Source organism: Chelonoidis abingdonii, chromosome 1, assembly GCF_003597395.2.
Source record: "Chelonoidis abingdonii isolate Lonesome George chromosome 1, CheloAbing_2.0, whole genome shotgun sequence".
Taxonomy (NCBI): Eukaryota; Metazoa; Chordata; order Testudines; family Testudinidae; genus Chelonoidis; species Chelonoidis abingdonii.
The window spans coordinates 112,418,669-112,490,757 of NC_133769.1; the positions used below are offsets into that span (position 1 = coordinate 112,418,669).

The 72,089-nt window shown below is 43.9% G+C and overlaps 1 protein-coding gene and 1 long non-coding RNA gene across 2 annotated transcripts in view; one reads left to right on the forward strand and one right to left on the reverse strand.

Moving 5' to 3' along the window:
- Positions 1-4,788: 4,788 nt before the first annotated feature.
- LOC142047282 (uncharacterized) lies at positions 4,789-39,762 on the reverse strand. The gene is made up of 4 exons (XR_012656465.1): positions 39,724-39,762; positions 39,378-39,516; positions 10,029-10,117; positions 4,789-6,743 (listed from the first exon to the last, which is right to left on the reverse strand). It is a non-coding gene; the product is annotated as an uncharacterized LOC142047282 (long non-coding RNA).
- A 19,353-nt stretch (positions 39,763-59,115) lies between these two features.
- FAM180A (family with sequence similarity 180 member A) overlaps positions 59,116-72,089 on the forward strand; it is a 32,860-nt gene continuing 19,886 nt past the window's right edge. The window contains exon 1 of the mRNA XM_032796140.2: positions 59,116-59,327. Within this exon, the coding sequence (XP_032652031.1) occupies positions 59,252-59,327 (76 nt within the window). The 5' untranslated portion in view covers positions 59,116-59,251. The remainder of the gene's footprint in view (positions 59,328-72,089) is intronic.

Consider the following 72,089-nt stretch of genomic DNA (forward strand, 5'->3'; position numbering starts at 1 on the left):
GGTTCCATACCTCTCAAGTGAGTGTCTTCTGATGTGGATCTCTGCACCATCCTGCAGCCTGACATTAAGCACCTAACTCCACGAGAGGGGTGGAGCTTAGAATATATTCCTTTCATCAGCATCTCCCATTGGTCCATTTACGTGGCTTCCTGCTGAGCGTGCTGGCCTTTGTGGATCCCATTCTGAGGCATCTGTCTCTCCTCATGCATTGCACAGGGAGCCTAAATGCCTCCCCTAGGCTTTGTGGATTCCAATGATTTTCAAGATGCCTAAAAGTTAGGCACTGCAACGCCTTCATCCCTTTGTGGATCTGAGCCAAGTCAGTATTGGAACTGGGATGTAGGCTCCTAAGTCACTTAGGTGCTCACTGCTCTTGAAAATGTTATGTTTAGATAATCTCTGACTCAGCAGCCTCTGCCCCTGAATTCAGGACTCCGAGAAACTGCAGCTCGAATTTTCAACATGCTGTGCTGTTACCAGCCCAGCCTGCCAAATACTGAGGTAGTCTAGCAAAAAGGGAAATCAGAACGAGCAGGGCCGGCTCCAGGTATCAGCTTAGCAAGCAGGTGCTTCGGGCGGCCACTCCCGAGAGAGGTGGCACGTCCAGGTATTCGATGGCAATTCGGCGGAGGGTTGCTCACTCCCGCTTGGAGCGAAGGACCTCCTGTTGAATTGCTGCAGATTGCGATCACGGCTTTTTTTTTTTTTTTTGGCTGCTTGGGGTGGCAAAACCCCTCGAGCCAGCCCTGAGAACAAGATATTTCTAATGTTAAAATAAGCAGAAAAACAAGTGTAAAAACTCACGTGTAATGAAAGCATCTTTGTTCAGCCTACAGGAGTACAAAAGGGAGCAAAAACAAATAGTTTTGGCTTGTATTCACAACCTCATTTCAGTTGTGCTCCTGAATCTGGTAGACAGGGCTGCTGATCAGCATGTGAAGATTGGATGCATTGCTTCTACAAACCTTGCCACGTTGGATAGCAAGAGGCAGACAACCAGAACTGGATTTGGGACTCCAACATGACAGTTCAAAGAACTACCATAATTGCTACACCAAATGAGGTTTTTATTTGGTTTTGTTCTGCAGGAATAACTTGGAACACCAGAAGGAGGATTTCCCCAAAATAAAACTTAATATGGCTTTAGCACAGCCTGTTTTGATCAGATAGCAATCTTTATGTTGTATGCAAGGAATGAGAAACGACATGACAATATTCTGTGAGCCTACAATGGAAAAGAAGAAGGAATAGAAATCAAATGTGTACTTCTTACAGATAAAATCCCCTGAGAGAATTGTGGGGGTTTGTATTATTTCAGTGCCCCTTAGGGTTTAGGCCCAGAATAGACTTTCTAAATTGCCATCATTAGCTCTTTGTCCTGCTGTGACCTAAATATCAACCATGAAATGCTAGTATTTGGGTCACAGCATTGATGTTGTATGTGCACACCACCATGTAACATGATTGTGTCATGGATCAATAATAATGTCATGGTGCAGCGTCAAGACATGTTATTGCACAGTACCTGAAAGCTTTTCAGACCTGTTAATATTGAAATTGGGGTTTCATTGTTCCAGTTGCCCCCTAAGTGTCCCCTCATGGCCAGAGGTAACTCTGCTGATAGCCTGCTTCAGTTTTCCCCCTTCCAGGGGCGTCTTAAATAAACTCCACACAGGCTTTCATGAGTCCGGTGACAACCGCCTGCCTCAGGCTGTCTGGTCAAGTAATATAAGGTTAAAAAATCAACACAAAAGCCTCCCCCCTGCAGCCTTTAGCTGAGCATAGACTCAAACTTCCCTGGTAATTCAGGTCCCTTGGCTTTAGCAGGCTACTCTTAGCCCTGCCTATCTGAAGAAACTCCCCTGGTCTCAAGGTCTTCCCTGCAGGAGCCTTTCTCACTCTTTGCAGTCTTTCTACAGCTTCCTGAACGTTCTCCCCTTGGCAGCGTCCTGCTGCTCTTTATAGGCAAATCAGCTCCTCAACACTCAGTGGGTTCCACTAATTAACACCAGAATCCATTCCAGGTGTGACAGGCATTGCCAGTTGGATGGCAGCTGGGCAGAGCCTGGCCAGTGGCTGGCTGGCTGGCTCCAGGCCTCTGGCGCTTACTGAAGGAGGCCACCCCATCACAGGATGGTATTGGGACTAGAATTGGACAAAGGCAATCAGGACCCTACGCACACCGCCACAAAAGGACCTCATGGCCCTGCCCCCACTATGGCCCCATTCTGCCGGGTGGTGAAAGAGACCACCCACACAGGAGACTTCTGCTGGGGAGCCAGAGAGCCTTCCACCATTCCTCAATGGGCTGGGACCTCTTTTCTCTCTGCTTCGCCGCCCCCTGAGTTCAGGCAGGCTGAAGTTCATCCAAGAAGGCGACAGTCCCACTTACGCAAGCAGGAGACTCTGTAGGATGGATTCCCTGCCATCAGTCCAACTGAGGGCTCTCCTGTCACACACCCTGGCACCCGAGCCGATAGCTCTATGTGAGAAGGTCCTCCTGCCCTTCAGAAGGGTTGTTTACATATCTTCCTCCCACTCATATAGAGCTTTGTGCTGGCAGTTGTAGGGCTTCCTCTGCAGTGTAGTCTGCAGGGATAACATTATCCTTCCTCCACACACAGAGCCCTCTGCTGAGGTGATTGGTTCCCTCTGGCAGCCCCATTCTCCTGGCTGTCCTAAGATCAGTAGTCATGGCTGAGTTCTCTCTACCCAGCTGTGTTAGCAGCCACAGCAGCAATAGCTGAGCCTCCCCTTCCAACAAAGTAGGCTATGTCTACATTACAAAATTAAGTCAACCTAACTTATGCTGACATACAGTTACTTACATTGCTTATGCTTGTCTGCCCTTTGCTCCATGTGTCGGCGGTGCATGTCCTCGCCAGGAGTGCTTGTATCAATTGTCCTGTCAGCTCGGGGCGCTGCGGGATGGCTCCTGACACCAGTAACTGTTGACATAATCAACACAGTGCCTACCCTGACACTCCGCCAACCTAATTACATCGACCTGTACTTTACATCGCTCAGGAAGGTGGAATAATTAAGCTGAGATGGCAGGGCAGTTACATCAGCAATAGTGAAATTTAAGTGTAGACTCTTCCATGGTTAGGCCAATGTAAGGTGCCTTGCATCAACCTGACTCTGTAGTGTAGACCAGACCATAAAGACAAGCACTGATATCCTAGACCTTTACCTCTCTGGCTAACCTGACAGTATGCTAAATATGATTCCACCTTCATACCAGCCCCTGGTTCCTGGCTGAGTGCCTGCTTCGGCTGGATCTGGCTACATGCTGCAGGAACTCTGTTCCTCATGCCACATATGTTGACATCACTGATGATATCATGGGACCCCAGAGTCAGGATCTCTTATCACAGACTTATTCTCCTTAGTGGTTATTCTGGCCCTGCATGGAAACACTGTGTCCCATGCAAAGTTGGTGCCTGTCCTCTTACTGAGGTCAATTACTGAGTATTAATCAGAAATATTGCATCATGAAACAGAAGTTATGGAAAATGGTATTTATTTAAAGAGATCAACTCCATGTGCTACGAAGTCAGTCCCTGCATCTGTCCCTCACCCCACATTGGCTTTGTCCTAGTGCGTATCCCTTCATTTGGGATTTGGCATGTGGAGAGAAAGTAGAGGAATGAAAGCAGTAAAAAAGAATGCAGAGTAGCTTCACAAAGAAACTGCTGCAAGAGGAATTGGACTGCAGCACCTAAAACTGCCAAGTTATTCTGCAGCTTCAGGGCCGGGGGAGGTGGGAGGAGGGAATGGCAGAGGAGGAATGAAGGCTGCATGTGAAATTCTGTTTCTGTAGATTTTTATCTCTATGGTTAGGTCTTGAATAACAGATCTCCTGCCCTTTTGACTCATTCTCAAGAGGATCTGACTTTTACCAAGGTGATGGGGTGTCTGTAGCCAGTGGTCATCCTTCGCTTGAGCAGAAATGTGCATCTTTATCAGTCTGGGATCGTGGTTATTACACTATATACATACAAACTGCTCCCCTACTGGGGCCAGAGATAAGGAAAAAAATAACCCTATATAATGATAAAAGGGAGCTATAAATCCTTCATGTGCTATAGGGAAAAAATTACTTTTACTGGCATTTTTTTCCCACCTGAAATTAGGTTTGTATCTCTGTGACAGCTTTATTTCCGCTGCAGGGGGATTATTATTATTTATTGGTTACTGTCTGTCTTAGTTCTTTGAGGGACAATGTCTCATTTTCCCAGTTATGTGTGTATTTGTTAAAGCAGCGCCAATTGTGAGTTTGGCTGAGGTTATGCTACAGTAACCTAGACGCAGGATCTGTATTGATAAAGCTCCCAATGAACCAAAACTATTCAGCCACACGTTAGGCACTCTTCATTGAGCAAGGCTGGCACCTGAGACAAGGGCTGGTGGTGGCAGTAGTGGGGATGGAGTCTGGAGACAAACGGACCACCAGTGCTGCCTGTTGTCTAATGGGAAGCTGCATGGCAAAAAGATATCTTTCTCTACTCCAATCCTAACAACCTTGATTTGTGAGAAGATTCTCAGCTTGTATTAGAGACAGGAGACAGGTTATTGCAGGCATATTACCTCTTGTATCTCTACAGGACTGAAACGTGATTGAAGCCCAAAGTGACCAAGATAGAAGGCAGCAGGCAGTGGAGATTTATTTTTTTTAATTATTTTTATTTTAAATTCAGACACTTTGAATGAGAGCTATAAACAACAACCCTCCCAGCAGCCCTTCTCCTACACTAGGAGAAATCCCATAGAAGCAGTAACAGAACCAAAACAAAGTGAGTGTATCACAAACAGCTCATTGATGCCTACATCTATATCAATAGCTTTGTCTGGTTCCCTTCAATTCTTCCTTCTTAGACAGCTATTGCTGTGGTCAGCAGGGTGGTCACAGCTTCCTTGTGTCCTCTTGCTGGTTTCCATTATTTATCTCTGCTTGTTTAATATGCCTTTTTTCTCCTCTTCTGGAGGGAATGGCGGGGGTGGGGGGTTGGAAGGAAAGTGGCAAGGAACAAAGTTGTTCTTGAATTGGGAAAGAAAGTTCATAAGTTTCTTCAAAATATTTTGGTTTTCAGCTGCCAATATGGAGAAGTGGCAGCATGGCACTCCACCCCCACCCCTTTCCACAACCTTCCACTGAGTGCTGGGGACAAGAACAGAGAATCTTGTGGTGCTGACTTGTGATTCAGGAGATCTGGGATGAATTCCTAGCTCAGATGTAGAGTCCACATGTGGCCTCAGGCAAGTCACTCAATTTCTCTGTGCCAGTTTCCCACATGAGAAATATGGTGAATAAGACTTTTCTCTCACCCTTTGTCTGCCCTGTCTATTTAGATTGGAAGCTCTTTGTGACACTCCTGTCTCTCACTATGTTTTTGTACAGTTCTGTTTATGAAAACAGGTGCCTGACAGCACTAGCTAAAATGAATAAACTCTCCCTTCCCATTCGTCTCTCTGCCCTTCCGTACCCAAGTGTTCCTTATTTCCCCAGTTTGTTCCATTTTCAGCTCCCATCCCCTTCACAGGACCGAATGCTCCTTATTTACACCCTCTGGGCCTTTATCTGGAAGCAGGAGACTGTTGGGCATGGGCTCTGTGTTCTTCTGACATGTTCAGTCCCTCACTCAGCTGCTGTGACTGTTAGCTCATTTTTGATTGTCAACAGTTGCTTAATTATATTGGGCACATGGACTCCAGCTCTGATGCTGTCACTCTCTTTGTATCTCTAGAGGTCAGGTTACCACATGGCCTCAAGTTCAGTCACTTGATGGTTCTGTTGTGCTCTTCCTCACTCCCACTTGCCTGCTATGAAGTACTGCAGAAGTTTTCACAGCCACTCAGCGATTTCTTTTAGCTACGCACAGAGCTGAGCAGAAATTAGAATTCCAGCCCACAGAAAATTCTGATATTACAATATTTGCTGAAATAGTTGTTTGGAAAGGTTGAAAAGTTTCGACATTTTTCAGTGTGAGGAAGAAAAAATGACATTCCCGAATTACACCGTTTCATTTCAGTGTGTTGAACTGAATGGAAACAACTTGTTTCCAGTCACTTCAACATTAGGCTACCCCTGCCTATGATTTGATGGTGCCTCACGGAGTACCAGTTCAGCTGTGGTGCCTTTTGCCCTCATTCTTCCCTGAAGGACTATGTCTCCCAGGATTCATCCACATCACGTGACTCCCATGATATCATGCTGCTCAGTCAAAGGGGAAATTGCAGTGAATCATGGGAGATGCCATCTGGTGAAAGAACTTGGTTTGGAGAGGAGGGTGGGGACATGTGGCATTCAAATTTTTCAGAAACTTCATGATTCAGGCAGAAAATGCCTGACCAACTCTACCTGAGTGGCAGCATAGCATACAGCTATGGAAGAACTTTACTACCCTGTCACCAGCCCAGCTGACAGTATATAGCAATGGTGTCTCCTGAAGGGCAAAGTATATTGCAACAATTTATAATGTGTTTTTGTTCCAAAAGGCATTTATAGCAAACACTAACCAACAGGGTAAAACATTTATGAAGCACAGCATAAGAGAGAGAGCCAAATTAAGCAAATATCACTGGAGATGTGCCTGTTGATACCAGGCCTGATTCTCCTACAGGTTAACCAGATCAGCCACAACATTACCAGTTCATTCACCTACACATCCACCAACGTAATATATGCCATCATGAGCCAGCAATGCCCCTCTGCTATGTACATTGGCCAAACTGGACAATCCCTAAGTAAAAGGATAAATGGACACAATTAGGAATGGCAATATACAAAAAGCTGTAGGAGAGCACTTCAACCTCCCTGGCCACACAATAGCAGATTTTAAGGTGGCCATCCTGCAGCAAAAAAACTTCAGGACCAGACTTCAAAGAGAAACTGCTGAGCTTCAGTTCATTTGTAAATTTGTCACCATCAGCTCAGTATTAAACTAAGACTGTGAATGGCTTGCCAACTACAAAAGCAGTTTCTCCTCCCTTGGTGTTCACACCTCAACTGCTAGAAGAGGGCCTCATCCTCCCTGATTGAACTAACCTCGTTATCTCTAGCTTGCTTGCTAGCATATATATACCTGCCCCTGGAAATTTCCACTACATGCGTCTGACGAAGTGTGTATTCACCCACGAAAGCTTATGCTTTGTTAGTCTATAAGGTGCCACAGGACTCTTTTTCACTTTTTACAGCTCCAGACTAACATGGCTACCCCCCTCATACTTAAAGAGGATGGTGATCAATTGTTCTCCATGTCCACTGAAGGTAGAACAAGAATTAATGGGCTTAATCTGCAACAAGGGAGATTTAAGTTACATATTAGGGAAAATATAAGGGTAGTTAAGCTCTGGAACAGGGTTCCAAGGGAGATTGTGGAATCCCCATCATTGGAAGTTGACTAGGAAGGGGATTAGTTAGGTGAATGTGTTGTCTGTGTTATAAAACCACAATAAATGCATCTGAGTCAACTGCGGTTGAGTGATTGCTGTTACATCGTATGACTGTGGAGTGATCAGGCAGATACATTGCTATCTTTCGTGTCATGACTGACTATTGCTGTATCTTTGCCAGTTGCCTTTTGTTATAAAAATTGGCCTGAAGATTTTAAAGCTGACTGGAATGGACTGTTCTCTGATACTTACATAGCCTCCATTTCTATAATATTTGAGCACTTTACAGTCATGACTGTATTTATCCTCACACCAACTCTTTGTGGGTAGGGGGGAGGGGAGTACTTTGAGATGGATGTGAGGGTGCTTACAGATGAATATGGATCTGTTTTGAGAAGGTTGCTCATCACTGTATAGCACTGGAAGGTAAGAAAAGCAGGTGTTCAGTCACACCTGCACACTACTAAGCACTTGGAATAGATGTGGCCGTGTTACCTGGGGTTCTTTCAACCCAAAGCTCTTGGTAATATTTGCTCTGTGCAAGGTGGTGTCAGGAAATAAATCAGGGGAGACATGGCCTTCCGACCGATAGATGACTGGCACAAACAGGACAGCACAAGAGTGCTTTCACTTAAAGCTAAACTTTACTTAGTCTCAGCACTTACGCACTTCCACAACAGGTTAGTAAAACACCCCCAACCCTCGATAATTGTCGAAGCTGAGTGTGGCTCTCGAGTGGCACAGTGGCAGCCCGTCTGCCAGTGGGGACACAAGATACATCCAGAGGGAGTCCAGTCCTGAAGATTCCCCCTACCTCAAACTTTTCCCTCTTATTTATACATTAGTAATAGAATGACATGTCCCGTAAAGAAAACTTGTTAAGCAAGCAGTTCCAATGAGCAAGCAAGAGGCTTCCTTGATTATTGATTAACCAGGTGTGGGTTTTTCCCAGAGTTCGCAGCCTTGAGACTCTGTTAGACACATTCCTGAGGGCACATCCTGATCTTCTAAAATGCATGTATCAACAACTTCAACGCAATTCTTATCAGGAAGGACGCGGGGTCAAGCTGCCCTTTCTGTGGCATCCAAAACCCCCTCCCCTCCTGCCTTGGTCATGCTGAGGCTGGGACATGGCCAATTTACAGCCTGCTTACTTGGCTACTTTTAGCAATGAGCAATAGTGGTTTCAGGCACTTTACTGGTTTGCCAAAATCTCCCCATACAGTGGTGTACCCAGATCTGAGTTTGAGCGTGGGAGAATTGTGGAATTCCATCCCAGAGATGTAAGGGCATGAGGCCTGACATCTGAGGGTCTGGATTCAGAGACAGACAGAGGATAGACGTGCATGCTGCCCTCTAACTCTGAAATACATACATATTCCTATTTTAGAGATGAGAACTGAGGCACAGAGCAGCAAAGTGCCTAGCCCAGGGTCACACAGGAACCCTGTGGTGGAGCAGACACGTGAATCTGGAACTTCCAAATCCTAGGTTACTGTCCTAACCACTAAACCATCTTCTCTCTTTAAACAAAAATATTCCCGAGTGTGTTTCGGATAGCTGCCATTCAAGTGTATCACTTGGCACTTGAAAATGATACTCAGTGTTTTGTGCTATGCATGCAACATCTTGTATGGCTGGAACTGCCAGAAATCACAGGGAATTCAGAAGGAACCATGATCTCTGATGTATTTCTCTGGCATTACATCAGGTTCTCCTCACTGCCATTGTAGAGCATAAATAAGTCCTTTGGATATCTCAACCAAGTGGCTTTGGTATTCAGTAGCCTGACTGGGCCACCCAGCACAACTGCTGCTGCAGCACCTTCTGACGAACTGGCAGCCTCACAGAAAAAGTGCAGTCACTGGCAATACCTACCCTGCAGTTCCAGATAACCTCTCTAAGAACTGCTTTTCATGTCAGGAACTGGGCTATCTCACCAGAAACTGTCTGGAGCTACAGTCAGGAACCAAGAGCAGACATTGAAGGAGCTGAGAGGATCAGCAAGATCAGAATAGAAATGGAGGCCACATTTCAACTATGTGCTCATCACCACAATCAGGAAACTTCTAGGAGCCAACATTTGGAGCATACAGTTGGCCAACAACGCAGCTCAAATTTGTATGGCATGAATAGTGTAACCCAGTATAGATGTGTGTGCACCATCAGTGGGGAAAATGATCAACTGTTTGGTGGACTCATGGGCATCCATCTTCTAGATCTAGGAATAGTTTATTCTTAATGATATACCACAGTTCTTGTTCAGGCTGTGAGCCAAAGATGTAAATAGACTGATGGTTAAAAAAAAAAAAAAAAAGATACCAACCTCCTTATTGTCTCCTTAGTTTAATGGCACTTCCTTCCCAACACAGGATGATATTGGACATGAGCGATAGCCTGGAAATCAGGAATACCTGCAACTACAGAGCTTGGTGAGAGTTTTTTACACCAGTAGACATGAGACTGGAATTGATCTAGAATTCCCTTGATGTGTTTAGATGGAAGGGTGATCTCCCTCAGCTGTACTGGCCTCACTGAGCACTTCCTTGAGCTCACAAATGGCAACTCATTGGCCACACCCATAATCACCTACAAAAGGAGGTGGGCAACAAGCAGGTCACAGAGCTACTCACGACTGTCCCAAAATGCTCATCCATGGTATCATTTATCAGGGTCCAAGCATACAGGCAGTCTCAGTAGTGACTGTACAGAAGCATTGTTCCTGGGGTTTCAGGAATGGAATGATGTGAACAAAACAGGAAGTTAGGAGAGAAGGCTAACTAGTGAGAGAATTGGTTAGGTTTATATGTCGGTAAACTAATATAAGTAAGTTAAATTAAACTTCATTTGATTAGCAGAGAATCCTGTGGCACCTTATAGACTAACAGACATTTTGGAGCAAGAGCTTTCGTGGGTGAATACCCACTTTGTCAGTGCATCTGATGAAGTAGGTATTCACCCACGAAAGCTCATGCTCCAAAACGTCTGTTAGTCTATAAGGTGGCACAGGATTCTCTGCTGCTTTTACAGATCCAGACTAACACGGCTACCCCTCTGATACTTCATTTGATTAATCATCAGATTAATCCTACAATACTGTAATATACAGAAGAAGCACTATATGCATAAAGCTATAGAAAAGCATACTACCTGTATTAGCCTGCACCACTTCAGTTATAAGAAAAGCTTGCCATCTTGTGGAAAATATAGAACTTCAAACCTGTCCATCACTTACATTTAAGCTTGCAAGAATTCGATTTTTACTGGTAAACCCCATTTTCACCAGACACACACAAACCAAAGAAAAAATATTTCCATGGACTATAATTGAAATTTACAGATAGCCAAAGTAAGAAAAATGCTACTTTCAAAGTTTATTTAGGAATATTTACTTAATATATTTTGATATGTGATGTTGACAATTTCAGTTTTAAGGTTATAAAGCTTTAACTTTTTTAATCTTTGTGTCTACTGTCATTAAATATTTATTTCCCTCCCTCAATTTTCCACAGCCATGAAAATTTAAATAAATAAAAACTGAAAAAAATGCTTTAAAATAAATATTGGTATTTAGGTGGATGAGATAATATTTTTTATTGGACCAACTTCTGTTGGTGAGAGAGAGAAGCTTTCAAGACACATAAAGCTCTTCTTCAGATGTGGGAAACTGTGATATTGAGAGTACCTTTCCCGGACCTGAAGAAGAGCTCCGTCTGGCTTGAAAGCCTGTCTCTCTCACCAATAGAAGTTAGTCCAATAAAAGACATTACCTCACCCACCTTGTCTCTAATATCCTGGGACCAGAATGGCTACAACTGCATACATTGATATTATTTATCAAGAATATAAAAAAGTAAAAATCAAATTCTGCCAATCCTACATACATTAGTTGATGAGTTTACTCCAGGTGAACATTTAATTATGTTACACAAAAACTTGTTGCCAGTCATTGCTGTGGGCATCGAGCAGTATTAAATCTTCCCAAGATTTCCCCCCCCTTTTGCTTTAACTCTCACAAAGTGTAGGAAATTAAGGGTAGGATATAGGATGTTGCCAGGATGCCTCTAACAGCAGGAAGGATGTTCAAATTTCCATCCTGTACAAATTTCAGGTGGAATGTTCAGAACCCTACATTCTAAAGGGGAAGAAGCCACAATGAATACTGAAGGAGCAAATCTTTCAATCAAGGAGATATCCCAGAAGATACTAAGAGAAGAATCTGAGATGGACTTCCTATACTTCTTACATTAGATTAGAGTGGACTAACTGGAACTCAACCAGAAGCTTTAGAATTGAAAACTCAAGGACTTCTCTGTGAAGAAGGGTAGATCCTCAGCTGGTGGACTCTTAACATTTTGGGAGCTGGCTGAAAAATTTGTCTAGGTGGAAAAGAAGAAAGAGAATGGAAAAATAAAATGAGAAACTCTGGAATATTTTTAAGAGAACTTTTAGCACCATGACCTCACAGTCAGATCTCTGCAACACTTGGAAGAGAACCTTGTTGACAAGATTTTATGTCCAGAAGAATCTGGTGACATTAACAGCACAACATGGAAATAAGGCAATAGAGGGAAATTGTCTGGGTCAGAGATTTTTTTTTTTACAGCTAATGCTCAGATTATTCTTATAGAGTTTGAAAACATAACATATCCTTTTGAACACTTCAAACAGAGATTTGGAAGCACATGTTGCAGGGATGCTGCAGTTTGGGAATTCTAATGCCAGAAACCTTATGAGGCCTGGACTATGAGATTTAGTAGGACTTTTGTTTGTTTGTTTGTTTAATTTAGAGGGAAAAATACAAGGAAGTCATCCTTGTATAATAGGCATTCTTGACCCCTTGGGGCTGTGGGAAGACACACAAAATGGAGCATCCTTCAGACTGCTTTCACTTTTACCAGGGACCAGCCTGGTCCCCAGCTGGTTCTAAGATCCAGGTTTGTAAAGGTGGCTCAAAGGCACCTCTCATCCTTCCACCTTCTGGATCTGAGCACTATTTAGCTGGGCCAGTGACTATGGTCCTTGATTACTAAAATATAAGGCTAGCAAATGGTTTACACAGCAGGGTTCCCAACCCACAGCAAGCAAGTTACCCTCTTAAAAGGTTCATAGGAAGAAGCATCAGATGTGTGTTATTGGTAGCATGGTTATTAAAATGACATGCAACACAATACAAAATTCCACTGGCTTGGAGAAAAAAGGAAAACCAAGGTTAGAGTGAAAAGTATAACCACAGTGTCATAAACAGATAGTAAGAGTTAATAGAACAGAAGTACTTTATATCTCTTTTGACTGTATAGGGTTAACAAGTTCAGTAAGCCTGGCTGTCACCTGACCGGAGGACCAATCAGGGGACAGGATACTTTCAAATCTTGAGGAGGGAAGTTTCTGTGTGTGCTGGGCTGTATAAGATTTGGTTGTTATTCTCTCTGGGTTCTGAGAGTGACCAAGACGGCAACCAGGTTTCTTCCATCTCTCTGATACAGGCTCTTATAAGTTTAAAATAGTAAGTACAGTAGATAGGCGAGTTAGGCTATGTTTGTTTTCTTATTTGCAATGTGCATTAACTGGAAGGAGTTCAATTGTTGTAATTGGCTAAAGAGTTCAACTTTGTATTTTGCTGAAGAGGATTTAATTTGTACTTGTAATACTTAGGCTGGGAGGGATTCCAGTGTTCTATGCTGAAATCCCGTGTACCTTAATCCATCTTAAATTTACAAAGATAATTTTTACTGTTTTTCTCTCTTTAATTAAAAGCTTTTCTTGTTTAAGAACCTGATTGTATTTTTTATTCTGGTGAGACCCCAGGGGACTGGGTCTAGATCCACCAGGGAATTGGTGGGGAGAAAGGAGGGAAGGGGGAGAGAGAGGTTTATTTTCTCTCTGTGTTAGGATTACTTTCTCTCTCAGGGAGAGTCTGGGAAGGGGAGAGAGGAAGGTGAATTTTCCTCTCTGTTTTGTGATTCAAGGAGTTTGAATCACAGTAATCTTCCAAGGTAACCCAGGGAGGGGAAGTCTGGGAGAGGCAACGGTGGGGGAAAGGGTTTACTTTCCTTGTAATAAGATCTAGAGGATCTGTGTCTTGGGGTTCCCCTGGCAAGGTTTTTGGGGGACCAGAGTGTACCAGGCACTGGAATTCCTGGTTGGTGGCAGCTCTACAAGTACTAAGCTGGTAATTGAGCTTAGAGGAATTCATGCTGGTACCCCATCTTTTGGACGCTAAGGTTCAGAGTGGGGAATTGTACCATGATACACAGAAATCACATTTGGGGCACACATGCTTTAAATTGAAAATATGGCTAAGTGGTAGAAGGCAGTGGAAGGAAAAAGGATATTAGAAAGAAAGTGTGTAGGAAGTTTTAACAACCACCCAAAGAAGGAAAGCAGAAAATCTATCTCTTCAGCTGCTTGGAACCCTTGAAGAAAACTTTCTGTTTCTGAGGACAATACCTGAACCTCCTGCACCCTCGAATGAGAATATCAAGCCCTACTAATAATTGAGGTAGGAGATGGGCAAGGAATGGAAAAAGGTTTTAATAACTTGGATGAATAAAAAATGATGGATTTTACAGATGTTGCAGAAGAAGAATTGGCCAAATCTGGCAAAAGTTTGGATATGGGAAGAGAAATAGAGAGGAGTCAAAAACACCACCGTTTGTGATAATGCACCTTTTTTTTTGGCATACAAAAATCTATTAAATAAATATATGCTGATCACATGAGGCTTCTGCTGAGCTCCATTTGTGAGGGCTCTGCTATTGCAGTTTTCTCCATCAGTAGGACCAACACCACTGAAGTCAATGGGAATAGTATAGGTTTAAATGAGGCCAATACTGATTTTACAATGTTGCATAATAAGATCACTACTGATGCTTTAAAATTGTCAAAGTTGTTTTTGATGGAAAATTGGGGTTTTGATCAAAGCAGTTGTTTTGATAAAAAAAAATCTGCTTCCTGAAGGCATTTCATTTTTTTATTAAAAAATAAGAACAATCTGAATGCACAAAACAAAAAAAGTGGCCAAAAATCAAAATAATTCAGCCACAAATCCAAATATTTCAATTATGAAATGCTACTGTGGTGCCTCATGGGAGTTACTGTTTGGGTGGTCATTCTCCTGTGAGCTCTTCTGCTGGACTTCATCTCTTTAGAGGCATCATGACCAACTTACTGTCATGATGCACTGCCTCCCGGCCGGAAGAGGGAGACCATAGTGCATCATGGGAAATGTAGTCTGACCAGGAAGCCCATAGAGAAGAATGGTTGTACGAGGGACCCAACCTACAACTTCCATGAGGCACCTTGGCAGCATTTCTGAATCCTAATATTTTTTGTTTTTTTGACTGAAATATTTAGGTTTTTGAGTTTTGGAATCAAACTTAAAATGTTGATCAAAAATATAGACTCATTTTTGGTGTGAAATCCCTCTCCTATTTTTTCCGATCGGTTCTAAAGATGACATTGATCAGGGCTAGATTTTCAGAATTGCGTCAGGCTCCTTGAGAGTTGGGTTTCCTCTTAGCTGCTTTTGAAAATTCCACTCCTGAATCTGGCATAACTAAAGGAGGCTCAGGATGGGATGCTTAGCCAATTTTAAACTGTCACTGTTCTATTATAAAGCACTGTAGAACCCAGTATCTTCAATAAATAAAAATAACATCCCAGAATATGACTAACTAAAATTTCCTCCCTGGTGGTTTTAAACTTTCCAAAAATACACCCCAAGTCTCAGCCAGTCAATGGTCATTTTCTTTTCCTTCCCTGCTTTAGTCCCCAGTTAGAACAGTGCATTGCAACACTCAGGCCCTGATCCTCAATGATATTAAGGTGCCTAACTCCCACTGAAATCAATGGGAATTAGGTGCCTAAATATCTTTGAGAATGTGGGTCTCAGTGGCCATGTGCAGCACAGCAGGGACAGAGGGCTCTGTGGAGTAAGAGGTGCTATATTTACTATTTCTCCCATTGATGTGATCCACTAAATAACCACTCCGTAGGCTAGGTCTTCTGCCCCTGTAAATGATTTACACCAGCTAAAGAGCTGACCCATATTTATTCCACATTGTTCAAATCTGGTAACAGCTATTCTGCTGTCCCCTTTCCTGGCATCCACCGCGCAGGTAGAGATGGATCCAAACCACAAAATTTGGATCTAGATCTGAACTTCCGTGAAGTTTGGGGTGGCAACTAGATATGCAGTTTTACTTTGGGTTTTTGTCCACTCACAAGGCTGGTACCTGTAGAAATAAAGTTTTTTAAAAACTGAAAATACGTCCTAAGTTTCAAACAAGCCCATATTAAGCATTTTTCGTTAAACAATCTTATTCATGTAGTCTGGAATTTCAGAGCAGGTTAGGCACCCGACTCCTATTTGCTTTCAGTTGGATTTGGGTGCCCAACTCCTTAGGTTCCTTTGAAAATGCCAGACGTAAGATTTAAAATTAAAACCCCTTGTTCTAGGAAAGGTCATCTCAGCTTCCTGTTCTGTCCCTCAGCACATCCCTTCTATGGTGTCCAGTGACAAGCATCACTAGCTGACTAGTCTGGTTAAAGAAACACACTGCCTGGTTCCCTTGCTGCTGCCATTGCATACACCACGTTCCTTCCGACCTCCCTTTCCCCCTGTGTAGAGAAGCATGGTGAAGTGCGGGCAGAGCGAATATGTTAACTTCATCCAAGATGTGTGCTGTGGGGAGATTTCAATTAGGTATCCAGGCATTCAGTAAAGTAGCACTAATAAGGGCTCTAGGCCAGCAGGAGCCCAAGAGAATTGCTAGCAGGTAAAAGGAAGAAGTAAGTGTGTGGCTGGGGGTCCCCGGAGGCCTCAGATCAGAATTCAGAGACCCTGGCTGGTAAAATATAGGAGTTTTGTTTTTCTCAGAAAGAGAAAGTAGGTGACCTTGTTTCAATTCGCAAAAGTTTTCACAATCCATGGTAAATGTTCTCCCAGCCACCGTACTGATAATGAGATCTCTTTTCTGCGTTAGACGAAGGGGTGATCCACACTGTGCTCTTTCTGTGCCTGGCTTTTCAGAGGCAACAATTAAATGTGAACTCTCCACTTCCTTTCCAAGATGGCACATTGTACATTGTATACAGTGTGTAATATCCAGATTCAGTTTTACCCTTGTCACAAACAGATAGTAGGAGTTAATAGAACAGAAGTACTTTATATCTCTTTTGACTGTAAAGGGTTAACAAGTTCAGTAAGCCTGGCTGTCACCTGACCAGAGGACCAATCGTACCACCAGAATTCCAGTGCCTGGTACACTCTGGTCCCCAAAAACCTTGCCAGGGGACCCCAAGACCCAGATCTTCTGGATCTTAACACAAGGAAAGTAAACCCTTTCCCCACCATTGCCTCTCCCAGGCTCCCCTCCCTGGGTTACCCTGGAAGATACTGTGATTCAAACTCCTTGAATCACAAAACAGATAGAAAAATTCACCTCTCCCCTCTTCCTCTCCCCCTCCCAGACTCCCTGAGAGAGAAAGTAATCTAACACAGAGAAAAAATTAACCTCTCTCTCCCCCTTCCCTCCTTTCTCCCCACCAATTCCCTGGTGGAGTCTATAGCTGAAAACCCTGTACCTAATCCATCTTAAATTTACAAAGATAATTTTTACTGTTTTTCTCTCTTTAATTAAAAGCTTTTCTTGTTTAAGAACCTGATTGTTTTTTTTTTATTCTGGTGAGACCCCAGGGACTGGGGTCTGGATTCACCAGGGAATTGGTGGGGAGAAAGGAGGGAAGGGGGAGAGAGAGGTTAATTTCTCTCTGTGTTAGGATTACTTTCTCTCTCAGGGAGAGTCTGGGAGGGGGAGAGAGAAGGAGGGAGGAAGGTGAATTTTCCTCTCTGTTTTGTGATTCAAGGAGTTTGAATCACAGTATCTTCCAGGGTAACCCAGGGAGGGGAAGCCTGGGAGAGGCAATGGTGGGGAAAGGGTTTACTTTCCTTGTGTTAAGATCCAGAGGATCTGGGTCTTGGGGTGGTGGGTGGCAGCGCTACAAGTACTAAGCTGGTAATTGAGCTTAGAGGAATTCATGCTGGTACCCCATCTTTTGGACGCTAAGGTTCAGGGTGGGGAATTATACCATGACAACCCTACATTGCAGACAAGAAAAAATACTTTCATACTGCTGATGGCTGAAATTAATTCACTTCTGTGAAGACAGCCAGCAAAAGACCTGTGCACTCTTGAGGGCAAAGTGTGGCCTTGTGCTGAGCCTCTGCACTAGGGTGCAATTCATCTGATGTATGCGTACTCCATGGGGATACCTGTAGTGTGGCCATGTGTCCAAGAAAAAAAACCTCTGTAACTCAGTGCTGTTGTTTGCCTTTGTTCCCCCATCCCTTATCTTTTATGTACTGCTGCTTACTATATTTACTTCTCATTCCCCCTACTGAGTAGTGCAAGCAGGAGAAAGTAGGGTATTTTTACCCTGCTGCCAAAGTCCTCACTTCCTGTTTATACTTTCTATTCCTGGCTTCAAGTCCTACCTTTATGCATTGCTGCTTTGGTCTACATCCTCTGCTTTCTTCCCTGAGAATTTTCTATTTTAATGTTGTCTCTGTCCCCTCCATTTTCCAGATCTCCTTTGTCTTTCCACAATACTCTCTTCCCACCAGAGCCTGAAAACACACCTGAATGTCCTCATCTCACTGAGCTTGTGGACTATGAACTGGCATTTATGCTGCTGCTGCTGCCGCTGTGTTTCAGCTACAGCTCTCCTCTCAAATGTAGTTTAATTCTGTTCCTCCTTTGCTGATCACCTGAGAATCAGCCAGTGCACAACAGTTATGGAGGTGCAACTGAAGGAACTTTGGGAGTCATTGGTCTGTCAAGAACATGCTGGAAAATACTGAAAATTGAGGACATAGACAGGAAGCCCCCAGTGACCAGACAAATTGACAGAAGTACTGACCGAGAATTTCCCCTTAAAACCAGAGCAATCCTATTAAACCAATACTTATCCTAGCCTTCTTTCGTTCATTACTCCCCCTTGGCTGCATCACTGACAAGTAATGAAGTCAGTCAATTTATGAACATAAATGTGATCAGATGTGCATTCAGAACTCTGTACTCAGATAAATATACATCTGTAGCTAACAGGTACAGCAAAAAATCCCATTGCTAACAAATGAAAACAGTAGAGATGGGCTTTAATCGCAATATCCACATCCAGATCAGGATCTGGACCTTCCTAAACTTTGTTACCAAACCTACAAAAATAAACGATATTTAAACTGTTATAAACTTCACCGGTCTGAGTAAGGACTATAGGATTTGGCCCCAGCAAGTCTGGTGACTCAAGAAATCTTGGCCAATTGCTCACCTTTTGGCTAAATGGTCTCCCTAGAGGAAGAACCTAACTTCAGATTCTTCAAAATGGGATTCTGATGGAGACTCTGGGACTTGGAAAATTCTACCACTTCAGTACAACCCAAATTAATTGATTAGATAAGTGTTCACTGCTAATTTGTAAATCTCCTACTGACATGTTTATATCATTAAAACATGTAAGATTAACACTTAAATCATGCAGAAAAAATAGATACTATTGATTTGGGAATTACCATATATACTCGTTCATAAGCCAAATTTTTTTAGTAAAAAAGGGAAGCACCAGATATGGGGGTCAGCTTATGAACGGGTATAGAGAGGGAGAGGTGGGACAGAGTCCCTCCCCACAACAAAGGGGGCAAGGAGAGGCAGCACAGCCAGTAGAGCCAGAAGGGATGATGCAGGGCCAGAGTCTCTCTGCTTCTGGCCACACTGCTCTCCCTCAAGCCATTGAAGCAGCTGCAGCTCTGAGGCTGGCAGGCTGCAGCCATGCCGCTTGGCCCCACCCCCCAGAGCAGGCTGTGGTCGTGCCTCCTGGGCCCTGGAGCAAGGTGCGGCCATGCTGTCCAGCCCACTGGAACATGCTGCAGCCATGCTGCCTGGTCTGGCCTGCCAGAGCAGGCTGCAACCATGCTGCCCAGCCTGCCGGAGCAGCTCCAGGTAGGCCAGAGACATCCTCCCCTGGCCCTCCCCAGATAAGGTGGGAAGGGATGGGATGGGGAGAGTGTGGGGGTCCCAGACTAGGGGTGGGGTCATATGGGGGGTAGTCACAGGGGTTACTCCCTTGACTCCCAGCTTCATCCCCCCCCAAAATTTCCTCACCAGTTGCTGTCTCAGCCCATCAGGGCAAGCAGCTGGCATGCCGGGACACTTTGTTTTCTTAGGTTTACCTCTGTGCCTGCGGATGCTCAAGGTATACAAACCATCTCGGCCCACCAGCGCTTATCCTGATGGCTTGGGAGCCAAAGTTTGCCGACCCCTGAATTATAGGGTCGTCTTATGAATGGGTTATAAACAATTTCCATTTTTACTTATCCATCTTGGGGGTGTTGGATTATAAACGAACCAGCTTATGATAGAGCAGGCAATGGCAGCCTTTCAGAGGTGGTATGCCTAGTCTTCATTTATTCACTCTAATTTAAGGTTTTGCGTGCCAGTAATACATTTTAACCATTTTAGAAGGTCTCTTTCTATATCTATAATATGTAGCTAAACTATTGTTGTATGTAAAGTAAATAAAGTTTTTAAAATGTTTAAGAAACTTCATTTAAAATTAAATTAAAATGCAGAGTCCCCCGGATCCTGGCCAGGATCCAGGCAGTGTGAGTGCCGCTGAAAATCAGCTTGTGTGCTGCCTTCGGCACATGTGCCATAGGTTGCCTACCCCTGTGATAGAGTATATATGGTAATTGTCTTGGGTCTCGCTTTAGTCAATAATACATTGTTAATCATTCAGCAAAATAATGTTCAGATCAATGATAAAATTGTCATTATCATCTCAAGCCTTGATCCTCACATGTGACATTACACTCTTGAGTAGAACGACTAAGTCTGTTGGACTATTCATGAGCTTGAAGTTCCATCTATGTTTCAGTCATTGCTGGATCAGGGGAGTAGACCTTGTGTGTATTAGTAAAGTTGTAACAGTTTAAATCTGTTTGAAATCAATCTAATTAAACTCATGCAACCCTCCTAAAACGGACACTCTTAAATCTGTTTAACCCACTCTCAAATCAGTTTGGTTTGCATCAGTAAATCACTAAATTAAGATAAAGAGTATTAAGCAAGGGTTAAACCAACTTAAGAGTGTCTTCATTAAAGGTTTTGCACCATTTTAACTAGATGAATTTGAAACTGATTTAATTAAAACAGTGCAGCTTTCCTCAACGAGGAAGGCTTTAGTCTCTCTTCATAATTTGTGATCTAGTAGCATTATGTCAACACATTGAAAAAACAGAACAACTGAAAATAGACAACCTTTTGGTTTGTAATTTTCTCAATATTTATATCAGTTAAATAAGGGCAGGATCCTGTAAATCTTATTGGTGTGAATAGCTCTGAGTTAATTTAGGACTGTTCACATGAATGAATAGAGCATGCTTATATAAGTAATGGATTGCAGGACAGGCTCCTTAAATTGTGTAACTTGTCTTAAAATGTTTAAGAATTAGTTTTAGGATAGATGAAGAAGCATATTCTCATTTAGCATATTTGTTAATAACAATTCACAATTTTTTACAGTCAAATATTTGTCTGGGTTTCCAGCTGGAAATGATGGTACGATTACATCGTTAGTATTTTAAAAGAAAAAATATCTTGTTTGTTAATTTTGTATTCCCAACAAAGAGAGACTGGATTTTAAAATCTAACCACAGTGCTGATCTAAATGTTTGAGAGATCATAAAATTTGTTTTCTTTTCAGGTATAATGCTTTCTACAACTCACTATAGACTATATATGCATTTAGCATATTTGCTGAACTTAAACTAATAAATGAAACATACTTGTTGCAAAGTACTGCCTCAAGACAGACTGGAATGGAGTAAAAGGACTCAAAGAACCAATCTCAGATAGATGAGACTAAGGCTAGAAGAAGATATAGGAAAGTCTTATAACCCAGTGTAAGATAACTTCATCTCACTGACCAATTCACATACAATATTCGTAAAATTATTACATTTCCGTAGTCTCGGGTTATTACATAGCAGCTCCGTGTCTGTCACTGTAAGAACAACTACATATATTTTAATCCATCATTTCTCAAACTGTGGGTCAGGGGCCCATTTGAATGGGGTCACCCAAGCAGGATTAGATTTGCTGGGACCCAGGGCTGATGCTGAAGCCCAAGCTCCACCCCCACCTGAGGTAGTGAGGCTCAGACTGTGGTCCCCTCTCCCCTGTACCCGGGGTGGCAGGGCTCGGATTCCGCTCCCCACCCCTTTCACCTCAGGGTCATGTAGCAACTTTGTGGTCAGAAGGCGTTCTCAGTACAATGAGTTGAGACCCCCTGTTCCAATCAATAGATTACTCCTGTACATTGTATAAAACTGTTATCTCATTGGGGTCTGACTCTGAAAAGTGCTCTGTTGAAGTATCAAGTTGTTTTGCTTATACTACTCAAGAAGCCCCACCCTACACTTACATGAACTCTGATCTTGGGGGACCATCTGCATGTGAAAAGATAGTTCAGCCTCCATGTTGATTAAATACAGAGGATTTCCCAGATGACTGTCAATCAGAGGGATATTTATGGTTCTGAGTTTGTTTTATAACTTGCAAAAAATAATCAGACCTTTAAAAGTCCCCGTGTTCTTCCTATCCCTCTTGCTCTCATGAAAACACATTCTGATTTTTTCTGCTGACGTAGCACAAATCAATTTACATGCAGCAACTACCTTTTGTTTCTTTTGGGCTTATTTAATGTTTTAGCTAAACCAGTCTGTTTACGTTCCTGGTCAAGTCTAATTCCCGCATATTTTAAACTGACTTTTCATGCACTGACCTCTCACAAGGGCTTGTCTTTATCACAACAATTCGCTCAGATTAGTACACTCTAGTTACTCCAGTCAAGCTTCCTAGCTCAAGTGAGAGTGACTGCTCTGCAGAGGCAGATTAAGATTTATAGGGGTCCTGGGCACAAAAAACATTTGGGCACCAGAACCAGGGAGGGGGCCATGCTCTCCCACTTTTTAACATGGACATAGTAGCCTTGGGCAGGTGCGGAGCATGGGAGTAGTTTGGGGGGAGTAGAGGTGCATTGCCCCCTGAAACTCCAAGCCCTGGGCCACAGGAGGAGCAGTGCTGCATGTGGTTGCTGCCTTGGACACAAGGGGCAGCAGGGGCAGTCTATCACCGAAAGCAGGAGGAACTTTGTGGGAGCAGCCTGGCAGCAGGAGCCAGATGCAGGCACTGAGTGAGCCTGGTTGGAGTGTGGTGGCCACTGAGACTGGGCCAGTAGCTGTGGGAGCTGTGCTGGAGGAGCTCTTCCTGCCTGACTTCTTACTGCCTGTGACCTTCCTGGGGTTCTCCACTGCCTCCCAGCCAGAGCAGGGCCTCCTCTCCCCGCAAAGTGTGTCTGGAGACGGGGAGAGGGCAGGAGGCTGGTCTGGATCCCATCAGCATTGGGTGGGGACTTGGGCTGGGGGCTGTTCTTGGGCATCCCAGCCCCTGCCCAGGGCAGATGGAGGGTCTGAGGCTCCCCAGAGTGGCCTGGGCTCCCTGGGTGGCTCTTACCACTCTCTGGTTCCAGCTTCTGGCCTGGCCAGGGGGCTAGGCCCCCGGGAGAAGAGGAGGAGCAGAGGGCAAGACCACAGCTCCAATGCCAGTGCAACCCCACTTTTACCCAGTTTCCAGTGCTCCTGCAGGGGCTCCCAAATTGGCCAGGCCCCATGGTCCTGTGTGTTTATCTGCCACAGCTGCCCTGCAAAACAACACTGCAGCTGCACAGTGTGATTTTATTAGCCGTTGTTGGGTTGTTACTGAGCATGTCTATGCTGCTAAAAAATTGTTCTTAACTTGGGTTAGCTGACGTGCATTAGCTAACTCTGGTTAAAGTAGAAGTAAAGACATAGCAAACTGACTTTTATCTTGTGTTAGCAGCTCAACTGCAACCCCTGGCTCTCGTGTAGTCTTTAACTTGAGGTGCTCACCTGAGTTAAAAGCCACGGTGCCATGTCTTTACTGCTATTTTAATCCAAATTGGCTAATACTGGTCAGCTACATTGAGTTAAAACACGTCTCTTTTTGTGATTTAAACATATCCTCAAGCTGCTGCACCCCCAACTCTAGTGTCAGCAGTGCTCCAGCTTCAACTTGCCCATCCTCGATGGGTGAGCTAGTTTGAGCTGAAAGAACGCCTTAACTTGAGCTAATAATTTTTGAGTATGGACAGGAGTGAGGTTAGGGACAAAACTCGAATTATAACTCAAGCTAACAATGCAGTGAAGACAAGCCATCAGTCAAACATCATGGAAGCTTTCCCACCAGCCCCTTCTTCAGAACAGGCACTTTGTATGGTGTTCACCACAACTTGGCCTTAATCTTGGTTGGAACCTCTAGGGGCTACAATAATGCAAATCATATATTACTTGTTTAAGTCCTGGAGGGAACAGAACTTCAAGGTCTGAGCCTAAGTCAGACCTGCTAAGGTAAGCATAGTTAGTACTAGAAAACTGCAGCCAAGAACATGGCCTCAGAGTGGGAGAATCACATGATGTCATCCTGAGACAGACGATGACCAGGCAGAACCTCTTTGTGTCTCAATTCCTCCTTGTCTAGAATAGGGATAATGAAACTGCAGTGTATAGGAACTGGATAATAACCCACTAAATAGTTTGTGAGCCTTCTAGTGGGCCTCACTGTCTTCCTTACAGAAGCCACCAGAACCTAACAGAGCAGGACTGTATGTATGTGGCTGGGCTGTGTATGATTGTATATACAGGAGTTACTAAAAATGGCTGTTTGGACTCAGCTGTGTCTATGTGGTTTCCTTGTATTCTAAATGTTGTGTAAACAGCAAAGACAACACATACTCATCTTTGTAAAGCATTTTCAGATCTACAATATATGTAAGCCCTATGGCCTGGAACCCTAGAGAATAGGTAGCTCAGTATTGATACCTATTGGTGAAATGGATGGCAAGGGGTTAGACTAGATGACCCTTGCGGTCCCTACTAACCCTATGGTCCTATGATTCTAAGAGCAGCCCAGAGATGCTTGGGAACTCCGGTCAGTCAGGGGCTCCATTCTTGGCGAACAAAGGGAAATGGCTGAATGGGACCAGCCTCATTTGCATTTCAGTTATGTGTCAGTTTGGGGCATTTTGGTTAAAATATAGTTAAGTCTTGCATTTCGGGGCAATGTAATGCTATTATCTCTGTTGTGGGAAATGAAAGGCAAGAGATCTGTACCTAATGTGCATGGGCTGAGGGGTCACTCTGATCAGATTACAGCGTGGTACAGATGGGTAAGGGAGATGAAGGAAAAGATTGGCTGGCTGTAATGATTCTGTTAAAGGTTTCTATGTGCACCATGGATCACTTTCTGAAGATTTAGTATAGAGGTAGCTTCAAGCCATCAGATGGTTTTGAGGTGGTAGGCTGAGCTGAGGTTGTTTCAAAGTAGGTGATGGTGCTCAAGTAGCTGGGGCTTGAGCTGTAGCTTATCTGAGGGACTCTGGTTTGGGCTCCTTGCTATCCAGCAATCAAAGCTGAAATCACTCCTGCTTTTAGTGGGGTAGAGACAGGCCTGCTCAAATTCTTGGACTCCACCAGCCCTGCACAGTGAAGGGTGAGTGGGGGAGTTGAGAAAGAGGGAAGTGACTAGAATGTGTTAGCCTCTCACGGATGCAAGAGGAAGACTGAGGTTGGGACTCCTGGAAAGATACCCGGGTTGGGGAGAGGGGTTTTTGTTAAATAGATACTATTAATTTATTTATTGCTGGCTTGCCCTAGTTTGGTCTGTTGTCCCTCCCCCAACCTGGGAACTCAGTGCTTGTGAATGGGGAGTATAGACACTCAAGGGTGCCCAGAGTGGTGTATATATTTCTCAGGTCCCTGGATAGGGACTCGGGCAGATGTTGTTTAAGTTTTCAGAAAGACCCCCTAGAAAATTGAACCTGGCCCTTTTGGCTGCCAAATATATCTGGATTACATAAGGATGCAAATGTTCTGCAAGTCCCTAGAATTGCTATAACTATACCAGCCTTGCAAATTGCTATAACTATACCACCATACAGAGCAGAATCAGCTCCATGTAATTATTTCACTTACTTATTAAAAGTGCTATATATGAGCTAGGTGGTATTATTATTAATTATTCCTACCTGAAAATATTTTCTTCTAAGCTTCCTTCCATTGTATTACTTTCAGGGGTGCCTGTGTAGTTGCAATAAAACAGTTCAGTTATCAAATGGACTATTCTTTCCCAGAGTGCTTAGTCAAGACAGAAAACATTACACTTTAGGAAGCCATTTACTAAGCCTATGGCTAAGGCCAGGCTGAGAGTTGGCAACCACTTTTGGGTGTTTATTTCTCTATGTACTGTCTCTTGGAAAATCAGTGATGATAGAAGGCATGAGTAGAATCAACATACTTTGTGCTATTAATCAGCATGTTGACATGTTAGCCCCTCTGATCCCAATGTTATGTAAATGATGAACCTAGCCAAAATTCCTCCGATGTTTAATGTTAGGGTACGATTTTATCCCATCTTCTGTGAATACCCGTTTCTACCACAGAGGGGTCACAAGACAATAGTCTATTTTCTGCTCACTGAATTTTTCCTCTATTATTCTTTTATCTAGCTTCATAAAAAGTAATTTTTAAAATCAGTTTACTGGACATCTAAAATGTGCAATCTGGGAGTGGTAATTGGCCTGAAAGGCAGACGGGGCTTAAAAAGAAAACTTGGAAATTTTTTTTTAAAAAAAGGGTGGGATTTGAAACTGAATTCTTCATTTTACCACATCAATTGTGAAACCAAAAGGCTTGAGGCAGCTGCTGCTTCCAATTAAAATACAAAATGAAGAAATACTTGAAGGGTCACCACACTGGTGCAATATGAAGAGTGATCTAACTGCCAGATGAAGACCCATTTTAGTTTCTTTGCTGCGCTTTGTGCATGTTTGTTCTAAATTTGTTGTGATGCTTGATTCAGGAAAGCTTGCTCGTAAGAGGCTTTATAAAGATCATCTTTGTTTTGGCACTTACATTTTGTAATAAAGGCGATAAGTTGATTTTTTTTTTACCAAGTGTTTTACTGGGTCCCACAACCATGTCTTCTTGAGGTTAGGATATGAGAAAGTGACACATGTTGTCATGATTTCAAAGCCCACAAAAAAGTGTGAATAAGAAAACATCGGTCATGGGGAAGCAGGAGTCTGGAACTTGAGGCCATGTGAGAACAGTCCAGAAAACCTATAGATAGTAGTCGTGCTTGAGCCACCCATCTGACCAAGTGCGATGTTGATGGGCTCTGGTGAATGCTGCCTCCAAGTCCAAAACCTATCTTCGATGGAAGGAAGGATAGTCCAGTGTGGAACGTTACAGGGTTAGGAGGAATGAAGTAAGAAACAGAAGGATCTTCAGTGGGGGAAGATGAGCTGCTTTGACCCAACAAAGTGACATTCCCTCTTGTTGTTACATATATTGTGCAGTTCAGAATATGTCACTATCCAGGACAGAGATGTCTTACTACCAACTTGGTACTTATACAGCCCCCATCGTCACTGAAGTATCCAACTGCCTCACTAGCACTAATGACTTTATCCTCCTAACACGTCTGTAAGGCAGGGCAGTTTTGCTATCCTCATTTTACAGCTGAGTGCAGAGGGGCAGATTAATCCTTGTGCTGATACAGGTGGTGATGCAGGGATAGGGGGACATGCCTCTTCCACACACGGTTCCAAGGCCTGGTGCAGCCTCAAGAAGCTTTAAATTTCATCCCTGTTTCATTGCCCCCTGCCCCCCCTGGGACTTGCAGGTGTGTGAATTGACTGAGGTGCAAGTTTGTCATGGCCATGGCCGTTTTGAAAACAGATTCACATCTTCTCTCCTCTTGCCCATCCCTACTCTACCTCTTTCCCACACTGGAATGCCTTCAGCACATTGCACAGAGGTCTTTAGTCTGCACTATGTCCCCATTCTGCCAGCCTAGCTGAACAGGCCTGGGCAGCTCAAGCAATATTTTTTACTTTTGTAACTGATGTGGCAAGCCCAGAGGTTGCCAGAGCTATGAACTGTCAAGCCCAAGGGGGTTAAGGCTCAGCCCTGGCACAAATTAAAGACTTGGCCTGGGGTAGCAAGGTACTGGATCCAAAGTGTTAATCAAATAGGCTCGTTTCCCCCTGGAGCTACTCAATTACCCCAAGGAGGCATGGAAGACAGGAAGACAGGTACCAAACTTTTATTCTCGGTCAGCTGAACGGGTGCTTCTTTCTTGGCTAGTGCCAAAGGAAGAAGACACACCTTACTGGCTCAGAACAGCCTTTATATACTAGGTTACAAACATTTCTACGTGCAGAACCTCTATTAGTTCATACATTTCTTGAATTCCTTTTACAGATAAGTATTGGATCTGTTTAGCATCTTTCTCCTAGGTATTTTGCCTACGTGCATCTAAGAAGAGTTACATACGTGCAAAGATTAACTGGGATGATACTGGGATGATAAGCAGAGGACTGCCATAAGCAAGGAGTTAACAAATTCCTTTTGCTCTAACAATCCCCCCTTAAAAGCGTTTCGAGAGCTTCAAACCCCCCAGTCCTCAGTTTTTATTGGCTGATACAGCGCCATCATTCGTTGATATACAATTTGATTAGCCATACGTTTAAATAGTGCCACTAAACAGGGAGCAAAGCAAGCTAGGGTTAATAGGGTTGCAATGAAAAATATAACAAAGAGGAAACCCCTTCGTAGCCAACCTATTTGTGGTAACCAGGAGGTAAACCAGTCTGTGTTCCACCCGCCCCATGTTTGGACCGGGACATGGGCTAACTTTCTCATTTCCTTTGTTAGCTGTTTTACCACCTTTCCATTATCATCTATTTGTAAGCAGCAATTGGACTCATTTAATTTTGCACAAACTCCTCCTTCCTCTGCCAGCAAATAATCGAGGACCATGTGGTGCTGATAAATTGCATTCCTCATTTGAGTTGATTGATCAGCCAAAAGGTCAAGGGCCGTGGCTGTCTGGTTAGTGACTATTTCCAAAACAGCCTGTAGCCTAATTATTCGATTTAGGTTATAAATGGGCTCCCTGGCCCCAGATAACAGCTCACTAGGGTTCCATGTGGCCGGTCCATAGTGTTCTATGATTCTTTCAGGAGGCCACTCCTGAGCTCCCCACTTTTGGGAGCTCCCGGCGGCCAAGGAGGAGTCCACAAACCGCTTTTCCCTAATTAGATCATCATATACTTTGATTCCCAATTTACTTCCCAGTATTTGGGGTAGTAGAAAGAACAGGGGCCTAATATACCCAACGTAACATACACCTGTCCAATTTGGAGGCAACCTTCTGTAAGCATATTGGCCACAAATCCAATAGTGACCTTTTAGGGCCCAAATCCCATTAGCAAAGGGACCATCCCAGGTCTCAGAATCCTCCACTGTCTCGTCAAAATACAAAGAATTACCGACTCGGAAAGGTGCCCCCATAACGGTTGGTTCACCATCGGAGTCACAGTATTGGCATTTCCATGCTCCGGCCCCTGCCTTCCAAATACAATTACAGCCTAATCTGGGCTTGTCGATGTTAGACCAAAAATACTTGAAGAAGGTCCGGGTTCCATTATGGTGCTGCCATGCCCATTGATGCCACCGTACCACATGATCCTTACTAGTGGTATTGTCCCGCTGGCAGCTTAGAAAGATAGCATCAAAGAACCCGTCTAATCCTACTGCCTTGCAACCTTCGCCCGTATGATGCTGGTAGGAACATCTCACCCAGCTATTATTAGTAAGTTTCACGTGGGTGTGGTTCCATCGCCCTTGGTATTTGGAACAATCATATGTGTTACAGTTGGAATCATAGCAATCATACCCTAGGGATAGAGTCCAATCACATTTGCTTTCCCCTAAATGTACTCCCTCCCGTCTTGTCCGGTTAAGGCAAAAGGTGCCTATTCCGGAAGAATAGAGTCGCCAGGGACTACTATCCTCGGTCCATATTCCCGTTCCATCGTGTACTATACTTAAGTTACTAACCCACCATTTGGGTTGCACTGGTTGGGCTACCCAGGGCCACTCGGTTAAATCTCCTGGACCTCCACATACCCAACACTTACTAAGATTAAAGGAACTTGCCACTGTTTCCCCTAATTGTAAAAACCTATTTTCCCAACCATAGCAGTAGTAGGGGTACATAAGCAGAAATATTATGGATAGCTTCATTATTTCCTTCTTTTAAACAGTCCTTTTAGTCCGTCCAGTTCTTGATACTCCCAGGTGGAGTCTTCGCCTGTGCCACCCTGGGCTTCCGGTGCCGGGGCGGACAGAGGGCTGGTGTCCTCTTCTGTTGACTTGATCACCTGGTTAGGGTCTAAAAACCGTTTTACCCGTGTATGGTGCGTCCACTTGTCGCTCCCAAGGATTTTAACTGCAGTCTGGCTGATGAGCGAGACAGTGTGCGGGCCGTCCCACCGTGGGGTGAGGGGGTCACGCTTCCACTTCTTGACAAGGACTTGGTCACCGATCTGGAACGGGTGTACAGGCTGATCCAAGGGAAGGGCCTGGAAAGGCGCCGCGTATCGATGCAGCTGTAACAAGACAGATTGCAACCCAGATACCTGCTTCCACAAGGAGTCCTTTCCCATTTCCCAGTTCACATCCTCCCGGTACCCCGGGACGAGTATTCGGGGAGGGAACCCAAAGACCAGTTCAAAGGGTGAAAGTTTGAGACCCTTACGTGGGGCCCTTCGAATGCGGGTAAGGGCGAGTGGTAAAGCATCAAGCCACTTCAAGTTAGATTCTGCACATATTTTAGTAAGAGTATCTTTGAGAGTCCTATTCATTCTCTCTACCTGACCCGAGCTTTGTGGCCTCCAGGGTGTATGCAATTTCCACTGTATACCCAGGGCCTGGGAAACCTGTTGAACCACCTTTGAGGTAAAGTGGCTTCCCTGATCAGACTCAATTACCTCGGGGAGATGGAAACGAGGAAGTATCTCATGTAACAAAGCCTTAGGGACAGCGCGGGCCTGACAGTGCCGGGTGGGGTAGCATTCTACCCATCCGGTGAGCTGATCAACAAACACAAGTAGGTATTTATAGCCCCTGCAAGGGGGCACCTCGGCGAAATCAACTTGCCGTCTTTGAAACAGAAAGGCAGCCCAGGGCCGTCCTCCCATTGGGGCAGGAGGGCCGCACCCCTTTTGGTTTGTTTGTTGACAGACCGGGCAATTATTAACAATTCGTTGGGCTTCCATGTGCATGCCCAGTCCCTTAAGAGATCGGGCGGCCAAATCAACCATTGCTCCCGACCCCATATGTCCGTCTTTATGTAACAGCCGGAGAATTTCCTGAAGCACTGGTCGAGGAACAAAGATCTCCCCCCCAGGTAATTTCCACCACCCAGAGGAAACCTGCCTGGCTCCTGCAGCCTGCGCGTGGCAGACTTCCTCATTTGTATACTGGGGAGGAGGGGTCCTTGCCTCTGTATCTTGAACCACCAGAAGCCAAGAGGCCCCGTCTTGGGCGGCCTCCTTTGCAGCCTGGTCAGCCAGCTGATTATATCTACGCTGCTCAGCCTCAGGGGCCTTTCCATGGGCGCGCACATGTATCACGGCAACTCGGAGGGGAAGCATCAGGGCCTCAAGAAGCGCTTTAATGAGGCTCCCGTGTGCAATCTTTTGGCCCGAAGCTGTAATGAATCCCCTTTCTCTCCACAGGGTCCCGTGAGCATGTACCACCATATAAGCATAACGACTGTCAGTATACAGATTAAGAGTTTTCCCGGTTCCCAATCGGAGAGCCTCTATAAGAGCTACCAGCTCTGCTGCTTGAGCAGACAGATTAGGGCTAAGTTTAAACTTGTGTACTCCTCTATCCTTAATCACTACTGCCGCTCCAGTAAACCGCTTGCCATTGACCACATAGCTAGACCCGTCAACATACCCTTCGAGATCGGGGTTGGGCCAGGGCAAATCCGAAAGGTCAGGGCGGGGTTTAGTTTCTTGTTGCAATACCTCCACACAGTCGTGGATGGGGCTGGTCTTGCGGGGAGCCTGGGGATCAGGCAGCAGGGTGGCTGGGTTAAGAGAACTAACCGTCTTAAAGGTTAAATTAGGGGCCAGCAAAAGCCCCACCTCGTACCTAGTATGTCGACTGGGATTTAGATGCTTTTCCCCCGCACCTGTTCCCAGTATTTGAGGCACCCCGTGGGGGACCACAACCTCAGTGTCTCCGCCTAGGGTCAGTTTCTCAGCCTCCTGAACGAGGAGGGCGGTAGCCGCTACGGCCCGTAAACAGGCAGGCCACCCCTTGGCAACTGGGTCCAATACTTTTGAGTAATATCCAATGGGTTGCCAGGTTGGTCCTGCCTTCTGGCATAGGACTCCAGCTGCCACCCCTCCTCTCTCATGAACGTATAAGGTGAATGGTTTCCGGGGATCTGGAAGGGCTAGAGCGGGAGGCTGAACCAAGGCCTTTTTAAGCTCTCGAAATGCTTTTTCCATTTCCCTGGTCCATGCCCAGTAAAGCAGACCCTCCTTAGTGAGGGATTCATACAATGGCTTAGCCTTTCCTCCGTAGTCAGGGATCCAGAGTCGACAAAAGCCAGTCAGTCCCAGGAAGGCCCTTAATTCACGGGGATTCCGGGGTTGAGGGCTGTCAAGTATAACCTGAATTCTTTCCTTGCCCAAATTACGATGTCCTTGGTACAGATGATACCCGAGAAAAGTAACCTGCTGCTTAACCAATTGGGCTTTTTCCTTTGAAACCTTATACCCCTGTGCCCCAAGGTAGTTAAGGAGCTCTATAGTCTGTTCCTTACAGGCTGCTTCTGTTTCAGTGCTTAAAAGCAGATCATCACAATACTGGACTATGTTGCATGAGGGATGACTAGCCAGGAATGGAGCGAGGTCTCTTTTTAGCTGGCTGCCAAAAATCTCGGGTGCACAGGTAAGTCCCTGTGGGACGACAGTCCAGAGATACTGGGCTTTGTAGTGAGTATCTGGGTCTTCCCACTCAAAGGCAAACAGCTTTTGAGATTCCTGATCAAGGGGTATGGAAAAGAAGGCATCTTTTAAATCTATTACAGAGAACCAGCTGTGATTTTCAGGGACTTGTCCCAAAATAGTGTGAGGGTTTGGGACTACCGGATAGGGGGCTTCTATTAGCTTGTTAACTTGTCTCAAATCCTGTACCAATCGATACTGTCCATTAGGCTTAGGCACCCCCATAATCGGGGTATTATATGGGGACGTGCCTTCTATGAGCCACCCACATTGCAGAAACTTTTGAATGAGAGGTTTTAACCCGATTTGTGTGGTCAATTTGAGGGGGTATTGTCGAACCCGGACCGGACTGCTCCCTTCCTTAAGAGAAATATGTACCGGTGAAGCATTCCTGGCTCGGGCCACGCCTCCCTCCTCTGCCCAAACTTCCAAGTGAACCCCCGGCAGCTGGTCCTTATCGCTCCCCCGGCTCTCCGGGGAGAGACTTCCAGCCTTTACAAGGGCCATCTGGTAATTAGAGGCTTGCTGCTTAGGAAGCCTGACCTCCATAGTTCCATTGTCAAACGAGATTTCTGCCTGCAATTTAGTAAGAATGTCCCGTCCAAGGAGTGCTATGGGACAGGAGGGGCTACAAACAAACTGGTGAGAAATCTGACGGTTCCCTACTTTTACAAGAAGAGGCAAAGTTTTTTCCAAAGCTGTAGTTTGTCCCTCAATCCCCTGGACTATGGCACATCCCTGAGCTCTACCTCGGGGAGCCTTATTAAGGGGGAGCAAACTAAGGGTAGCCCCAGTATCAATAAGGGCTTCAATTGGGCGGCCCCCCACTTTAATTTTCACCGTGGGATCCAGGCTGGCGGCTTGTGCTGCCAGGAGGGGCCGCTGGGTCCCCCGGCCTCCCTATGGGGAGGATTCTTCCCCCGGGATTCCTGTATTGCTATAGAGGATTGGACGGGGCGGGGTTCTATCTTTATGCTCCCTTCCCGTGGCCTGTCGCCGGGGGCATTCATTCTTCCAGTGTCCCTCCTCCCTACAGATAGCACACTGATTCCGACCCAGACGGGGGCCTTTTCCCTTCCCCAACGGCCCTGACCGTTCCTTAACTTTGTCCCCCCTTTCCTCATATCCTTCCCTTAGGGCCATGGCCAAAGCGCGGGCCCCTTTCTTTCGTTCCTCATCATCCCTTCGATCATAAACCTTCAAAGCAATTGCTAACAGTTCCTCTATATTTTTGCCCGACGCCCCCTCCAACTTTTGCAACTTTTTCCTAATGTCCTCATAAGACTGTCCAATAAATAGGGGGATTAGTACCTGTCTCCCATTAGCACTCTCAGGGTCTAGGTCTGTATATCTTTTACAAGTATTACAGAGCCGTTCATAAAAAGCAGCTGGATTTTCGTTCTTTTCCTGTCTTATACTATACAGTTTGGACCAATTAGGGGTTTTTCTGATGCAACGTTTCATTCCCTGCACTATAGCCGCAGCATATTCGCTATGCTTAGGCTGGCCCTGTTTATTCTGTGGCCAGTCGGGGGGGCTCTCAGGCAACAACGCAGCCACCTCGTCCGAGGTTTTCCTCAGTTCAACAGTTAACCACTCGCGGGCCTTTGAGAGGACTAAACGTCTCTCTTCTGCAGTTAATAGAGTATTAAGAGCGACCCTCATGTCGCCCCAGGTAGGGTTATGAGCCGCAATTAAGGTCTCAAATACCGCTGTTAGTGGGGCGGGATCTTCCGAAAACGGGGGATTTTGTTGTTTCCAGTTATACAAATCACTTGTGGTAAAGGGAACATATACCATAGCAAGCTCACCAGTGGGGGCTACAACTTCCCGTAGAGGCATTTGAAGTGTTGAGTCATCCTCGCCTGAGGAGTTAGTAAGGGTAAACTGAGTGTCCCCAGGACTATAAGTAGATCCCATTTTCCACACCCTCCTTTTCGGAGTGGTCCCGAGCTGGGTTGTCACTGAGTCAACCTTTCTCCTAAGGTTATAGGGCTCCCGTTCAAGAGGGCTTGGTTTGTCTGACTCACCCCTTGCCTGGTCGCTTGGTCCTTCCCCTATTTCTACAGTTGAAGCGCTGGCCACGGAGGGCGGGGGGGGCGAGCTTTCAATCTGAGCTTGCAGAACTGGAAGGCCAGGATACAAAGGGGGAGGAGGCATAGGATCAGGGGCCGAGGGAATTACAGCTGGTGGACAGGATTTCTTGACAGGAGGACAGGGTTTCTTAACAGGGGCACGGGCCAGTAAGGTTTTAATGGTTCGTGCCTTACATTTTTGCAACCATGGGGGAGGATTGGCCACCAGGTCCTGCCAAATATCTATATAGGGGTATTGGTCCCAATGCCCGTCCCGAGTCACGATACTATGTACTGCCTGTATAGTTTCTGGCCTGAGCGTCCCCCCCTCGGGCCATTCTACCCCAAATGTTGTCCATTCAAGGGTACAGAACTTTACAAGATTATCTTTACATAGTGCTATTCCATAATCAGCCTGGCGTCTAAACGCCTTCCAGTTGTTTAACATACATCCCAGGGGTGTCCCGGGAAAAGTGCTCTGTCCGGACCCCATCGTGCTCTTATCCAACGTTCGAGATAAGGAAGAGATAGGGATCTAGCTCTAATTTAGATATACACTTGGTCACGAGGTTTGGCTGACCCCCCTTGCAATCAAGATATCCTGGTCACTGGGTTTCCCCTCGCAGGAGTCTTGGGGCGGCTGGAGTCAGCTTAAGTCTCAGACCTGGTCAGTGTTACTTCACGCAAAAACCCTCAGTCAATTACAGTTTCGGTTTCCAATACATCATTAAAAGGAAAAACAAGATTACTCCTCCTATAAACAAGAACAATCCCTGAGGCTGTTCTAAGTCCCAGTAATTATCCAGAACGGCCCACGGACTCGTAGAGTTAGTAGTATTATGCATGGGCCGTTCCTTATTTACTTACTAACACAATAACAAGACATGTATGAAACTACAACAAATGTCAGTATACCTCCCCTTTCACCGGCTGCCTAGAGGGTATCCACCATCCAACCCACACTTCGGGGGCGTTATTCCTCGAACCCAGGAGGTAAAAGCACTTACCGCCCGGAGTGGCCGCGTCCGGCAGTTGGACTTCTCCTTCTTCTGGAGCCGTCTTGCTTCCGTGTCTTTCGGAGTTCTCTTTAGAGGGGGCGCAGCCGCCCCGGCCGATTGTGACGACCCGAAGCCTGAGCAAACCTACGCTCAGGGTGGCCACTCTTCGGTATCACCCTCGGCCGCCGGTTAGCACTCCCTACAGGGAGAGAAGTCCTGCCGCGGTCGCCATTTTGTTATCCAAATAGGCTCGTTTCCCCCTGGAGCTACTCAATTATCCCAAGGAGGCACGGAAGACAGGAAGACGGATACCAAACTTTTATTCTCGGTCAGCTGAACAGGTGCTTCTTTCTTGGCTAGTGCCAAAGGAAGAAGACACACCTTACTGGCTCAGAACAGCCTTTATATACTAGGTTACACACATTTTTACGTGCAGAACTTCTGTTAGTCCATACATTTCTTGAATTCCTTTTGCAGATAAGTTGGATCTGTTTAACATCTTTCTCCTAGGTATTTTGCCTACGTGCATCTAAGAAGGGTTACATACGTGCAAAGATTAACTGGGATGATACTGGGATGATAAGCAGAGGATTGCCATAAGCAAAGAGTTAACAAATTCCTTTTGCTCTAACAAAGTGACCTGCCTAATGATGTACAGGCATAGGTAGGAATTGTACTCAGATCTCTGGAATCCTAGGCCAGAGCCTTAAGCACAGTTCTATCCTTCCAAATTGCAGTAGCCTCAGTACAGGGCCAGTGCAAGAATGTTTCATGTCCTAGGCAAAACTTCCACCTTGCGTCCATCTGCCCCCCCCACGACCCTCCCCTGAGGTGCCCCCCCCCCGCAGCAGCTCCCCTCCTCTGCCCTGAGGCATCCCCCTTGCGGCAGCTCCCCACCCTCTGCCCTGAGGCACCCTCTCTGCCCCAGCTCACCTCTGCTCTGTGCACAAGCACGAGCACCCCAAGCACACCATCGCTACTTCACTTCTCCCGTCTCCCAGACTTGCAGCGCCTAAACTGATTGGCGCCGCAAGCCTGGGAGGCAGGAGAAGTGAAGCAGCCACGACGTGCTTGGGGAGGAGGCGGGGCAGGGGTGAGCTGGGGCAGGGAGTTCCCCTGTGTGCTGTCTCCCCGCCTTACTTGCTGCAGGCGGCCCTCCCCATGCTCCCCTGCCCCAGCTCCCTCCGCCTAAATGCTGGTGGTAACCGGGGCGGCGGCCGCCGCAGTAGCTGCCGAAGAAAATTGTGCCCCCTCAAATCCTAGCGCCCTAGGCGACCACCTAGATCGCCTAAATGGTTGCACCAGCCCTGCCTCAGTATAGCTTGTTTAGAAGTGTTTAGTTTAAACATAGTTTATTGCGCTTCGGCTGCTGCAGTTTCCTTGGCTCTCAGTTTAACATTTCACTTTTCTGTTACTACAAAACACAAACAGATTAAATTACCACAAAATTCCTAATATACCAGAAGTGTGAAATAAATTATCTCTCTTTTAATGGGCCCAGTGATTGTCGTGCAACAAATAAAAAGAAGATTGGCTTTTTTGCATGCCAAGTAGATGGGGAGTTAGTTAACTTGAAAGACAAAACATAAGGAGTCTCCCTTAAATAGTATATCCATCTGAGAAAAATACAAAGCAAGCACCAGAGCATGTACTTGCTGCCTGCTGCCATTTCTTTACTGAGATGTTTCTGCTCTTGCCTGACACAACCCTCTTTGGGTCAGAGGCCAGGCTAAATACAGCAGCTCCTGTTTGGGAAATTACAGTACTAGGCAAATGGAAATGAAGTTTGTATTTTTGCACAGTTATTAGAGTAGGGGCATGAAGCCAAACCTCAGGTCCAAACAACCCTGGGTTCCAGGGAATTCAGCTCTGAACTTTGCTGCTCCGTGCATCACTATTAATTAACAATTGCTTTCTCATTACCAATCACTGAGTCGTTCACTTACTGTACAGAGCTCTTTTCTCTAGTGAGCCAAGGAATTATTGATTCTAGAAAACCTTGAGTACCATCCTGGTAAGGGTGGAAGAAAGACAGTGCTCTTTTTTTAAAAAAAAAATTCTGTTGGTGAGTTACAGGTTATTGAGATTACTTTGAATTAAAGCACTCAGACTCAGCACTTGTCTGCAGATGAAAAACTGCAGATGTTACCTATGCTGATGGAAGGGATTTTCCAATCGTCATAGGTAATCTACCTCTCTGAAAGGCGGTAGCTAGGTTGATGGAAGATGAGGATTTAGGTTGGGCTTGGCATAACTATGCCACTGAGGGATGTGGATTTATCACACCACTGAGGGATGTAGTTAAACTGACCTAATTTTCTAATGTAGACCAAGTCTGAGTAATGAAATATATTAGTATGAGCTTTATTGATTATATCAACTCTGTGTGAGGGTTCAACAGCACTATTCAAACTCTTAAGGCCCAATTCACCTCTGCCTTTCACCTTCTGTAGTCATTTACATCTGGGCAAAGTGAGTGCAAAGTGGATGTAAAATGCTACCAATTCCAATGGTAGCGTTATACACCTATTTTGCACAGTTGTAAATGACTCCAGAAAGTGCAAGGTAGTCAAGACTCAGGCCTCTAAGTTCCTGCCCCACGTGCAGTGTGATAGATTGTCTGATGGTGAGTCTCTTCATCAGTTGTTCTAAGGTCCTGGTCAAAATCTGGAGAGACTGTCCCCAGAAAACTAGATTTGTGTGTGTTCATGTTCTTTTTAAGGCAATGAATTCAGCAGAATGCCTTTCTCACTTGAGTAGGTGTGCGCTGGGGTCACACACTAGTGTATTCTGTTGTATCCCTCTTATAAATTTATTTTCAAATTAACATGCATGGAGCTTTATTTTTGACTTTTAACCTTTATCTTGGAAACTGTTATGTCCACCACCTTCAGAAAATTCAAGCATCTTCTCAGGATATTATGAAATATCTAGAGCATAGTTGCATGGACTTGTCATGTCTGACATACATGAGTCTGTGTTTGGCCAGATAATTAGTGATAGTGGACCTGTTCTACTGATCAAAGTGTTCCTCCATTTCAGTGAGGACTACTGTTTATATGGGGGATGTGTGGCAAATGGAACAGGAGAGTAAGAAACCATTGATACAGATAAACAAAGGATATGGTAAATTCTCCATGTCTTGCAGTCTTTAAATCAAGAGTGGATCCCTGTCTAAAAGATATGAAAGAAGGTGGGTGAAGTAGTATCTTTATTGGACCAACTTCTGCTACAAAAGACAACTTCTCAGAGCTCTTCTTATTGCTACAATAAGAATGCAAACAACATCTAAAAGATATGCTCTTATTTAACCACAACTCGTTGGAGTAGATACAGCAATCACTTGGTGAAACTGTGGCCTGTGCTACACAGGAGGGGTCAGTCTAAAAGATTAAATGATCCACTCTGGCTTTAAAATCTATTAAGTAAACACTAACAAGAATGTCTAATACCCATTTTAACATTTTACTGCTGGTCCTCACCCACACACCTCCTTTTCTATTGTTGTAACATTAATTGTTAAGATACACAAGTATTTAGCAGCACAGCAAATTCATTAAGGACAAAATTAGAAAAGCCAAGGCACAAAACAAGATCAAACTAGCTAGAGACATAAAGGGTGACAAGAAAACATTCTACAAATACATTAGAAGCAAGACGAAGACCAAGGACAGGATAGGCCCATTACTCAATGGGGGGGAGGGAATAATAACAAAAAATGTGGAAAAGGCAGAGGTGGTGCTTAATGATTTCTTTGTTTCAGTTTTCACCAAGAAGGTTGGTGATGATTGGTCATCTAACTTAGTGAATGCCAATGAAAATGAGGTAGGATCAGAGGCTAAAACAGGAAAAGAGCAAGTTAAAAATTGCTTAGACAAATTAGCTGTTAACTCACCAGGACCTGATGAAATGCATCCTAAAATACTCAAGGAGCTGACTGAGGAGATATCTGAACCATTAGCAATTATCTTTGGAAAGTCATGGAAGATGGGAGAGATTCCAGAAGACTAGAAAAGGGCAAATATAGTGTCCATCTATAAAAAGGGAATAAGGACAATCCGGTAAATTATAGACCAGTCAGCTTAACTTCTGTACCCAGAAAGATAATGGAGCAAATAATTAAGCAATCAATTTGCAAACATCTAGAAGATAATAAGGTGATAAGTAACAGTCATTATGGATTTGTTAAGAACAAATCTTCTCAAACCAACATGATAGCTTTCTTTGACAGGATGACGAACCTTGTGGATAGGGAGAAATAGTAGATGTGGTATATCTTGACTTTAGTAAAGCTTTTGATACTGTCTCGCATGACATTCTCATAAACAAACCAGGGAAAGGCAACCTAGATGGAGCTATTATAAGGTGGGTGCAAAACTGGTTGGAAAACTGTTCCCAGAGAATAGTTATTAGTAGTTCACAGTCATGCTGGAAGGGCATAATGAGTGGGGTCCCACAGGGATCAGTTCTGGGTCTGTTCTGTTCAATATCTTCATCAATGATTTAGATAATGGCATAGAGAATACCCTTTTCAAGTTTGTGGACAATACCAAGCTGAGAGGGGTTGCAAGTGCTTTGAGGATAGGATTAAAATTGAAAATGGTATGGACAAACTGAAGAAATGGTCTGAAGTAAATAGGATGACATTCAATAAGGACAAATGCAAAGTACTCCATTTAGGAAGGAACCATCAGTTGCACACATACAAAATGGGAAATGACTGCCTAGGAAGGAGTATTGGGGAAAGGGATCTGGGGGTTATAGTGGACCACAAGCTAAATATAAGTCAAAAGTGTAACACTGTTGCAAAAAAAGCAAACATAATTCTGAGATATATAAGTAGGTGTATTGTAAGCAAGACACGAGAAGTAATTCTTTTGCTCTACTCCGTGCTGATTAGATATTAACTGGAGTATTATGTCTTAACTGGAGTATTGTGTCCACTTCTGGGCAACACATTTCAGGAAAGATGTGGACAAATTAGAGAAAGTTCAGAGAAGAGCAACAAAAATGATTATAGGTCTAGAAAACTTGACCTATGAGGGAAGACTAAAAAAACTGGGTTTGTTTAGTCTGAAAAAGAGAAGACTGAGATGGGGCATGATAACAATTTTCAAGTATATAAAAGGTTGTTACAAGGAGGAGAGAGAAAAAATGTTCTTCTTAACCTCTGAGGCTAGGACAAGAAGCAATGGACTTAAATTGCAGCAAGGGAGGTTTAGGTTGGACATTAGGAAAAACTTCTTAACTGTCAGGGTAGTTAAGCACTGGAATAAATTGCCTAGGGAGGTTGTGGAATCTCCATCATTGGAGATTTTTAAGAGCAGGTTAGCCAAACACCTGTCAGGAATGGTCTAGATAATACTTAGTCCTGCCATAAGTTCAGGGGACTGGACTAGATGACCTCTCGAGGTCCCTTCCAGTTCCATGATTCTATAATTATGGGGCTGTCTCTAGGACACCTGGTAAAGAACAAGTGTGATAGTTCAGGATGTATCTAGAAAATTCAGAAGCACAATATATTGAAACTTGAGGATATACCAAACTATGTGGCATTGCAGCAAGTGCATAGTATGGGAAATACCTAGAATGTTGGGCAAAAGTGGGTGTGCAGTGTGTCATGATGTATCTGGAACATGTAGGAGCAGGAATGAAATAATTAAAGAGAATAGGTACCGTCATACTTCATTTAAGTTCAGTTCACTTTATGGACATTACACTGGCTTTTTAATTAGCTTTTAAAAGTGTACATTGTTTCCAGAGAGACAAGGCGAATGAGGTAACTTCAGTGAATCAACTTCAGTAGGTGAGAAAGACAACAGAAGTTGTTCCAATAACAGATATTACCTCACCCACCGTGTCTGTCTAATATCCTGGGACTGACACAGCTACAACAACACGGCATACATTATTTCTACTCATTTAGTTCAGTACATGTTACAATTTTGGAATTTTAATAAGTTCCAGCTGATACAAAAGCTCACTTATATGTCTTTCTGTTTTTGTTTTGCCATATTGCACTGAGGGTGACTTTTTGTCTCGGTCAACTCTTCATGAAAGGGATAATATCAATCTGCAAATCTGAATGTAGTAATTTTTTTACAGCCCAAATGCAGAGTGCAGATCATGTTTTGTGACTAATAAAATATTTCAGATCAGGGCATTTTGATGTTTTAATTATAATTGTAGTGTTTCTCAGGAATTAGACTGTTAAGTTTTAATGAATGTGCAAAATATGTGTTTTTGTCTGGTGCTTGAATGAGAATTCAAATAAATAGCTTTGTTGTTGCATAAAAGGTTTTCTCAAGATGACTTTAAACTGAGAGCAGAAAAGTGTATTAGTTGTAAAATAATAGGAACATGAGATGTATTTATTTATTTTGTAAAGACAAGAAATAACATTCAGATTGAAATCTAAATCAGTCTTAATCCACTGTTGAAGTTCAGAATTGCTCAGCAGCCAGGAAATGCTGTGTTAAGATTGACATCTCAGCCTCAACTCTGCACCCATCCTCTTCACTTAAAATTTAGGCCCACTTTTCCTCTCACACCAGGTTTGCATTAGTGTAACTCCATTGACTTCAAAAGGAATTACTTCTGACTTACACCTATGTAAGAGAGTGGAGAATCAGGTCTTTTAACATGATGAAGTATTTGACAGCTAATATAGTCTATAATATAACAGATGTTGGAATGTGTAACACAACGTTCCCTGCACCCTCCTTGCGTGGCTAAAGTTTACTGGAATGTTGACATTGACCATAATGGAAGCAGGATCAACCCCACTGACTTCGCTGGTGCTCTTTAAGTAACAGGATACTACCTAACATGAGCAAGAGTGGCAAAATCATGGCTGAAGTGATGAGAGGTTGACATGAGGCTGCTTGAATACAGAGGAAACCTATAATTTTATGTGAGTTAAAAGTGAAGGTGACTGCCATTTGCATCAGGCTATGCAAAGAAGGGGCATCCCTCAGGCTCCTGGCACAGACCCCCAGCTAGGTTAATTTAGAGCATCTGATATATTTAATTAAAATATCCTGGTATACTTCCCTCTTCTAGTTTCAGCTAGCCATGGTTGATGCCTGTAGTCAACACTTGAGGTGTGGTGTATGTAACACTAGCAGGGCATGGGATGTTTCCTGCCTTGAGACAAGCTAATGTAAAAGTCCAGTGCTGCCACCTGGCTTCACAGATTCTTGGCGGGGAGACTAAAGAAGGAAGCAGATGTGGAGCTCTTCGAACAGTCTGGTGGCTGTGATTTGCTCAGAGCTGAGATCTGAGCAGATCTCCTTTCTTCTATAAGCCCATCCTGTCTGCTCCCCTCACAGGACCCTCTAATTAGGGTCTACAGCATCCTTACAGAGCCAAAGCAAGTAAGTTGCCTATTCTGTTAGCTCATTACATTCCTTGAGGTATTCCTTCTCTTAGCATTTTTGCAACTCTAGTGAATTTCAAAACATGCCAATGAAAGAATTGAAGGGATTATCTTGTTAATAATTCGCATCCTTTTACACTGTCAGGGAATTACCTATTCCAGCTCACTGATTTTGCTTCTGTTTATGAGACCTTTCTTGTACTCTGATTCCACTTTGATGAAGGGAGGAGATGGAAGTAGTTTCACTACTTTTGGTTGGTGGGAAAAACATGCTGTGAAGCCCTGTGATGTCAGCAAAACTGTACTGATGTGCCTGTAGCCACCCTCTCAGCTCTTAGTCAAAGACTGCCTTACAAGTAGGCAGTCTTCCACTAAGATGAAAAGATTTGCTAATGATTAGCAATGCTGATTCTAAAGGCTTGAAAGTCCACTAAAAGTTGCAGGAGGGTGTCTCACTGAACTGTGTGAAGGTTTGCCATAGAACTCCCTGTTAAATTTAACACCAGTTTGCAATGTGCTAATAGAGATAATCTTAAAATTCAAGTTAACTGGTAAAAAGAATGAGGAGTACTTGTGGCACCCTAGAGACTGACACATATATTTGAGCATAAGCTTTTGTGGGCTAAAACCCACTTCATCAGATGCATGGAGTGGAAAATTTAGTAGGAAGATATATATACACACAGAACATGAAAAAATGGGGGTTGCCATACCAACTCTAATGAGATTAATCAATTAAGGTGGACTATTAGCAGCAGGAGAAAAAAGAACTTTTGTAGTGGTAATCAGGATGGGCCATTTCAAACAGTTGACAAGAAGGTGTGAGTAACAGTAGGGGAAAAATTAGCACAGGGAAATAGTTTTACTTTGTGTAATGACCCATCCACTCCCAGTCTTTATTCAAGACTAATTTAATGGTGACCACTTTGCAAATTAATTCCAGTTCTGCAGTTTCTCGTTGGAGTCTGTTATTTTGGTTGAATCTGCCATCGTCAGTCATAAATTTATTAGATTTTCCCTTGAGGCATCATGCAATGCTGTTTGTCATGCTGATCATAATTGCCTTACTTTTACCTTGTGCTCCCCACACCCCATCAGTTATATGCCCCTGTTATCTCTCATCTTATTCTTAGAGTATAAGGTCCTGAAGACAGGGACCATCTTTTTGGTGTGAGTTTATACAGTACCTAGCACAAGGGTGCCTCATACACAGCCCTGAGCTTATGGCATGGCTTGCCCTTCCCATGGCTACTGCAATACAAATAATGCTACTTATTTGCTGAGCACTGATGGTGTGTTCAGTCTACTGCAAATACAGTACTTGGGAATGCTTGACATCTATATCAATAGACTGTGATTAATCTGTTTGTGAGGCCCATTGTTCTATCCATAACCTGTCAGGCAGTGGAGTTAAAGTGACTCAAACTCTCTTCTCATTCAGGTGCTATCTCTGCAACCAGTATATGTTAAAATATCATCTGACAATTGAAAGAAATGAGTGAGTGGAAAAGGCATAAAGGACTCCATGATCAAACATAAACTGAAAATCACAAAACAAACAAACATTACTCTGATACTAAGAGAAAAAAATCCTACTACAGTGATGCAAAGATTGTAGGACAAAGTATGTAAATATTACCTACTGCGCAGATGAACAAAATCTCCCTCTTTCCTAGCCTGAAGGCTCTCCTGGTTTCTCCCTACATGACAGCACTAATCAAACGTTTCTGAAATTTAAAAAGAACTAGGGGAAAAGGTCTAATTTTCATGCCTCTCTGCCTTTTTCAACCAACTATAAAGCTATTTTTTAAAGCAGCTCTGCTCATTAAGTTTTATAATATACCCCTCAAAGTCTGAAGATTCCTCTTCCTCCTCCTCTAGTGTCAGTGAAGCCTCTGCTCCTGTAACTTCAGTGAAGCCAGGATAGTAGCCATCTTTTCTTTTGATGCATTTAGTAAATGTTTCTCCATTTCATTACACCTTTGCTTGAGTTACAGTAAAACAAGCATTTTCTTTCTGTCAAACAATTTAACCTTTGGCATAATAGATTTTTCATAGTGTATGTTAGTTCTTTGTAAACCTCTTCCAGTGTTTATCCAAATACTGATTTATTTGTCACCAAAATTTTCCTTTCTTTTTACTGTGCCTGCTATAGCCTTCCTGTGTGTATATGTAAAGTTTCCCCAATTTTTTAAATAGGGCCACAGATCTGCGTGCAAAATTTTACTCCTGCAATTAATTGTGTGCAAAGTTTTGCATCCACACCACAACTCATTCAGTCTTTTGCCTGGGCCTCAGATTGAGAGTGCTGCTATTTATTGTGGTTGCACTACTTAATGGGCAACCAGTTTAAAAATGAAACTTCCAAATTCATTAGTGTGTTGATTTCCTTAGAACCTCTGTGAAACAATACTTCATTACCATGTAAATAGCAACAGTCCTTGGGCCCAGGCTAATAGTCATAACTAAGGCATAATATTGAGAGTATAATACTAAATCCCCCAAGATTTATATAATAAATGCAATTCATATTAGGCAGCAAAATACCCTGCCAACTGCCATAGTTATGGATGCTAAGTATGAAAGGCCTTATTTCCCCCACCACAAACAGCCAGCTTAAAACAAAATATAAAGCTCTCCCTTCAAAAATAAACAGGGTGTACTTAAAGGGGATTCCTAGGCTGTGTGCCAAGTCTGAGGTTTTGAAGAGTTCATTTGTGGTTGTTCTCAGTGCCTCTCTCTCTGCCTAAATGCTCTAATTAGTTTTATCGATTTAAAAAAAAAAAAAAAAAAGCTCTGAACCAATGTGGGGCTTCTCATTGTGGTTCGCTGTGGTTTCCTAGACAGGTAGCCCTTGTGAAGGACGAGCCATGCCATATTCCCAGGACTGAGTGTTAGGCAGAGGCACATCCCACAAACTGTTTTTCCAGGGTTTCTTGATGCCCTAGTTTCTTGATGCACAGATAGCTGTCGTGAGGAGACTTGGAAAATCATCCACTTTCCCCTCTTAGCCAATGGAAATATGCTTGCAGTAAAAAGTCCACAACACTGAGGCAGAAATGGCTGGGAAGTTGGGAAAGAAGTAACCCTGGAATGATGAGGGTGTGGACAGTGGCTGTTCCCTTCTTTCAGAGTTGTGGACACCCAACGAGAGGAAAAACTCAGAATAATTGAGACAGAAACAAATAGAGTGTGTGTGTGTTGGGGGGATGTTTACACAATTGCATTTATCAACCACCTCTTGCAGATATTTTGAATGGTTTTGCTGTTGGGAAGCAGAATTTTCTATTGTTTTACAGGTAGTGCCTACAGGCCCCAGCTGAGAAGGCCCCCCGTTTTGCTAGTAACATAAGCATCTTTCCCAAATCTGGCCCTTAGCGTCCAAAATCTGGGTGCTTAGCATGAACCCTTCTAAGCTTACTAACCAGCTTAGCTTTATATAAAAGAGAAAGAAAAAAGACATCAAATTATTCTCTGTATCAAGATGACAATACAGGGCTATTGCTTATAAGAAAAATATGAATAAACAGTCTGAGTCAAAAAGATATCCAATTTGAAACATTCCAGCAAGTTACACACATGTAAATACACCCAAAACAACATAAAAGCCTATATTGTTTTTCTACCTGTACTTACAAGTTGGATACAGAAGATTAGAAGAAGAAAGAAGCTTCTCATAGCTGAGAGACAAACAAAAGACTCAGAGTCCAAAAATCCCCTCCCTGACTTTGAAAAATCCAGTTTCCTGATTGGTCCTCTGGTCAAGTGTTTGGTTCCCTTTGTTAACCCTTTACAGGTAAAAGAAACATTAACCCTTAGCTATCTATTTATGATAGCTAGTCACAGAGACACAATAAGACAGCTGCTCATCTGAAAAAATGTATTTGTTTTGCCTTTCCCTGTCACGGTGTTAAGGGCAGGGCAAAAGCTACTTACATATCAATAGACTTTGGATGAAGCCCTATTGTTTGGGCTGCCTGTCTTCTTCTGCCATCAGAAACAACCTCTCCTCCTCTTTGTCTGGCCTTGTCTCTCACACACATACATATAATCCATATGTTGCCTCCTCTGTCAGTCCTGGAATTCAGGAATGGCTTGACGTGCATACTGAGGACTGTTCAGGAAGCCGCAGGGTGATAGCAGACTCTGGCACATCAAATCTTATCAAAATGAACAAACTAATTAGAGCATTTAGGCAGGGAGAGAGACACTGAAAATAAACTATCCAAGACCTCAGACTTGGCATGCTGTCTGTGAATCCCCTTGATTCGTAAATGTAAAGAAACTGTTGTGTGTTGAGCTGGATCTCAGTGGGAGCCAAAAGCGGAAGAGAGCTTTCAGATTTAGAGTGGTGTGGCAGGAAACCCCTAGAAAAAGCAAAATATGAATTCCTTAATTAATTTTCCAGGGGACATTCAATGAAACTGAATGGCAGCAAAGTTAAGGTTGATGAAATAAAATACTGTATTCACTCAGTACACAATTAGCCATCAGAACTCGATGCCACATGATATCACTGAGACCAAGAGTTTAGCAAGAGTCCTGAAGAAGGATTAGACATTTATGTGGATAATAGGAATATCCGTAGTTCTAATAGTGAAATGTTTTTAAAGAGAGTGTTGGCAGGAAAATAAACTCATGCTTCAAGGCACAAGTCAACCCCTAACCAATGGGGGTTAGGCAGAACCTTTCCCTGGAGTCAATGACCCCATAACTACTATTGTAGGCCTTCTTGCACCTTCTTCTGATGTCACCTTATGCTGGTGGAGACAGGACACTGAACTAGATGGACACAGTGTGGCAGTTCCTCTGTTTCTATATAAAACCTAATTTCCCAGTCTAAAATCTCATTAGCAGCTAAATGTTAATATTGAGGGTGGAAACACAAGATCAGGTGGGTGATGTCAGATATTCAAAGAGTGACTTTAAGGTCAGAGACGTTCAGCACAGCTCTGGCTGGCATGGTCACTGGCAGGCTTTTTGCATACCTGATAGAGCATTGGCCTGTATACCACAGGGGTCTTGATTTGAGCCTTAGCTCTGGTAAGGTGAGTAGTCACACACAGAGCAATCCTGGCCACTGAAGAGAGTTTAAATCCATTTTGCTTCATGGCTGCTAGCTAGCAGGCAAACTAATGGACCATAGCCTCTGCTTCAGCATCTCCTTGCTATCCCTCCACCTCTGCAATCAAGCACAGATGAAACCGTGTCATTCCCCACCCAAGAATTGTTAAGAGACTGGCAAACTGTGGTTCTAATCCTGCAAACCTTATTCATCAGGATAGCCCTTACTGGGAGAGGAATCCCATTGACTAAAATGGGTCTCCTCTAATAAGTAAGGGCTCCTGGCACAAATAAGGAATGCAGGATCGACCCCTATTTTTCTAGAAGAAAATTAAAATAACTTCAGAGCTATTATCTCCCTGGGACCCATTTATCTTCCAAGTGACTTTCTGGTTTCCAACTATTAGACCACAGAACATGCACATCATAGACAAAGGGGGAGGGAGGAGAAATAGAAGGAATGAAAGAGTGTACTGTTACAGAGGCAGTAACCTGAAAAATCTGTAAAGCTGCCTTCTTACTTTCCCTTTGTTGTTGTGTGTTTCAGTAACCCAGCTTGGTGGTTGGTGTTTTCCATTAGGCTTACTGGCAAAATAAAAAGGCGAGATAGTGGGAGAAAAAGAAGGAGAGAGGATCAGCCATCTTTATTTTATAATTTCAAAAAGGATTATGTTAAATTTTTGCTTCCCAAGTTGCTAATGTTTCTATTTGATCTCACTCTGAAACTGGCCAGCATCTGTTTTAGCATAATCTCTCTCTGTTATTTTGACTGAAATAAGGCACAGACATTAGAATCATCCCTTTATTTTTTTCCCCAGATTTACTGGACAGATAGAAAGAAAATTACTAAAGATCATACTACATGTATGATCCATATTTTTGGCGCTCCATATTTTGGTGCTGAGGTTTATTTTAGTGATCAAAATATTAGTTAGAACAGATTGAAATTGGTTTTACATTGCATTTCCCTACATTGTTTTCCCCTAGTATTTTACAAAGCCATGAGTTAAAGACTGATGCAGACACTGTACATTCAGTAATAGCTCCTGCACTGCCTTGGTTTCAGAAGGAAATGTGTTTATTCTCTACTCTTTTTGAAAAATCACTATAAGTCGCCAAAGCTTGTTCTAGTGTCAACTACATCACAGCTTCATTGACTTCAGTGGAGCTGCACCAATTGACAGCAGCATAGAATCTTGCCCAGGATCTTTAACATCCATCTTGAACCCCACAAGGGACTAGACCACAGTTAAATGTCACATTTAAAGGATAGCAACAGTGCAGCAGCAATTTAGCACTGCACATCATGGTTAGCACTGGGTGTGAGACTGACCCCACATCATAATGGCCAAAAATAGAGCGTGTTACCAACTCAGCCTCGCTGTCACTGTGTGAGTACATTGAATACGAGTGAGCGATGGATTTCAGACAGCTCAGAGTAGGGGTAATCAGCAGGGATGTTGGCTGTCAGAGGATACACATCATCATTTGCATAGAAATGCCGTCTGAAGTATAAAAGTGCATGTACACATTTTTAAGGGACTGATTTAGTGCTGCATTGCTCTAGGTTACATAGGTGTAACTCCATTAACTCCTATTGGTTTAGACAGTGGGCACCAGACACATATTCTGACTGATCTAATTATCTGTTTTGAAGTATCTGGAGATAGGAGAGATCTGTATTTTTGACCAGCTGGCAAGTACAGACATTCAGTTCTCTAGCTGCAGAGAGTGGGTGCACCACTGGTGGGGCTGAAGCATGAATGGAGAGAAGGCAGGAGCAGTCTGCATTGCCCCCGTGCCAAGGTAGCACTGCGGTTATTTGTATTTGTTTCCCACCTCCAACAGTATTCTTCATTCTGGCTCAGACCTTTGCTGCTTAATAGGAATTCTTCCACTTTCCCTTCTCTATAGAAGCTTGTACCTCTGTTTGTCCCATCTCTTTTCCTGTGCCTTGATCCCTGGCTTAGAGTCTGCATTCCAACTTTATGGGAATTGCCCCACTATTTCATCAGCTTGTCTCCTGCTCTCCTTATTTCAGGTCTGCACTGCAGCATTACAGATGCAATGAGAGTTGTGAGAGAGTTATAAATTATGAGACGCAGAGTTTAATGCCATAATGTATAAATCCTATATTCCTCTATAGATATAAAATCACCACTACTTTATAATGAACCCTGCCATATCAATGTTAGTTTAAAGAAAAGCCAAAATTGGAACCATTCATCCAACCCTCTGCTTAATTCCTCTGAGCTTTGTGGGCTCAGATAAAAAAAGGACCAGATCCAAACCATCTCTGGTTTGGATTTTAGAGCACAAAACCCCACCTGATGAGGTTTTTCAGACCTGGTTTTGCTCATCTTATCTCCAGTTACAAGCACATAATGTGCTCCAATAATTTTCCAGGGATTTGTGCTGTTTATAAGAACACTTTAAAAATTGAGACACCTATTTTCTCTCCCTCCTTCTTTTTAAATATACTTTAATAGTATACATCCTGCTAGTGACTCTTTCCTATATTTCACTAGCTATAAACCAGGGTCAGACAGGCTTCCCCTATTATCATGTATTATTTGTTTATTTGTATTACAGTAGTGCTCAGGGCCCAGGGCCCCATTGCACAACAATTGTGATTAGTTCAGCTTGAAAACACAAGGGTATGCTGCAATTATCTCACATTGGCCAGTGCCCTTAGTGTACTAGAGGTCTTTTCAACGAGCCGGGTGCTAAACAAACTGTTTTGGTGTCTTGGTACATGAAAATTCAGTATACAGTGCAAAAAGCTGCTGAGGTAGTTTGAAGAGAACCGTGAAAGAGGATGCAAGTTGCAAGGAGAGTTGAGTAGCTGCTGCAGTACGAGATGTTCCATACTACTGTACTTTCCACGTATAAGAACGCCTTTCATTGCTGCTAAGGGTGTTGTTATAAGCAGGATACTATATTTAAATAATAATTCCACAGGAAAAATGGAGGTGCGATTTGCTGTTTTTTCCATTACATCTGCTTTCAAGCTCTTGTGCCAAACTGAGGGTGGCTGGGGAGGCAGAGAGAAAATCTGCGTCAAAAAGAAGTCAGCCCACACCCTTCTCAGCAATGTGAAAGGTGATTTGGGGGTGTTGCCCTCAGTACATTGCAGCACTGACCAGTGAGATCCATCTGCTATAAAACTGGGGACTTTGGTTACAATCATAACAAAATCAGTATGCAAAGGGTCATGAATGCACAGTATGGCATGGCATGCTGCTTTGAATTTCCCCCCGGGTGACATGAATTATGGGAATAGCAGTATATTCATCCTTTAGGAACTGAGCTAGTAAATGTCCAGCTCTCTATCCCTAACTACTTCTGCTTTGCTAGTGACTATACTGGACCAAATTTGGCCTTGGTGTGAGTGAACACAGCTAAAATGTCTGTAAACTTGGAATATTCTGGGTTAGAACTAGGCTAATTCTTCATATCTAATAATTTTTAAAGAAATGTAGCCCTTTTTTCTGTGTACACATTAGCCATTGAGAGATTTAGATTTTTATGAAGCGTTCATTATTTGAAAATGTTTCTATAAACATTTTATGCCAGATTCTCCACCAGGCTTTGGTGCCTTGGGCTAGCCTGCCACCACAAAGGGTGTGACTCTAGCCAGCTAAAGAGTCTCCCATTATGGGGTATCTGAAGTGATAATATGATCCTCAGGAGACAAGAATCCTTGGGCTGTGTTAAGCAGCCAAAATGCTTCTACGCTGCACCCTCTCACAACCTTAGCCATGGCAGGCAGAGGTTGCAACACTCCAGCTGCCGATGGTCTCTTGGAGACTCTTGTGTTTGAGTGTAGTTTAGAGAAGCCTTCAGGCTGCTCCACATTGTGCCAAACCAAGAAACCCAGTAACCCAGTCTCTGGCTGAAAGAGCTTGCAGCCCATTAGACAAGAAGACAAAGAATGGGGAACAAAGAATATCCTCTTACTTATGTTACAGATGGGGAACTGAGGAAGAATCAATGAGTTAGTCAAGATAACATAGGAAGGTGTGTGGCAGAGTCAGGCTGCCACTCCATGTCTGCCACTAAACTGACAGCCTCATGCTATACCTACAGCACTTTCCTTCTCCATCTCCCAAGTGCCCCTTCCACTAGTTCAATGGGCTGTCTTGAATCTAGTGCTGTGTTTGCTGCTGAGCAGGAAAATAAATAAAGCTTCCACCTCATTGTGTCCGATAATGAGCCTGTGTTTGACATTCAGTATTTCTCTTTGCCCCAGAAACGGCACCAGTTAGTCTGCTTTTCCATTATCAAGTCCTGTTTTCTTTGGGTTTGAATTTAAAATGTATAGTGGTATTTACTGAAGAGAGACTTCTCAGCTGTTCCGAGGAATTAATCCTTAATCCCTCTTCTGCAAATGTGCAGGGCTGTGGTTGACTTTATGGGCTGGAAGGCAGGAAATTCTCTGAATAGCTGACCTTCCTTTATGATTTTAGCAGTGATTTGAGGCATGGCGTTCTTGTCTGCTTCAGTTCGGCGCTCATCCTGCAGTAGCACTGCTGATAGCGTTTTCTCTCATTTAACTGTAAGTCATGGCCTTGGTGTTTACATTGTCTTCCTGCCATTGCAACCTACTAGCCTCCTGTAAAGAATCCAGAAACGCAAATAAGATTTTGGAGACTTTTAAACTTAACAGATAAGAGTAATGCTGCATTATACACTGAAGGCAACGGAGACACAACTATTTACTCCACCTGAGGGTCTGGCCCAGTGGTCACAGATAAGTTACCTGTATATAGTTTACATAGCGGTGGAGAGGGAGACCAGTCAGCCACCTTTCCTCCCTTCACCACCAGTCATTTGCCATAATGAGTAAGTCTTGCTACTGTACCTTCAGCCTCCCCTGTCTTTGCTTCCTGTTTGTGCTAGTGTCGCAAATGCCATTTTGGCTAACACCCCAGGAACTGTACCAAGGACTGTTAGGGCTGAAAGCATGAGTTTCTACAGCTCAAGCTAAACAGCCAGGCTCTGTAGCTAAGACTCACATCCTATGTGAATCGGGAACATGGGTGGTGGTGAGGCAACATATTAATAACTTCCTCTTAATAGCTCTACACAAATTGGGGTATACTAGACCAGTGCCATGTTCCTCCCTTCTGGAGGCTATTAATTTTCTCAGACCTATTGTCGTCTTGTCCAATAGATAACAACACTGAAACATAAAGTTAATTCCAGGCCATAGTCAGCAGGCTTCCCAGAAGTTTTGTGAGATTTTTTGCCTCCAGTTATTGCAAGCAGCTGTAAACTACAACAGAAATATTTGAGAGGCTATCAAGAGCCATTCCAGATGAGAAGCCAGTAATTGCTCAAATTGACAGTAATCTGCTTCTGAAATAACCTTTTTTCCCCCTGAAAGTCAGTGAACTGTTATTTGAAGGGGGAAAAAAAGATGACTTTGGTGGGGCTCCTGACTAGAAAGGTCCATAATGTCTTGATTCGGTCACATTTGGCTATTGGGGTTTGGCACTGGTGTTGTATGTACTAGAACTGGAGTGCATGGGTGTACCAGAAGAGCAGTTAACAGTGCCAGTGGTAGTCACAACTCGAGTGCTAGTCTCAGCTCTAGCACTGACTCACCTTGTGAGACCTTGAACAAGTCACTTAATCTGTCTGTGCCTCAGTTTCTCTACCTGTGTAATGGAGATGATGATGGTAACAGCCTACCTCACATGAGTGTGTACAGACTTGTTTAATGTTTGTAAAGTGCTTTGAGAGACTCAAGTGAAAGGAGCTTATATAAAAGTACCAAGTTATGATTATTAGTGGCATAGTACAGATGGACAATGTCAGAATACTAGTATGTGGGAGGCACCACGGTCTAAGGAACAGGGCCCTTGATTGGGATTCTGGAGATCTCTGACCTTGGGCAAGTCACTTCACCTCTGTTGACCCTTCTATCCATTATCTATCTTGGCTTTTTTAGACTGCAAGCTCTTCAGGACAGAGACTGTATCCCATTCTGTGCTTATACAGCACCCCACACAATGGGCCTTAGCATATATGGGCAAGAGTAGACAATGGCATCGTGAATGTAAATCCCTGCCCAGTAGTGCCTGTCGATGTTGGGTTCATCTGAAAGCAAGGAAGTATCCTATGGCTCTTGCCCAGTGGGAAAAGTCAAGCTTCAAGGCCTGCCCCTCTTCCATCAGATTGTTTGTGATGAGAGGGTTGGAGCAAGCAGCATGGAGAGCAGAGGAACATCAGGCTGTGGGGATAGATGCCAGATTTCCTCTGTCACTGTAGGAAGCTTCTGCTGCTGCCACAGTACATGGAAAAGCAGCTGCCAGCTTCTTGGGTGTCCCCAGTTCACCTATCACTCTATTGCTTCCAGCCACAGAATACAGACTGTGTTGGAGCACCAATGTATATTGACAGTAATTGCTAGCACTGGTGCTGGTATACAGGAATGTTTGTCCCAAATGGAAAATGGATTCTTTCAGGTTCCAGTAATATTGTTGTGATTCCCAGAAATGTCAAATTTCCTGCACACTCATAACACCTGCCAGAACTAAAAGCTTGGCACACCCTCTCTGCCCACCCTCCCTCCCCCAGGGCCTGAAGTCTTTCACAGATGCTGGGAAAACTGAAAGACTCTCAATCTCAACAACTGAGCAGCTCATAGAAATAAATTATTTGTCCCTAACTGCTTTACAGCTCTAAATTTAGGGGAATATGCTAAATTTATATTTCGATATAATTGTCCCCACTAGAGATTTGCACCATTTTACCCATATCTATTTCTAAAGCAAGACAAAAACTATATAGAACAAGTTGCACTCTTGTATGTCAATTTTTTTTTTAAACCAGAGCTCCTTCCATGTGACTTCTGTCTCCATAAGGGAATATCCTCAAAGTGACTCCAAGGTAGGGGGTATAATTGTGGTGAATGCTGGAGACTTGCCCCAGTTTCAGCCACTGGTGTAGCTGCACTCTTTCAAACCCTTAGTACAGGCAGGGCAAGCTGTGATTTGCATCAGACTGGAATTGGAGCAAGTACCCAGGACAGTTGTTAAAATGAATAGAAGATGTGTGGCTAAGTTTCCTGTGCTTGTTTGAAAACTGGTTTATCATGAGGTTTCTTAATAGCAAGGATGTTATGTGTGAGAGAGAAAAAGAGTGTGTGTGATACCTAATCTCATACTGATTGTTGGGACCATTTACACATTTGTACAGAACAATTTACACTAGTAACATTTGAAGGAGAATGGTTCCCTTATGTTCTATTTTTAGGCTGGCACTTTATAACTGCAGCTGCATTTTCTTCATTAAAAAACACCCAATACAGAGATGACAGGCAAACGTGCATCATTTATGGCCCTAATATAGAATCAGATCTAAAGGTGTAGTGTGCTCAGAGAGGCTTGCAAGGCTGAGCAAACACTGCACTGAGAAAGTGAGCTTTGCAGCTCACTGTCACCATGTCTCCTGGGTGCTGTTAGCAGATGCGATACTGCAGTACTACACAGCAGCATCCCCTTGCCTTGCCTTGCCTTGCCTTGCGGACGGCAGACAGTGCAATATGACTGCTAGCTGTCGTCGTTGTCCCATGGGTGCTCCCGTCCGACCTTGGTTAGGTTGGTCGGGGGTGCCTAGGAAGACATGGGTGCTCCTGGCTGAGGTTGTTTGGGGGCGCCTGGATAAAAATGGGAATGACTCCAGGTCATTCTCTTCTTTAAGTGTCATCTAATGGAGATTCAGTGCTGCCTGGAATATCATGCCAGCTGGAGGCTTCTGACTCAGGTTGCTTTCCCAGTCGGCAGTACTGCATGGTCACACCTACCCCAGCCTACCCCTGGCTCCCATGGCTCATGAAGCCTGGACAGTAGTAAGGAACAGTTGTACTATAGGGTGAGCAAGTGCATAAAGGTGATAGAATGTGCCTTTGGATGTTTAAAAACTCGCTGGTGCAGTTTACTATCTCAGTTAGACCTCAGTGAAACCAGTATTCCCATTGTTATTACTGCTTGCTGTGTGATCCACAATATCTGTGAGAGTTAGGGGGAGACATTTAGAGCGGGGTGGGAGGTTGAGGGAAATCTCTTGGATGCTGATTATGTGCAGCCAGACACCTGGGCGCTTAGAAATACACAGCAGGTGTGCTGTGCATCAGAGAAGCTTTGAAAACCAGTTTCATGACTGGCCAGACTATGGTGTGAAAGTTCTGTTGTTCCTTGATGAAAACTCGCCCCCTTGATTGACTCATTCCCTGTAAGCCAACTGCCCTCCCCTCCCCCCATTGATCTCTGCTTGCAGAGACAATAAAGCCATTGTTTCAAATTCATGCATTCTTTATTAATTCATCACACAAATGGGGGGAATAACTTCCAAGGTAGCCCAGGAGAGGTAGGGGAGGAGGGAAGCACAGGGGTGGGGTAGTTGTTGGGGCATCCCTAGAATGGCATGCAGCTCATCATAGAAGCGGCATGTCTAGGGCTCTGACCTGGAGCGGCCGTTTGCCTCTCTGGTTTTTTGGTAGGCTTCACACACTGCTGTGGGTCCCTGTTATAACCTCTGTCCTTCATGCCCTTGGAGATTTTTTTTCAAATATTCTGGCATTTCATCTTTTGGAACGGAGTTTGGATAGCATGGATTCATCTCCCCATACAGCGCTCAGATCCAGTACCTCCCGTTCAGCCCATGCTGGAGCTCTTTTGCGATTCTGGGACTCCATGGTCACCTGTGCTGATGAGCCCTGCACGGTCACCTGTGCTGATCAGCTCACCACTCTGGCCAAACAGGAAATGAAATTCAGAAGTTCACGGGGCTTTTCCTGTCTACCTGGCCAGTGCATCTGAGTTGACAGCGCTGTCCAGAGCACTCTGGGATAGCTCCCGGAGCCCTATACTATCGAATTGCATCCACACTACCCCAAATTCAACCCACCAGGGTTGATTTCAGTGCTAATCCCTCGTTGGGGAGGAGTACAGAAATTGATTTTAAGAGCCCTTTATGTTGACAAAAATGGCTTTGTCGTGTGGACTGGAGCAGGGTTAAATCGATCAAACACTTCTAAATTTGACCTAAACTCATAGTGTAGAGCAGGGCTAAGGGACTTCACACCACAGTAACTGTATTGATGTAATACAGTGGCTCTCAAACTTTTGTACTGGTGACCCTTTCACACAGCAAGCCTCTGAGCACAACCCCCCTTATAAATTAAAAACATTTTTTAATATATTTACCACCATTATAAATGTTGGAGGCAAAGCGGGGTTTGGAGTGAAAGTTGGCAGCTCAAGACCCTCCCCCCCTCATGTAATAACCTTGTGACTCCCTAAGCGGTCCTGACCCCCAATTTGAGAACCCCTGATGTATTTAAAATAGTACTGCTAAATTGATACAAACCCATAAACTCCATTATATATTATGCTGACCTAAAAGGGTTTATCCCAAATCAGTTTACTTACTGGATTAAGCTGCACCAGTGGTGCAATGCATTTATGTTAGAGGTTAAATTTCCTCGGTGTAGACATGTCTCAGACTCTTACCACTGTGCAATGTATACACCCAACCCTTTGCCTGTCATCTCTGAATTGGGGCCACTAAGAGCCTGATCCACTACTGCATTATTCCTATTTTACACTGGTGAGTTCAGTGGTGTTACACTGATATAAAACTGGACCAAGACAATGATGAATTGGGCCCTCAGAGTCAACCCTTACACAGCCAGGTTCCAGAAGAAAGGAGAATAGCAAGACAAGCAACTAACAAGAGTGTGTAAGAATACATGTGTTAGAGACAGTTATTCTCTGCTTTACTTTACATCTTCCATCTCCTTGGCATGGAAATTACTCCCTTACAGTCACATTGCATTAGGTGAGTGTAACTACATCTGGGAAAGTCTTCATTTAGGAAAATTCAAGTCTATTGGAATAGAATTCATATCACCATAAGCAACACTACTGATTTTGCCCCATTGTCGTTTCCCCCACCTCCTCACCCCCTTTTCTTTTACAAACAGTTATAACAGTTTTGCTTGAGTTTGGTACTTGGGCTAGTGAAGGAATTGTAGCCTTGGCTAAAGCATGGTAACTGAGAGACAAAGGCTATGAAGGTTTTTCCTCTGTGCAGTCCTGCCATGGACATCACTCCTGATCTGAAGTATCCTCTGCTATTCCTTGGCCCTTCCCTGTAACTCTGCTAATCTATGTAATCTGAGCTGGATTCTCTTCAGTTTTACCCCAGGGTGCCTCCACTCACTTCACTGAAGTTGCTCCTGGCTGACATACGTGTAAGTGAGAGAAGAATTAGAGCCACCGTCTATCTCTGTGTCCATCATGGGTTTCTAGGCACTAAATAGAAAATAGAGAAACAAACAATTATTTGCATCACACATTGATCATCTCTTAGTATCCACATCCCACTACTTCTTCCCTGTGTTCTGATACGTAGCAACCCCATGATACTTCAACCCTGTGTGTTCTCAGTGCACCTGAGTCATGACCTGAAGGGCATGGTGGACCACCCTACAACTCTGATAGTATGCCTCATTTTTCTTTATCTGTATACCCCCAGCTGTTTCCATTCTGGGTCTCTCCTGAGTAGAATCTTTCAGTGATGTCAGATTGCATGTATTTTGTTATGTGGACCAGCATCATCAAGGCAGCACCTATCAAATACTTTTCACTTCACGAATGTTCCTTTAGACACCTTCCACCCAATGTAGTAGGTGCTGTGCAAACACAGAACAAAAAGATGGTCTCAGTCTCAAATTGCTCACACTCTGAATATTTTATTTTTAAGTGTTCTCTATAAATGAGCGATGCCCGTGAACCACAGTGGTAAAAAGTTCCTTCCATGAATATGCCTCACTCCCTGTATTATGCATCCCAGCAATGCAGCACACATCACCACAGATCTGGCTTTTAGCTGAGCTACATATTAACATATGCCCATGCGCATAGCAGAAAAAACCCTACAGAACGACCATTTAATAGTGTTCTTTCATAAAGTTGCTACTGTCTGTTTATTTGACATTAAAAAAATGGCCCTTCTAACACATGGAGCTTAAATACAAAAATGTAATGACATTTATTCTCACAGCTGCCAGCAAACTCACATGCACCATGAGTCATTCCAGATGTGGATAAAAACAAAGTGTGCCTATGAAAGCAAGTTTGCTGATCCCTAGGAGAGTTGGTTTAGGGGAAGAGCTGCTGCATTGACTTCAATAGCACTCAAGAGAACAGACACGTTCTTCTTTGGGGGTGGGGAGGTAGTCCTCTCTTCCTGAAAAGGAAGCAAGGAAACAAATAGCTAATATACAGATATAGAGAGAGATTTTAAAGTAAAGGATGCATTGGAAGACCTTGCTACTGCTGCTTTTCTATTGTAATACTCAGGCCACTGTGAGCCCGAGGTGGAACAGAGGTAAGATTTAAATATTACAAACAAAAACTATTTATGGGAAAACTCTGAAATTGCAGAATGGCTCTGACATGATTTTTTTCTTCATTTGTCACCGCCAGCTCTTGAATTTTTTTCCATTCACAGCAGGTTAAATGGGAAAAAAATCTCCTCACTTTCTTTCTTCTTCCCCTTCTATTAAAATAAAATTAGAGGCAGCTTTTTCAGGACATGGAATGCAGAAGAAAAATCTTGGCAGCCACAAGGGACATAATTCTATCTTCTCTTCTGGGCAGGTGTTAGGGGTTTAAAAGAAATAGCTATATAGAACAAAATTTAAAATCCCTTCAGGATACAGGGCACCTTAGTAATAAGAACTCTGAATCTGGGGGACTAGCATGTTTCATATACAGAAAGCTGTCAGTATGAAGCTACATGGCATTACCTACGTATATTTATATTTTTCAGTGACTTACGAAGGAAGTGTGTCCAGCCAGTTCAGGAATTACCTTATGTGGCCCCATCCAGTATCTTTACTAATGATTTTTTTTTTTTAACTTTCTCTTTTTCTTTATTCTCTCCACTGGAATTTGGCTGTGGTTCTGTGACTGGTTTGGTAGCACTGTCTGGAATGGGGAAACGAAACACCTCCTAACAGAATTTTTTGGGACTGAACCTAACCCACAGACATTTCAAGGGAACTTTGGCACCAATGAAGTACAAGTTAAATTTATTATTCAGTCCCCTCTCCTCCTTCTGTGGGCTTGATTCCTTTCTAACTGAGTCTGTGCTTTATAACAAGAGTTGGATTTTTGAAGGGGCATCAGTGAGTGAAGTTGGATGAGACTTTAACTCTTCTCTAGGAGGCAGTGTTGCCTAGCGGCTAGCATGCTGGGCTGAGACTCAGAAGACCTGGGCTCTATTCCCAGCTCTGTCACTGACTGCGGGCATTGAGCAAGTCTCTTTGGCTCTCTTAGTTTCCCCATCAGTAAGACAGGGATAGTGATACTGGCATCCTTTGTAAAATGTGCTTAGAGATCTACCAATGAACAGATAAAGCATTACCCCATCTGTGTGTCATGCTAATAAGGAAATAACAGTTATGCATTGCTCTTTGAAATAAATCTTACCTCTAGGTGGATGAGAGCAGAGAAGTTGGGCATCTTTTCAGGACCAATGTCCTTGAAGTAGAGAGGACAACAGTTACTGCTATACCTTTAATGCCCTTCTTTGTTTTTATTGATTCAATTACTTTAATTTATCGAATTCATGTAATTACTAAAGTCCAAGGATCATGAACAAAATGTGGAGAGAAAAAGAAGAGGGCCCCATTCTCCCCCTAGTAGCTTTTAGAGCATGGTAGTGCTGAGAGTTTTAACTCCATTTTCTGGCACATTTTGGAGGCGAGCATAAAGGTGGTACTGCCTGGTGAGCCCTACATAAAAGAGGTCGGAAATCCAACTCCCACCTGCTGATGTAGGGGTATCAGCTCAAGGCAAGGGGCTTCAATGGGAAGGACTCCTTGACTGTTCACTGGCACCTGGCCCTCTCAGCTTCATGGCAGCTGCTAGAGCTGTTTCCAGGCACTCTTGCTACCATAATTCCTCCCGCCCCCCACCATGAAATACCAACATGGCAGCCCCTCCCTTAGTGGAAACCTGAGAATAGTGTTGAGCCTTACATCTTTCCCTCAAGGTCAACAGACCTGGGCTCTGTCAGAGCAGTGGGGGAAGCCAGTTTCAGTCAGGGGCCTTCCATTGAAAATAACCTATCCTTAGTCCTATAGGTTAAACTTGGAGACTGCTAGCTGGAGCACCAGGAGCTGTTAAGCTCAACTGCCATGATTGTGAATAAGGGTTGGGGAGCTATCTCAGATGGCCAGGACCCGAACCATTCAGCAAAGCCAACAACCTGCATGGCATCTGGAAGTGAACAGAATGATGGAATATGTTATTTGGGGTTGTGACAGTTCTAGGACTCACAACCACATCACCTCCCACTGGTCGCTCCGGGAATTAGCTCAGTCCATGGGGAGCACCCTCTGCTGGCAGTGTCCCATCCGTCTCTTGTTCTCCATTGGCATCTGGACCCATGTTGCTCCCCGCTTGACAGTGTCCTTCAGGCCACTGCCCCTCCAGCAGTGCCCACTAGTCCATCCTCACCGCCTTCCAGGGGAGTGGAGAATTAGCAACAGTCCTTGCATCTGCCTCAGTGGCTAACCACAACCCCCAAAGTCTAGCTCCTTGCAATTTGTCTCAGCAACCATGTGGCCAGGTGCAGTACTGCTCAGTCCAAGGTGGTGGTCTCCTGCTCTGAAGACAGACCTTCCCCCATGAAAATCTGGGACAGCCTGCCTGCTGCTCTTCTGGGCAGCCATTATATAGGGCCTAGCCTAGCCCTGATTGGCTGGCTCTAATCTCAGCCCTGATTGCCTCTCAGTAGGCCCTTCTCTGACTGGCTGCCGGCCTGTGCAACCATTCTGGCCTACTCTGTCTTTTCTGAGCAAAACCTCAGCCAGCTAACTCTCATCCAAGTCCTGATCTAGGCTTGGTGCTGGGAATGCAAAGGCAGCACAGCATCTGGATCTGATGAAAACCTGGAGCTGCATATCATCTGCATACTGACCGGTACCATGAATTGTTTAAAGCAAACTCTCCCTCACAAAACAAAAAGTCCCGTGTTAGTTAATAGTTGGCCTTCACAGTAAGGATGAGCATTGGAGGTTTGGGTAAAACAGTACCTGAATCAGAATCCTGTTGTCAAGGATTTGGCCTATCTCTGCTCCGAGATTGTGATGGGCTAAGATAAGAGACATTTAGTTAAATCTCTGAACTTTGAGAGCTTTTATAAAACAGAGTGCTGCAGTCACAAGCACATAACTGGGAGTGAGCACGTAACCTGCAGGAACCCAAATCTAAATCTTTCTGCCCCTGAACAGGGCCGTTGAGAGGAGAGACTTAGGGAAGCCTTAGGGTGGGTCTCTCCATAGTAGTCAGGAATGACTACCAAAAAGAGATAGCATCTCCCCTCCCCTCTCAGCTGTGGTGGAAGCTGGGTAAGCCTTGGAAGGTTAGTACTCAGTATCTTGAATGTATTTGTTCTTGTTTTTGAGAGCTTGTTTGAAGGGGAAAAAAAAGGGAAAGGGCCTTGGGCTGAATGGTGGTTGGAAGCTTTATTCTACTTCCCCCTCCTGGTGAGTTTCATTACTGGTTGGTGTGCACTATTCTTAGCCTGGGCTTTACCAACATTTAAAAAAAGGCAAACAAACATCTTTTTTTCTTCTTGCTCATCCCTATTCTACGGTAATGTTTGTAGTGCCATATGGAATATCACACCCACTCTGTCTTATGTACCTGCCCATATCCAAATGTGAGATGTATCAAGAGGTAGCCGTGTCAGTCTGTATCCACAAAAACAACATGGAGTTTGGTGGCACCTTAAAGACTAACAGATTTATTTGGGCATAAGCTTTCGTGGGTAAAAAACCTCACTTCTTCAGATGCATGGAGTGAAAATTACAGATGCAGGCCTTATATACTGACACATGAAGAGAAGAGAGTTACCTCACAAGTGGAGAACCAGTGTTGTCAGAGCCAAGTCGATCAGGGTGGATGTAGTTCACTCCCAATAATAGATAAGGAGGTGTCAATTCCAGGAGAGGCAAAGCTCCTTTTGTAATAAGCCAGCCACTCCCAGTCCCTATTCAAGCCCAGATTAATGGTGTTAAATTTGCAATTGAATTTTAGTTCTGCTGTTTCTCTTTGAAGTCCGTTTCTGAAGTTTTTTTGTTCACGAATAGTTAATTTTAAATCTGTTATAGAATGTCCAGGGAGATTGAAGTGTTCTCCTGCTGGCTTTTGTATGTTACCATTCCTGATGTCCGATTTGTGTCCATTTATTCTTTTACATAGGGACTGTCCAGTTTGGCCACTGTACACAGCAGAGGGGCGTTGCTGGTACATGATGGCATATATAACATTAGTAGATGTGCAGGTGAATGAGCCCCTGCTGGTGTGGCTCATGTGATTGGGTCCTCATGTTTGTGGGGATGGGGGGGGGCAGAAAGAGAGTCCCTGAGATAGGATAGACTCTTCAGCAGGGCTAAGTGTGTGGTTGGATAGATTAACGATATTGTTAGGTGAGCTGAGGGTACCACTGTTGTAGCCCCCTGTGAGATGGGAACATCTTACAATGGAGGCAAAGCTTGACTAGGAGCAACATTCAGAACAGCCCAGTGAGGAGCTTGAATGGAGATGAGGCACATTTCTTTTACACAGCTGAAGTTTTCTAAAGCCTCAGTACCACTCCTTGGCATTCTGATTTCACTAATTTACTCTGAGAAACAGCAAGATAATAACAGGTCTTTTGCAGTAAATGTAATTTTGGATCCGTAATGAGTGATTCGCCAGCCCCTTTGTAACAAGGTACAAATAAGAGGTGTGATTATTACAAATGAGCTTGAACCAAAACTCTAGAGCTGCATAGATGTTCAAAGTGGCCAACTTCCAGTAACTATAGAAACCATAGGCCAAATTCTGTTTTGTTTTTTCTATAAACCAGTATAAATCTGGATTAATTCCATTGACTTCAATGTAGCTGAGAGCAGAATTTAGCACATTATCTGTATTCTTGGAATTGCTTGGTTTTACAGCAGAAATCCTAAAACTAGGCTTGTTTGCACATGTCAGTTCACTTAGTTATATATTATTAGCTTTCAGAGCTTCCTGATCAGAATCAAATACCACACAGCCAATGAGGTGTGTTTGTAGTGTGGTTCTCTGGGTGAAGATGCAATATGATTCCTCAGGGGTGAGCTTCCTTTGACAGTGAGGAAGCAATTGTGTCTGTAATTTCACCCACCATTGAAAGCTGTGGAAGGAGGAATGGAAAATGTAAGGTTGGAAGAAGGTCAAGGTTTTCTCACTTAGTCCATATGCATTGCTATAAATCTCTCCTCACACTCTCTGCAAAAGTGGATCATCTATAATTCCATAAAGCTAAGGATGTATTTATTCCCTGGATACATTTCTTGTGTTTGCCGCTGGGGAGAAAGGAAGCCTGTCTACCTTGATTTCCCCATAACAGTCCTAATTCTTAGTGTTACATCTAGTGTTCTGACAATATAAGTATTGAACCTGAGTGAATGGCCATTGTTCAAGTCACTACCATTTCGAGTTACATGCTGCTGCCTATAGTGCTGCCACAGGTGCAGAAAACTGGCTGCTTTCTGGAGCCAAGTGGGAGAGGGAAGTGTGTCCATGCCCAACCAGTCATTTCACACTTGAGGTAGGGTTTAATTCTTCATCTGATCCATGACCAGAGGCCCATGCCAGGTCCGTGGTGGTGGTCCTGCCACATGCACTGTCTATGTAGTCCATCCTGGCAAAGGAACAAGGTGAATCAGCAAAACTTTTTATATTACTCTCCTCTTTCCCACCCTGCTCCATATTGCCCACCTCCTTTCTGCAGCAGCCTCTAGGATTCTCTGCTGACAATAATACTCAATACTCATCACTTCTGGCTTGGATGGCACAAGCAAAGGGAATCTAGCTTGAATACCGCATGTAATTACCACACAAATGGACAAACACGCCCAGTAGCCCCACGTGTACTGGGTCATGGTTTTGGCTTGTATAGAACATGATGATGATTGTAAAGGTCTGGCCCAAGCAGGAAAACAAATTACACCAGTTGGTCTTGGAACAAGAGCTTTTTAAATACAGTGTCCTTTTCGCTTGCTCTGATTTACATAGAGTACTTATTATCTGATTCATAAAAAATGTATATACAGCTATGAAGGATTTGAAATACTATGAAACTTGGCCAATTTTCTATGCTTGTGTGTAAAATTTGCTCCTTCTTATACAGTAAAGAAGTGTTTCCCAAACTTGGGACGCTGCTTATTTAGGGAAAGCCCCTGGTGGGCCGGGCTGGTTTGTTTACCTGCCACATCCACAGGTCCAGACGATCGTGGCTCCCACTGATCGCGGTTTGCTGCTCCAGGCCAATGGGAGCTGCTGGAAGCGGCAGCCAGTATGACCTTTGGCCTGTGCCGCTTCCAGCTGCTCCCATTGGCCTGGAGCAGCGAACCACACCCAGTGGGAACCACGATCAGCTGGACCTGCAGATGCAGCAGGTAAACAAACTGGCCCGGCCCGCCAGGGGCTTTCCCTAAACAAGTGGTGTCCCAAGTTTGGGAAACACTGCAGTAAAGAAAAGACTTTCCTTTTATCTGACTTCCATCCATGCCTTGAAGGGTGCCTGGATCCCATATTATTTTGCTTGTATGATACTATTGGGCTAAATTTTTCTCTTGTGTTACTCCACTGAACTCTGTGGAGTTATGCCAGCAGAACATTTAGCCAGTTATATCAGTTATATCACCTATCCTGAATTTCATAGGTTTATACCAATTCTCAGAGATCTATGATTGTTACAAGTATCTGGAATCTCCTCATTTCAGGTTAATTTCTTAGTTGTGACAATGCAATTCACAATACTGTGACTTTGTTTAAAGCAGTGTGGGCTAGTGCAGTGGTTTTCAAAGCCGGTCTGCCACTTGTGTAGGGAAAGCCCCTGGCGGGCCGGGTCAGTTTGTTTACCTGCCATGTTCGCAGGTTCAGCCGATCGTGGCTCCCACTGGCTGCGGTTCGCCGCTCCAGGCAAATGGGGGCCACAGGAAGCGGCGCAGGCCGAGGGATGTGCTGGCTGCCCTTCCTGCAGTCCCCATTGGCCTGGAGCAGCGAACCACAGCCAGTGGGAGCAGCGATCGGCCGAATGTGCGGATGCGGCAGGTAAACAAACTGTCCCGGCCCACCAGGGGCTTTCCCTGAACAAGCGGTGGCCCTGGTTTGAGAACCACTGGGCTAGTAGCCAGAACATTGGACTGTGATTCAGGAGACCTGGATTCTACTCCCAACTCTACCACTGGGCTGATGGGTGACCTTGGGCAAGTCACCTCACCTCTCTGTGGCTCAGTTTTCCCATCTGTAAAATGAGAATATTGATTCTTTTTCTCCTTTGAAAAGTGCTTTGAAATGTATTGATGAAAAGTGCTATATAAGAGCACGTTTTTAAAATTTGATGTCATACAAACAGTGCCTCTACAAACACTTGATGGACTTAAATAATAGACTTATGGAATCAAATAAAGAATAAATAAATTTTAAAATAAAAATGACCGAAAGGAGAGAGAGTGAATATAGAAAAGAAAAATAATGGGGTGTGGAAGGTGGGGAATGTATTTTCAGGTGGACTCTGAAAATGGAGTGAGAGCTGATGAGGTAAAGAACTACAGGGAGGCTGTCCCACATGGCAGATGGTTCAGAGGAGAAGGCTCTTGCACCAGCAGTGGTGAGAATGTGAGTTTGTAACGAAAGGAGACTATTGCAGAGGGAGCAGGCAAGGGACTAGAGGGATCCTGATGTAGGGTAGAGAAAGCCCAGACAAGGTTAAATAGGGGCCAGATCCTGATCCCCATTCAGGTTTCACCCCAGCAGCAGAAAGTATTGGAAAGCCAGTGGACTTAATCCTTGGAGAGTTTTACCTACACAGGAAATCTCCTAGTGGTGTACAACTGGCATAGCGGCTCCATACCAAACCTCATCCCAGCATGTTGCTGGCTCCTGAAACAGCGGGGCCATGGGCAGCCAGATTTAAGTTAGAGGAGCCTTTGTTCCAGACAAGTGGTAAAGGCTGCTTAAAAAAAAAAAGCAGATCAAGCATTTAGTGTAAGCCTGTTGCAGAGGAATCAGTTAATACCATCAGCCTGGCATACATAGATGGGACACCTCTGCTAAAGACAGGCCTACACTAAAACCCTGGAGCTACACGCACAAACTTTAGGAGTGTTTTGGTCTGGGTCTGAAATTTGTGGATCAGTCTATTTTCTTGTTTAAAGTTCCATTTACTGAGTACAATCTCAGCCTCACTGAAGTGAATGGGACTTTTGACACTGATTTCAATGAAGCCAAGATTTAACCCATTATCTGTTATTGCATGTCCCATAGTAGGCAAGAATGATCAAAGACATCCTGCACATGCATGAGGAATTGCTGGGAATTTGCTAAAAGTGTCTTCATCAGAAGTGGCTTTAGCACTTTTGAATGCCACATGTGTAGGTTATATGGGTGTCAGAAGGTAATAGGGAAAGGAGTTGTTGTTCCATAGAGTCACAGAATGAAAGAAGAAATGTTTCCCAATCAGCACTGAGTAGACAGACCAGTGTTACCTGCGGACCGGCTTTGTGGAGAGGGGAACAAGCCAAAATCCAAAATAGTAGTTTGGCTTCCTCCTCCCATTAAAAGGAAAGGCAGGAGTATTGGGCACACTTTCCACCCACCTTTCTCCATCTATTTCTCCTTCCCACCACTCTGAGGTAATAATAACTAATCATACTTTGTACTTCTATATCGTATGACACCTGTTCCTTGGAGAGATCCTCCCCATGGGTATTCTGCCTTTCTGACGGTTGTGTATCTGCTGGATCTGAGATATGGTCCCTTGAACCAGCCTCAGTCTGTTACATAACAGGAGCTTACTAACCCATTAAGTGGCTTAACCTTTAAGAAGGAGCAGCTGTTATCCCCTCAGAGGTTCCGAGGAGAGTTAGTGCTGTAACGATAGTCTGGTTGCTATTGTCTCATCATCAGTGTGGTGGTGATGGTAGGAGTTCAGTATTGGAGTTGAGACCCAGAAGATGAATGTGTGAAAAAGAAAAAAGTAGACTAAAATGATAACCATTGCTCACTTTTGTTCCCACAGAGGGTTCTTTCTTTCATTGAAGCGTATGCAGGGGCATTTCTCGGCCCAATTTGCTGGCTATGGTTGGCAGCTCACCAACTCCCTTGAGATCAGCACTCGTTCCTTTCATTGTTTTGAAATTCCTCACCAGCCACAGTGAATTAGGTCACCAGCCACAGTGACTCAACACTGCACATGCGTCTCCGCTTGGAGGAGTCATGTTGGCTGTTTCCCTCCCCTCTTCCCCCCTCCAAAAAAAAAAAAAGTTGGATGAGGAAAAAGAAAGTTCCTGAAGGGACAGGGCATGCTTGCTCGACTGGAGACTCAGGTTGGATTCCCTGGGGAGTTTAAGTGACAGAAAGATGCATTTCCAGGCCAGATACCCAAAGCTGCACTGTGGTGGCACATATATTGCCCACACCCTCATGACACTTGAGGAGTGGAATGATGGGATTACATGATGACACAAAGTATTTGCATAGCTATGAACCTATAAAGCTGCACTGACTTTGACCTGGAAATCTGCTTGCATGGATGAGACATGGGTTTGAGTGGTGTGGTCTACTTTGTGGGCTTCAGGATAGCATGGACCAGTGTCCTGGTTTCTCTATTGTTTTGGAAATGGATATTGTCTTTCCAAATTGGCAGTGCTTATATGAGCCAGATAGGGGGAACCACATGCCTATCTATAAAATGGACAGGTTGGGCAAGTGGAGTTGGGAAAAAGGCAGAAGACAGACACACAGAAAGACTAGAGGAAGGGCTGGAGGCAAAAAGAAAACAGAGCAAATGAGAGGACAGAGGATAATCCATGAAACTAAAAGGGGAGAGAAAAGTAGAAGATGGAAGGAGAAACAAAGAATTTGATAAATATGGATGGTGGGAAAGATTAAAGCATACACAATTTTATAGTTATGGCAATTTTAACCCACAGAGGATGTTGGTCTGTTACAGCTGCACCCTGTTCCTTCCCATGGGAGCCCGCTTCTTTAGCTTAAGATGCACTGACATCTGCTTTTAGGTCTGGAAGTCCCACATCCATTCCCTCATGTTGGCCATCCTGGTAGATGTTGCACAACATTGTTTATTCCTATCCCTGGAGAGGAGAAAAATAGCTGTTTTCTTGAATTTTTATTCATGAAATGCAGATTGTATTCCTGTGGGTATTGTTTGTGTCTCTAACACAGGGGTACGCAACCTATGGCACGTGTCGAAGGTGGCACGTGAGCTGATTTTCAGTGGCACTCACAGTGCCCGGGTCCTGGCCACCAGTCTGGGGGGCTCTGCATTTTAATTTAATTTTAAATGAAGCTTCTTAAACATTTTAAAAACCTTATTTACTTTACATGCAACAATAGTTTAGTTATATATTATAGACTTATAGAAAGAGACCTTCTAAAAATGTTAAAATGTATTACTGGCACACAAAACCTTAAATTAGAGTGAATAAGTGAAGACTCGCCCCACCACTTCTGAAAGATTGCCAACCCCTGCTCTAACACCCAGCTAAAATAGAAAATTAATGTTAATACATGTAACTGTACTATTTATTGCTATTGTCCCTGGTTTGGCACTGGACAAACACCATTTCCAGTTACTCACTACTTTTTAAAATTGCAATATCGATGTTTAGGACATCATGCCATAACTGGAACCGTACATTTCTCGTAATTGCAGGAACTTCTGCTTCTCCAGACCTGCATTCCAAGTTGGCAGAAAGTTCTGGGAGCCAGAAGGTCTAGTAATTATTAAAACACAAAGGATTTTTTTTCTCCCTACCAAGTTTATGAACAAACACAACCACGAGTTACAGGGGAGCGAGTTAGTATAGCCTCTTCTTGGACTGGAAAGTTTAAGGCTCAGTTGTGTCTGCACAGAAATGAAAGGGGAGAGGACAAGGGCACAAGATTTTTCTTTGCCCATGTGCCCCAGTGGAGAGGTTGGATACAAATGGTGCTTGTGCTCAGGTAGCCAAAGGACTATGGAAATCCAGAGAGGACAGGAAATATCTAATAATGTCATGGCGCTGCTTCTATACAGATCAGCAGAGCTAGCCCAATGTGGAACAGAGGGCATGCTGCACCCATCAAAGGGAAGCTTGGTGGCCATGCCCCTGGTTTAGATGAGTGAACTGCAGAACTGTCAGATGTCCTCCATGAAACCCACTAAGATCAATGAACAACAGAGACCTACTTCCTGGAAGTGTTTGAAGCTCACTTCTGCATGATCTAACACGAAAACTGCTCCCCGCTCTCTCTCATCTATCTGTCTGCTCACTCATGCATTATCCGGTCTCCGCTCAAAACCATCTCAGCTGCACAGGGCCAGGCTGGGTTTTGCAGAACCCTGAGCAAAGTGTGATGTAGGTGGAATGAGGCTGTCTTCAGTAGCCCACGTAATGTAGTTGGAGGGAATAGTTCTGAGGAGAGGATCATGGCATTTGGCACTAAGGGTCTAGATAGGAAAATGTGTCAGTTGTTAGTAGGGCATGTTGACTAGGCTGTTTGTCTTTGTTAGGCCATAGGGTGTTGCATCTCCCATGCAGGAAGGCGAGAATGTAAGTGGGTGTTGCTAAGAGGTCATTAGTGTGTTGGCGAAAATGGAGTCTGTCACACAAGCAAGTGCCTCTCCATTGAAGTCTCTGCAAATCAATGCAGCTGATTGTACCTTTGCAGCCCTACCAGTGAGTTAGAACATAAGAACAGCCATACTGGGTCAGACCAAAAGCCCAGTATCCTGTCCTCTGACAGTGGCCAATGTCAGGCACTCCAAAGGGAATGAACAGACAGGTTATCATCAAGTGATCCATGCCCTGTCACCCAATCCCAGCTTCTGGCAAACAGAGGCTAGGGACACCATTCCTGCCCATCCTGGCTAATAGCAATTGATGGACATATCCTCCACGAATCTATCTAGCTCCCTTTTCAACCCTGTTACAGTATTGGCCTTCACAACACCATCTACCAGGGAGTTCCAGAGGTTGACACTGTGTTGCATGAAAAAATACTTTCTTGTGTTTGTTTTAAACCTGCTACTTATTAATTTCATTTGGTGGCTCCTTCTTCTTGTATTATGAGGAGGCATAGATAACATTTCCTTATTTACTTTCTCTATACCACTCATGATTTTATAGACCTCTATCATATCCCCCCTTAGTCAACTTTTTTCTAAGCTGAAAAGTCCCTGTCTTATTAATCTCTCCCCATATGGAAGTCGATCTATACTCCTAATTATTTTTGTTTCCCTTTTCTGAACCTTTTCCAATTCCAATATATCTTTTTTGAGATGGGGTGACCATATCTGCACATAGTATTCAAGGTGTGGGCGTACCATGGATTTATATAGCAATATGATATTTTCTGTCTTATTATCTATCCCTTTCTTGATGATTCCCAACATTCTGTTCTTTTTTGACTGCTGCTGCACATTGAGTGGATGATTTCAGAGAACTATCCACAATGACTCCAAGATCTCTTTCTTGAGTGGTAACAGCTAATTTAGACCCCATCATTGTATATGTATAGTATTAGGATTATGTTTTCCAATGTGCATTACTTTGCATTTATCAACATTAAATTTCATCTGCCATTTTGTTGCCCAGTCACCCAGTTTTGTGAGATCCTTTTGTAGCTCTTCACAGTCTGCCTGGGACTTAACTATCTTGAGTAGTTTTGTATCATCTGCAAATTTTGCCACCTCACTGTTTACCCCTTTTTCCAGATCATTTATGAATATGTTAATAGGACTGGGCCCAGTACAGATCCCTGGGGGACACCACTATTTACCTCTCTCCATTCTGAAAACTGACCATTTATTCCTACCCTTTGTTTCCTATCTTTTAACCAGTTACCAATCCATGAGAGAACCTTCCCTCTTATCCCATGACTGCTTATTTTGCTTAAGAGCCTTTGGTGAGGGACCTTGTCAAAGGCTTTCTGAAAATCTAAATACACTATATCCACTGGATCCCCTTTGTCCACATGCTTGTTGACCCCCTCAAAGAATTCTAGTAGATTGGTGAGGCATGATTTCCCTTTACAAAAA